At 42.6% G+C, this 55,243-nt stretch overlaps 2 protein-coding genes across 4 annotated transcripts; both read right to left on the bottom strand.

Moving 5' to 3' along the window:
- Positions 1 to 7,950: 7,950 nt before the first annotated feature.
- prrx1b (paired related homeobox 1b) lies at positions 7,951 to 23,009 on the bottom strand. 3 transcript variants are annotated; one of them, XM_079267668.1, is made up of 5 exons: positions 22,164 to 22,995; positions 16,103 to 16,278; positions 13,659 to 13,840; positions 10,773 to 10,838; positions 7,951 to 8,794 (listed from the first exon to the last, which is right to left on the bottom strand). In XM_079267668.1, exons 1-5 carry the CDS (start codon positions 22,408 to 22,410, stop codon positions 8,662 to 8,664), a joined length of 804 nt encoding a protein of 267 aa, XP_079123794.1. In that variant the 5' UTR covers positions 22,411 to 22,995; the 3' UTR covers positions 7,951 to 8,661. The 3 variants fall into 3 exon arrangements, with proteins under 3 accessions (XP_079123794.1, XP_079123795.1, XP_079123796.1); XM_079267669.1 differs by lacking the exon at positions 10,773 to 10,838 and having other exon boundaries at positions 22,164 to 23,005; XM_079267670.1 differs by lacking the exons at positions 7,951 to 8,794; positions 10,773 to 10,838 and adding an exon at positions 10,860 to 11,234 and having other exon boundaries at positions 22,164 to 23,009.
- Positions 23,010 to 32,857: 9,848 nt separating this feature from the next.
- Positions 32,858 to 37,919, bottom strand: gorab (golgin, rab6-interacting). The gene is made up of 5 exons (XM_079266870.1): positions 37,723 to 37,919; positions 37,275 to 37,584; positions 36,484 to 36,585; positions 36,232 to 36,372; positions 32,858 to 34,549 (listed from the first exon to the last, which is right to left on the bottom strand). Exons 1-5 carry the CDS (start codon positions 37,775 to 37,777, stop codon positions 34,072 to 34,074), a joined length of 1,086 nt encoding a protein of 361 aa, XP_079122996.1. The 5' UTR covers positions 37,778 to 37,919; the 3' UTR covers positions 32,858 to 34,071.
- Between the last annotated feature and the right edge of the window lie 17,324 nt (positions 37,920 to 55,243).

The following is a 55,243-nucleotide window of genomic DNA, read 5'->3' on the forward strand; positions in this document are numbered from 1 at the left end:
AATCAGGGAGCGACCGGCCCGGAGGACCTCAGGAGCCAGGAAGCTCAGAAGGCATCTGGCGGAGAGATGTTGCAACACAGCGTCTCCAAAGAACTCAGGGATGAGAGAGGGAGGAAGACATGGAGGTCAGGTGTCACCATGACAAAGCCATCAGTGCAAGTTGGAAGAAAATGTCAGGATCAGCAGTAATCCCTGAACATTCAAACAAGTTGGAGAAAAAACTACAGAAGTAGGAAGTGGGAAAAGAGGTGCAAGAACAGCAGCAAAGTTACTATCATGAGCAGTTTGTTGGATATAAAACCTTAAAGGGGACATTTGCTCAGTTTCAGGTTCATACTTGTATAGTGTACACATATGTTTACATGCTGTAATGTTCATAAAACCCATTCTTTTTCTCATACTGTCTGTCTAAATATACGACTACAAGGCTTCCCATTCGTCCAACATGAATGCAGCATCGGCTCTCTCTATATATGCTAATAGCTAGCACACAGTATGAGCATCGAGTAGTTGCTAATATGCTAACAGTAGGGGTGTTACCAAGTTGTTGTTTTTTACTTGTGATGAAGTCTCGTAGCCAATGTGCTTCCAGTTCTTGTCCAAATTCACGCTCCATCCACAACCACTTCTTTGTGACTGGATGATAGAGATCTTCTCATCCATCTCTGGGCTGGACAGGAATTACACTCACACCCTAAAAAGCTTGTGTGCAGTATTCGTGGGTAGTCGTATAAATGTTGTTGTTTGCTGGAAATTTGTAGCTCGGTGGCAGAAATAGCCTTTTGCAGGTCATGATGTGAGAAACTGGTTTCTGCAGGATGAAGATGAACATGAGCTAAGACACATTTCTGGAATAGACTGAAGGCCTATGTAGTTGGCCAGAGTTGGGTTTAGAACAAACACGATGTCTTTCTCTGATCTTTTGCTCTGGCCTGGAAGAAAAAGATCCTCCACCGCACAATAGTCCAACGACACGCATAATGAGCGGAGAGGGGAAAATAAAGATGAAGAAGAGTCGCTCCTCAGGGGAAGTGAGGCATCAGCGATGTTTCATGAGGCCCATTGAGGCTGATGATGAGTCAGAAGAAAAACAGAATTCCTCAAATATAATACAAACAAAACAAAACAGCAACTGCAGAGCTGAAGAGTCCGACTAAAACCACTTGGACGACGTTTAACGATAAGCCGCTGGACGTAACGTGTTATCGTGGCATCGTTTCAGTTCAGATTCGTCTCCCCGCTCCGCCGAGTTGGTCTCCGTCATGGAAACTTGTAGTTACAGCCGATCAGAACTGACACATTCTGGAAAGTGCAGACTCAGGGCTTTTTATGGCCGCTTGGCTGAACTGGAGGCTCGGTTCGGTTCATCGTGCTGTATGTGTACTGGAATCGTCTGTGCTTTCCTGTGCTCGTGCAGCAGAGCGTGAACAGAGTCTGGATCACACGAAGGACCCGCTCTCGAAGTCCAGATTGTCGGTTGAGGAACTACAGGGTTTAAGCGAGGTGATGCGAGGTCCTGTGTTTGACTCATCCACATCCCCAACGGGTCTATGTCACATTTTACATCACTTTTATATTGCTTATTACTCACATGTTCAGAGGGTAGCATATTCACATGGATGCGTTTACGTTGCAGTCAGCATGGACCACATGGCGTACAAAGACACAAAAGCAAGAAAAGCGTTCTCATTGCACTCAAAATGACTTCATGCAATGATAATGATAAATTGTCATGTCATTCATACGGCAATTGGTGAGAAAAAGATAAGTAAAATGTGATGATGAATCCAGATTTTTGACCTTTTGGTATTTGGAGGAGGGGTCCAGCATTTTCAAAATCCTGGCTGCTGCCCTGCATGGTAACATAATTACCAAACAACAACAAATAAAACATCGAAGATCAGTTCCGTTTTGTAGGTTACTCACACTCTCCATTGATTCTACTACACTGACCATGTCCACGCACACATGACTCAACATTCCAACTTCGACCTCAATCTATAGTGCGTACGGACAAATCCAGGCAAGGCTCGCAGCTCAGAAGTTATGAATACAGATGCTAAAGTTGTGTTTGGGGAAGAAAAAAACCTCTGCTAGCTAATTAAAGTAAAAAAGCAAAAGAAAAAAGCAATCTCGTGGGTCTGGAGAGGTTGTGATGGTTGGAGGCGATTACTGGAACTAGAAAAACAAAGCAACAGAGCAGCGTCGCAGCCAGCTGTCTCACAAATTCTATTCCTCAACGGTGACTCGCTCTCGCTAATCAGGTATTAGTTTAAACGCCATTGTTAAATGAGGACAATACAAACATTTCCTCTCGGCGTGGAGCCCATCAGGCGCCTGCCACTTACACTAAATGGATAATTGAGAAAAACATAAACTGTGGGGTCCACTTGCTGCGGGCCAACTAGATCTGCAAGTTAATGTGTGTGTAGGGTTGGGGGGGGCGTTTGGTTTGTTCAGTGTGTGTGTGTGAAAAACAGTTGGAGGGGCGAGCGCGTGCACAGCCACCAGTGGAGGAAAATTGAAGGCAGATTTTCCAGCGGCAGGCGTTGGCTCCAAATTGCTCGTTTTGGACGGGGGATTTGCTCTGGCACGAGATGTGACAATGATATTCATTTCAGAGCTCACCCCCATTTATACTGAGCTGAACACACACACACACACACACACACACACACAGGCCCCAGCTGAACCAAAACTATTACCGAAAACTCAAACTGCCTTCAAAGGAGAAAAATAAACATTCCTCATAGCCTCAAGTTTAAGCACTGATCAAAAGGCACATAAACTGTATCCCTCTCTCATGCTCTCATACACACACACACACACACACACACACTTATGTAAACCGTGTTCGGACGTCCACATGCAGGCCTGTAACATGTGCCCACATTGGGCTGATTTGATCCAAGCCCAGTGTCGTGTTTCTCCAAATAATCATGTCCAACTGGCCGGCATGGAGCCCATTCGAGAAAACTCCACAGATGGAGTTTGTAGTTTCCTCCTCTCGGCCTCAGTCAGCAGCTCAGAGGAACATAAAGAGAGTAAGACACTCATGCATCATTTCATCACACAATAGCAACAGTTTCTCGCTCAGACTCCAAATTAGTATGCAATGTAATATTTGACCTTTTTCTTTTTTTGTTTTAGTGTGCGCCAGGTCTTCCTTGGCAACCGCCATTTATCTTTCAATTGAAATTTGCCTGTTAAACAACAAATAGATACATTTTAGACTGTAAGTTTAGCTTTTTCCCTCGAAGTAAAAAGGACTTTTGTAGAAAGAAGTCATGTTCATATTCCTGAAAGTCAGACAGGGAAAGGTAAAGGTATTGTTTTGATGTTAGTTTAGAAACTCGAGGATCGAATCAGCACGAATATTGCACAGATCGTCTTCTTACCAAGCCCATTTTTGTCTGTAATCCAGTAATGTAAAATCTTATTTTCCTCACTGCAGTGAGAGGTATTCAATTTGTTTCACTTGAATCAACTTGTCAATTCAAATGGGAGGCGCCATCAGCTGAGGAAGGCTGCCAGTTCTGATCTTCTGCTCCTGAATTTTGTCAACTTGTTCAACATATCTTCTGAGATCTAGTTCCTGATCGCAGTGCGGCTCTACCTTCCTTCATATTTTCATCTTTCAAGATGCATCTGTAGACGATATTTTAGGTTGATTTAAATGTGAAGAACTTTTAAAGAAAGGAAATCTAAGTTCAATTTAGTTTCGGTTTAGTTTTAGTTTAGTTTGTCAACTAAAGAACACTTGATCAGTTTAATGACTCTTTCCTCGTCCTGGTGGTCAGCAGCTTCTCCTGACCTGAAGCTGTGTGGACCGTCAGTGTCCAGCAGAGGGAGTAAGACAGCTGATAATCTGAGGAAATGTCGCTGTAAAGGTTACACGTGGACAGACGCTGCCATCACCTTCACCGTCCCAGGTGAGCAAAAGTCACAGTTGTCTCTCAGCAACAAAAATCAGATGTTGGTCGAATTTCTTTTTTTCCCTGTTGTTGTTTTTAGCCTGCCAGTTGGAATTGGAGCTGTTGGAGGTGGATGGATCTGCAGCTCTGACCCTCGCATCATGACTTCAGAGTGAGCCGAAGGAGCCAGAGGTTTGGACAGTGCGTCGCACGCATAGCACCAGCTGAAAGGTACACACGATTGTGGGCACTCAACAGGCTCTGCTTATAATCTGATAACCCGTCTTTTGAAGAGACGGTTTTAAAAGCAACAAAACCCAAGCGGAGTGAGTGTAAGGCCCGTGGAAGGAATAATGTAATATTCCCCGTGTGCAGTACACATTCTTACATATTTCATACACGTGGTGTTCTGCTGCGAGAGGCCGGACTTCCTGTAAGAGATGCAGAAAAGTCCTCCAAACACTGAAAATAGTTCATGTGCCATGAGGGAATATGAACTCTGGCGATGATTATATATATATAGTGGCGACTTCTCGGAGCTCACGTCATGTCACTCACCATAATTGTTGTTTTGGTCGTTGCCCTGCCGGACCTCAGCAGGGCCGAGAGAATTCAAATGCCAATTCACCCAGGACCCAGAACGCTCTCAGCAGCCATCTGAGTCGAGCCAGCCAAGCTTTTCGTCACACCATAATTAAGTTACTGAAAACTATCTTTGTCACTGTGTTACATGCAGCATGGGAAAGACGCAGCATGTGACAGTCAGGTTTGTACCGACAGCCTGTGCTTTTGAATCTGAAAAGTTCTGTCATGTGGAGTGTAATTCAGAAACAGGCGCGTTCACTTCAGTGTTTTACCTCCACATGGAGTGATGTGTCTAATCTCTGTAAACTGTGGGCTTGTTTAGAACCTGATCGTCTGACCGCTCGCCTCTTGACCCGTCCGACTTCCTTACATTTATTTCAAACGTGTTCCCGGATCTCAGAAGTTAACGCGGTGACAAAAATGTTCCCATTTTTCATAAATGATGGCCTAAACTACCAAAACAAGACCCAAGTTGTAATAAACCAAGCAGTCTCAGATAGTTATATTAGAGATACTATAACTATACTATAACATTACCATGCAGTGCCAATATTAAGCGAATTATAGCAATCGAAAAATATAGCAAAATCCACGCGTTGCTCTCTGTCTTTTAATGTAGTTTAATATAGAAATAGTGGCAGAAATAGTCCGATTGAAGAATGGAAAAAGGAGCTTGAGAGAAAGTTCAAACCTACTCTCACCTCCGCACACCTGGACGGCGACTGGCTGAGGTGGGGGTGACTGTCTGTTTTGTAAAGTGGTCGTACAGAGGCCCATAAAGTCCGACAGGGGAGAGGGTTGGACAATGGGACCAGCGCTTTGCTTAAAGCATACATGAGGCCTCTACTTTCTGCCCAGCCACATCAAGCGCACACTATTCCTGCATTGGCACTGAGCACTGTGACTGGAGGGGAATTGTGCTGTGTATCTACAAAAATAAGCCCAAAGTTGTAATACACCAGAGTTCTCCTTTAACGTTTATATGTTCTCCAGTTTCTAAGAAACTTCAATGACTCTTGAGCCCATTAAACCGTTGCGAAATGTATACTTTTAAAAATAGTATGTTAATCAGAAAAAAAGGTAAGCATGTTTTTTTTATGGGAAAAAGCAGCCAGATTTTCTCACTTCCTGAGCAAAAGAACGGAGCACTCGTTGGCGATGGGAGTACAGTACACATGGTCATCAGCATCAACCTTCACATGGCAGTTTGAAGTTAATTATGTCGAGCCCGCATCTGTGTTTAGGAAAAGTGCGTAATAATAGTGACTTAATCACACAAACAGTGCAACCTCTCAGTCAACTTGACTTTGCGTGGAAACTCCACATCTCGGGGAATTCTTTGGGTTGTTCACCCAAACCACACACTGTTAACAGCTGTGCAGTATTTCACTCGAGCTGCTCAGAGATTTTCTCTCTCTTATTTCTTTTTTCTTTTTCTTGTGCCGAGCTCTTTCGCAAAACTACTCACTAATGCAGTATTTTTTGATCATGTGGCACTGACAGCAGGGACCAAGATCCCTGCATGTAGAGAGGGAGAAAACCAAAAGTGAAGAGGAAAAGAAACAAAGAGAATAAAAGAGGGGAAAAAAGAAAGGTGGATGTTTTAAAGGAGAAGGGTCAAGAAACGCTCTCGTTCCCGCTCTCCTGCACACACACACACACACTCACTCTGCACGCAGACTCCCCGCCCCTCCCTCGCTCTCACTGTCTCCTCTGTAATGAGCTCCAGATGTGTTGCTGAGGATGGGGGTGGGTGGGTGAGGGCGAGGGAGGAGGAGGAGAAGGAGCGCTGGTGTGTGTGTGGGAGGGGGGGGGCTGCCTTGCATGTCATGTGCTCAGGCGAAGAGAGACGCTGTCCGAGGGGACGCTGTCAGCCCTGATGGAGTGGCTGGCCAGGGCCTGGGGGCGAATATGGGGGGTGGGAGGAGGAGGAGGGTGAGGGGTGGGGGGGGTCAAAAAGATCCCCACATCTGGAATCACTTCAGGTCAGCCCAGGCCCTGGCCGTGAAAGGTGAGACCGGGCGCCTGGCAGGGGAGAGGGGGACAGGGGTCTGACACTGGACATACCACAGTCAGGGATCAGTGATCAGGAAAACAACCAACAGCACATTTCTTTAAATGTGGCATAAGAGGACCACGAAGCGCCTCTTTTTTACGACCAACCCTCACTCTGCTAAAACACACAACACGTGGAAGAAGTCCTTAAATCCTTTACTTAATTGAAAATGGAGAAAATGCTCCATTACAGGTAAAAGTCTGACGATGGAAATAGATGGCAGGAAAACCTCCCACACTGGAGATAATGAAATGTTGTTGCTCCTCAAATTTTCCTGCTTTCGTGGGGATTTTCCTGCTTTCAGATCAGATGGATCATGAGGATTACACGCCAAAGTCGTAAAAATCCTCAGACCTCATTCCCTCTTTTTACAAAAACGACAACGAGGCTGTTTCTAAGAGTTTACAAAAGATCTTTACTCGTGATGAATGTGAAATCTGGATCTGTAAAGTAGAAATTACAATAAAAAAGAAAAAGGAAACACTCCAGCATCTCAAAGCTGTACTGAAGAAAGACGAAGACGCCAAAGAACAGCATTTAACTTCAGGAAGCACAAAACAGCACTGGAACAGAACATTTTATACGATTGAAGTTTCCTGAAATAACTGATATTTAACCGGTTTAGTTTTATGCCGAATTTAACAGAAAGCTATACGAATTTAAAATATGTTGAAGGCAAAGTTTGACAATGTGTATAATGCTTGCCCACGGCAAATTTTAGTTTGTGTTTAGTTTGTGACAAAAAGAAGAAAATCAGCGTTGTGCTTTTCTTGGGTTGTAAACAATAAACATCTCCAAAAATCATTTCTACAGACTGTGTTGCTCATGTGACCACACCTATATAGCACTTTCCCCTCAAAAATCAAGACTCCACCACATCAGCTGCAGCTTCATTCGACCCCACTTTTATGGCCCGTGTGCGCCGTACGAGGACGAGTGTCGACATGTGTTTGTTGACGGCAAAGGTTATGAGGGGCCAAGGAGAAGAAACACCTTGAATGACAGCCGCGGGAGTCAAACGAGGCCCAGGGGCCCTCCATATTGAGGAGAGGATTTCCCTGCTCATGAAAATCCTGTTTTTAAGATGGAAAATTCAGGTTGCGGCAATCAGGGGAAAAAGAAAACACACAAAGCGGGAGCAGCTTGAGGTTTTTCTGTCGAGGAGAAACTGTTCTCGAGTTGTAAATCTCCCTTTTATGGGGCATGCACCAGGTCCTGGATCATATTGCTTTCCTAATGGTCTCAACTACCATTATGCTTATTTCTTACATCATTTAAGTCAGTCTGCATTGAGATTTTTCACTCAGAGAAATCCAAAATGTTTTTGAAAAAGTGGAAAATTTCTATTTTTCCCTCTTTTGTGAGATCTGTTGAACTGGACACTGTGGCATTGCATTGCTTGAAATGCATTTTTTATTAATATACAAGTTTTTTTTATTCTGTTACAAATAAAGGATATCATAGGAAGTTAAGAGATGGTTTTGGATTCAGAAATACATTAGCCTCTCCTTTATATTGGACTATTACATGAAAATCAAAATGCGCTGAAAATGTTTGCTCGTCAGTGGTATAACATGGAAAGAAATGTGGAAAAAGAAAACTCTCTCTTTTTAAAAGAATTGCGTAAATGTCAGAGGAAGTCCTTGTTGCTTTTCAAAGAGTGTTGATCCCAAATTTGGTGTCATTTTATCCAACACCACAGCCGAAGGCACGAAGGGAATTCCACGTAGTCCGTACATGGGTCTCCGTTGAGAACAAGTTCTCTGATTGTTGAAAAAACTCGCCCTCCACATCACAAATGTAAATCTATGCAGATATGCGACTATAGCATCCAGTCTAGGTGTCTTTGTGTACAAACGAGAGTTCGGTGATGCTCGGGAGGATTTTAAAAAGGCGGTTAAGGGGAAATCCTGCCATCACTCGGTGTCCAACAATTTGCATGTAGGTGTAGTATCGCCACCGAGGCTGCTCCAATAAAGGACGGGAGGCTTCATGATCCAGGGTATGTAAGATGATGCTCAACCCAGAGACGGTGTCCGTCCGCGGGGGTCCAGCGGTAGGGGGGTTCCCCTCCCCTCCTGCGCCAGTCCCCGTCCGCTCCTCCTCTCAGTTCACCGTGGGCACCTGGTTCAAGCTGTACTCCTTGGCTTTGAGCCGCAGGTTGGCGATGCTGTTGGCCATGTTCATGCCCTGGGACGTGTTGGTGTTGGAGCAGGTGGGCGGGTAGTTGGCCATGGTGCTGAGAGACAAGAGGAGGGGGGGGGGGGGGGAGGAAAGGTTACATCACCTGTGGCTGACAGCGAGCTAAAGCTCAGCATGAGCCGCAGCTGTGGAAATATGAAAAGGAACAAAAACAGGTATCACTGATCACGAGAAGAGATTTAGAGAAAATGTGACGTTAAAAAGCACCCACAACCCAAAAAAAGCACCAAAAGGAGCTGAAGCAGTGTTCTTGCACATTTTTACTGAACCATCACATTTCTCGGAGTAAGGTTTGTTGATCAGCTCAGTTTTAAGTGTGCAGCCTTTTTGTGTAAAACTTCATAAAGTAACTGATTTGATTTGGAATTTAAATATTCAGCCTTTTAAATTTCAGGCAAACAATTTAGAAGAAGATATCGGCTTCATCTTGTTTCCCCAAATGTCAATATTAACACTTTTTTTTCCTCCCACACTACATTTAAAGAGGGATAAATCATACAGATTATAGTTCAGGTTCTGGGTTTTTTTTAAACACTTTTGTGAACATGGTTTGACTTTGTCCGGCAATATTTTCTTCATGGCGAATGGTGTCAAAGTTTCTATTCCGGTTTCTCAATCTGTTCTGCTTTTGAATCACAGTTCCTCATTAAGTCTCTCCATCACTGAGACAATGTTCATCAAATCACTCATCTGATGTGGTAAAGTGTCCCACTCTGTCTCTGGCTCACAGTTTAAGTATTGACGCCTGATGTTGATTGATTAATGAAGTCAAACAAATGGCAGAATACTGACAATTAGCACCAAGTCCTCGAATTGGACATATTCCAGAGCTCTCTGCCACATCTCATGGCCTTCATCATCAACGGATGGAGTTTGATGAAGCTCCCGAGATGTGGCGGAAAGCTTTGGAAAATTTACAGTTTGAAGATGAATTTGTTTTTACGATAAGGAATTAGGAATTCTTGTTTGCTTGTCTAATTTGTGCCTATTTCCTTTTTTGCTTATCCTTTTCCTTTTTTGTGTTAGTGAAGGGTGTTTCTTCACCTCCTTGGGACTTAGGAAAGATCCCTCTTTCTGGCTTTTTTTTCATTTTTCTCAGGATTTATGGACTTTTTTAACCAAAATATCAAAAATGTGTCCAGGTTTTGTTTTCAGTTTAAAATGCTAAAAATATGCTTTATTTTGGTGATGATCTTGTCTACTTTTGTGTTATTGATGCGATGTCGTCCTGTCTGTTCCTATACATCGGACTCCATGTTTAAGGACCTTTTCCCTTTCTGCCTCAAAACTGTCTCATGACTTCCACTGAGTTAGTTTGTCTTTTTCTAATCATCATGAGGCACACACATCATAAAATACTAAAATTATTTGCAGGATGCTGGCTAACAATTATCTGCACAAACAGCCAAAATTGTAAAAATATTCTTCTTTTTGTGAGAATTTAATGCAAAAATAATAAACTTTAAGTTGTGCTTTGTTTTTTTTCTCGTTGCTTTAACACACTTCGATGAACTGTGTTTAAATCATTCTATACTGTGCGGTTTATGTGATTATTCAGCTGTGAGCGGGAATTAAAACGTCTGCGCTACATTACCACACAACGATTACATGACTTTAACAAAAGTAAAAGCAGACATGATGCTCACTGATGATTCTCTATCTAGAGAGTGTTTAAAGAAGCGGTCTCTGCTGATGTAACTGTGTAGAAAGAGATTGCTGCGAGGAAAGGACATTTTTTAAAGTATTTTTGAAAATGGGTTGAAATGTGCAAAAACACTGTAATGACCATTTAACCCCCCCCCCCCCCCCCCACCCCACAGTTTTTAAGTAAAAGTGTCAAATTAACACAAAAACATTCAAAAGGCAAATTCAAATAAAAAAAAATACATCCAGAAATCAACTTATACATTCTTTTCTAAACAGTAAATGTATGTGAAACGGCAGTATTCTTCTTTAAAGTAGAATACAGCAAGTTTTCTTGAAAAAGAACTGAATGTAGTAAAGTGAAAGCGTACTTGTTCTCTGAGGGCAGCATTTTCTGTGGCACTCGCACTGGCCCCCCCTCCGGCATCGGATACCAGCTTTAGGATAATACACAGTGAAGTGTTAGCACCACATTAGCATGTTCCACGGAGCATTATTCCTGCTCCTCAAAAGATTTCTCCCGCTGCTCTGCGTCCGGCCAAAAAGCTCTCAGTGAGTTTTGAGCCGCGGCCGCAGGGTTTGACATTTTACACAGAGTTTCATAACGGAGGATTACTGTAAATCGTGACCAATGTAACCAGAGTCACACAAAATGTTGCCCAGTAGAGCTCTGTCTCTCGGCGTAGCGTTCATTATCTGGTGTAGTGTAGCAGAGAAGGGTCACAGGGGTCAACAGTGGATTTAATACGGTTTGTTTTCACATTATCACCTCGTCAGGAGGGTCACAGGATCTGGTCCCGCCCTGCTCATGCTGACAGAGGGGAGCGACGGGACTGAGGGCGAGGAAAAGGGTGTTTTTATTCCACACAATTAGTTTGGAGTTAGATATGTGCAAGACAGGACTGTGATATATTCAGTGTAGGAAAATGGCTGCAGGAAGGAACGAGGCAAAAGGCCACAGCAGAGTGAAGAGACGGAGAGGGAAAAGAGTACCGGACTCCCAATCTTTTACTGAAGTGTTGCAGGATTTTAGGATTACGTTGGCTCAATTTTCACAGCAGAGTCGAATGTAAAAACGAGAATATGCTGAAATAGTTTGTTCCTAATATTTGGGTGTAACATCTCATAGAGCACGAAAAAAAATATCAATATAGGTCATTTTTGCATTTCATGATAAAATAATGATTTTAAACAATCCTCATCAGGACAGACTTTGCTGACATAACAGGAACTTTCAACTTATACAGAAGCCTGCATCTTATACATTAAATACTATAATACTTTAAATTATATATTATATAAAAAATAATATAATGTACTTTACAGTAAATATGTCTGTTTTTTATTGAAGACATTAGATATTTTGATTACTTAAAAGTTGAAATAATCATTTAAATTGTAAGCCAATGCTGTAATACTACTGATGCTGGAAAGCATAAACCAGTACATTCTAATTTAAACACAGGACCGAAGATGTGATTTAGTGTTTTGCATGTCAGCGCAGCAGTTTGTGAAAAATTGAATATAGCAGTTGAGAGTTTTGTTGTTGTAAAAGCAACCACAACATACTGCAATATCTAAAAAAAATATTTTTTGTCCCACTTCCCTTTCGTGCTATTTAATCATCGAGTTTGTTTTGCTGTGAGTTCCCTACTTTTGGAGATATGTGCCGTAGATCTCTCCAGTACAATGGGACTATCTGGCACTCGGCTTGTGGCGCTCAAAGAGCCAAAAACTACATTTGAAAAAAAAACTCAGCAGAAATGTCTCTTCCAATAAATCATGACATGGTTACTCAAGATGATCCATAGAGCTTGTTGTGAGCAGTTAATGCAGGAACTATGAATATTAGATTGACAAATAGAGCTACAGGTAAGAGGAAGAATATGTAGTTTGTGATGTTGGGGTGAGCTGTCCCTTTAAGTAAAATGGTTACAGGGAACCAGCTACAGTTCATTTGCATTTACTGAATACATTGTGATGTGAATGTAATGCTGATTTTTACATCAACATATTAACAAAATATTCACTGCCGGCACTTTTCATTTGTTTTTCTTGGAATATTCGCTCATGAGTGCTCTGGTATGATAAAGGTGTTTGAAGTTGACACAGCCTCTAAAAAAATTTGAAAACTACTGTTTTTAAAGATTTACATCTTTAGTGGGAACCAGTGGGCTCGGAGCTGAGAGTCACAGCCAGACGGTATCGAGAGACGGACTAAAACCGCTTGAGTCTGAACATCAGATTTGATGACTGTATATAACCAGACTCAACCTTTAACTTGTTTTCATCCCGTGTATGACTGAAGGTCGACTGAACAAAACAACAAACATTAAAGGGTCTGCTGACCTGCAGCTCTTCAGTTTGAGTCGAGGCGGATCAGAGGAGACGAGGATGGTCAGAGGAACTATGAGAAGCATGTGCAGGTAGAAGAGGAGGAGGAAATGAAACAATAACAGACAGCAGTGTGTGTGTGTGCGTGTGTGTGTGTGTGTGTGTGTGTGTGTGTGACGGTGGTGTTAACATGTGGTTATTGTGGTATCAGCTGTGCTTTTTCATCTGGAGACACTTGTGTGATTGATGTTCTGCAGCAGAGAGCAGAGGACAAGTTAGTACTGAAGTGCAGTTTGTGCAGTGTACTTGACATGACTATTTTGGAGATTTTACATGATTTACATGATTTCATAAATCTTTCTTTCCTACGTTTCTGCTGCTCTTCACACTTTCCATTCTCCTTTTCTCCTTTCTGTTCTTTCTTTCATTCCTCCTTCCTAGTCAGTCCCTTCTTTCCTTGTTTCCTTCGATGTGTAGTTTCTTTATTTTTTGTTCCCGTTTCCTTTTCTTTAACCTTCTTCCCTTCCGTCCGTCTTTAACCAAAGTAAAAGCACAAAAATCGCAAAACTGGACATATGAGATTTTCACTCGAACAGCGAAACTAAACTCTAAACGTCTTCCACCATTTACTCATTTTGAAAACATTACAAACAAATGACTAATTAAGGGTTTTATGATTAATTCAAGGTGAAGCATGAAGCTTTTTACTGTTGAAACCTTTTCATTTTGACTTCTTGAGGGCACGACTCTCTTCACTGCGGTTCTACTCAAGTAGTTTGAGTTCTTCTTCCGCTCTGTGCTGCAGATCAGCGGTGTTAACAGTCAGTGCAGAAGCAGCGCAGAGTGTAAACAGGGTGTGTTGTTGTGGCTTGAATGTGAGGTTAAAGGGGTGGTGTCAGGTGAGAGAGCAGAGTGGACTCTACCTGTAGGGGGCAGCGTTGCCCCAGGACAGGTAGTCGTTTGGGCGTGGTGCAGGGCGCGGTACGATTGGCTGCTCCACCGCCGTCACGTCTCCCGAGTACGATTTGAGGAGCGAGGCGTTTTTGCTGGCCAGCATGGCGCGCTCGTTCCTGCGGAATTTAGCTCTCCTGTTCTGAAACCAAACCTGGAATCAAAGAAGACAACCGGATGAAGATGCTCTCATTACAAACTCTTTGCAGAAGCATTCAAAGTTTCAAAGATGCCAAATAATTAGGTTGAACCTGGGTGGATTGGATCTGAAAATGACACACAAGACATCTAGAACGTTCCTATGTTGTGTAATGGTGCAGCCATAGAAACAATAACAGGAACCAAACCAAAACATGACTATTTGCATTACCGTACATGCAGGGGAATCAGAAACAACGTGCCTAGAATCAGACACTTTAAAGGGTAAAACAATGTGATCCTGGAGAAACTGAAGTGAAGTTCAAAATGTTGCTCTTACATTGTGTGACACTATGATCTCAACTCAAAGCTCCACCATTTAGCTCTCTACCACACCTCATATCTCCATCAGTGGGTTCAACAACGTAAGGTTCTTGGTTGTATTCTGGCCTGAACGTAAGACGTTTCGCTGCACCATGAAGTGAAATCAAATAAAGGAACAGAGGCCATGAAAATCTAAAATCCAAAATTTAAAAAAACAGAAGTGTTTTTCCCCTGGATAATTCTCTGGCCTGAAACTCTTTTCTGAGTTACACACTTGATATTCTCACATCCCCACTCGCTTCAACACACATCCTTCATCTCCAATTCACCATCCACCCCTTATCAGCCTCCCCTCCCCCTCCTCTTCTTATGAGCATACCCCCTTCCCTTTACCAAACACACGATGATGTGACTCGGGGGTTTGCTAGTGTTGTTCCTCGCTGTGAAATCAAATCCATTGTTAGATGCCGTGGGCACTCGCAGGGGCTCTCCAGTCTGCTGACGCACAGCCTCAGGAATGAGCCCAAAGTCTCTTCTATCAAAGCATTTCTGCATCGCTCTCTGCTACACATTATCCACAGATGTGCCGCTTCTCTCCCTCCGACATCGCCATTTCTTCTTTCCCTCTCTCTCACTGCTCACTGAACAAGTACTCACTGGTGCGTTTCGGAAAAACAGGCAATTCAAAGACACAAAAACAAACAATGATACAAACAACAGTTACATATTAATGCGCAGTGATTAAGGCAAGTGTGCATTTATCTTATAGCTGCTTGTGCTTATCTTGACCTGCTTATGAGTAGAACAAATGTACTTTCATTTCAAAGCTAAACCAGGACAACCAAGAGCATCATTTCCGATGGGGGACGCATCGTGTTTTTAGAAAAAAAAAAGATCAATGCATTTAGATTTAGATGTTGTAATGTTTACAGTTTTTTCTCAAAATGGTGAATTCACGTTCAGCGGTTTTGTCACGTGAGCACTTTGTTGGCCGGTAGAGTAGCAACAACACACTCCCACATTCATTTCATTCTTTCACGCTATTTATTTCTTTATTTTGTGGTTAAATATGTTACAACAGCCTTATCTCAGTCTCACTTCTCTTTCTGTGGAACTAAAGGTTGTTTTCAGTTGCCTTCATGCATCAATGTAATGTAAAGAGACACTGATGCAGCATTTCTAATTCTTTTGTTGGACTTCTGGAAGTGTGATCAGTTACATTATGATGGAAACATCACTGCATGTAAAGACAGAAAGTATAGCATTCACTTTTCTCGACGGCTGTGGAAATATTGAATCCATGTTCTGGGGCTGTTCAATTGACGACATTGGGAAGAGTGATCTCACTCATTTGGCCAAAATGCTGCATCATATTTAGCTCCTGTTCTGCTACAGCCCTCATGTGTTGCACATTGTATGGCTGATCTGTAAACCGCTGAGGAAATTAGACAATCAGTACATCCACTTTCCTGATCACAGCCGGTCCCTCTGGGGAGTCTGCAAGCTGCTCAAAGGCTCAGCGATTATTCAAGAGATCGCGTGAGTATGATAGAGGCTGTTTGTGAGGTGCTGGCGAGTTCTTATCAGTTCCTCTAAAACCTCATAATGGAAGGACTAAACATGTTAATGGACCCTGATAACTGCTAGCCTGTAAGTAGGATTATTAACTGCGTCTATAAGTGTGTGTATTTGTGTGTGCCTCCTGTGAAAGTGGTTGAAAGGGGAAAATGACTACAGGCCTCCTTCTTCTACGTGACTACTTTGAAATCTGGTGAGTTTTATGGCTCTTCTTCTGCTTTGATCAAAGGTTAAACCCATCTGATGAATTACTGCTGCTGAAGGAAAGCCTTCAAACTTCAAGGATTCAGGCTTTTATTTTGTAAGGGAGGAGGATGTGTCAAAAATAGAAGCCTCTGAATGACTCTGGAGGTCACATGAGATTAACATTGCGTACCTGGACTCTGGCCTCGGTGAGGTTGACCCGGCGGGCCAGGTCCTCTCTGACGAAGGCGTCGGGGTAGTGCGTCCTCTCAAACACTCTCTCCAGAGCCTGGAGCTGGCTGCTGTTGAAGGTGGTCCTGTTCCTGCGCTGCTTCCTCTTCTTCTTCTCCTCCGTGTTCATCTGTTCATCTGCAGGGAGAAGAAGGAGGCGATGTAACCTCAATAACACTCGATGGGAACACAGCGCTCCCATTGGTGCTTGTAGTTTGTAGCTACGGACACTTTGCCAGAGGAGATGCAGAAATAACCCCAAAAAACCTGAAAGCCTCGTGTTGAACCACGTGACATTTGAATAATAAATACAGCTCCCTGCATTCATGCCACAACTGCTGCATATTAATATTCAAAAATCTGCAGATGTGAAAAGTATCAACGTGCTTTTTATTAAATAGGTAACTGTAAATTAGCATTAAAATACTGCTTACGCATTAGTATATCAATAACTCTTGATGTATTGATGGCAGTTCTTCAAAAATAAGCATAGCATAGCATTGGGAGCAGCTTTAGGGTTCAGATCAAGAACTTCACCCTTCGATTAATACGATCCAACCTACACCCGACCTACAGCTGCTACCGAGTACTGCGAGTACAGGTAATACTTTTACTGTTCAACACAGAACTTTTGTTTACCAGGACGTGTTTACATTGTAACTGTTTCCACTTACGGGAAAGATCTGAATTCTGAATACTGTTGACTGATAATCTGATAACTAAAGATAGCAGCTAACTAAAGAGAGCGTACCTCTGCCAAGACTGCACAATCCTCAGAATCAACATGTGAAACTGTGTGGCGTCTGAGACTGGTGTCACGTAAACTACAACGCTCTCAAAACATTGTCTTTAAAAAAAATGAAATGCACAAAATGACAGAGAAAATAAAATAAAATGATCCTACCTCGATGTGTTGACCCAAATAAATAAATAGATAAAAAGATATATGTGTGTGGAGCTCATTACAATAATTCAACAGTGAGGGACGGTGTTCACTGTTATCCATGCAGACTATGATGTGAGCAGCACCAACTAAACTCCACTGTATTGGTGTGGAGGCAGAAATGTCAGAGACCATCTAAAAACATGGAGAGATAACACTAACATTAGGTGACGTGATTATTTAAAAGATCCTATAAAACAAATCCTGGATCTGCACCGAAAACAGCAGACTTGATCCTCGATCCAACAGCCTGACTAACCAACAAACAGACACACGTCCAGGCAAACAAACAGCATAACTCCAGAAACCCTTCTGGAGCCCGAGCACCTTCCAGCTGCACGTGAACATGTTGGGTCTGCACGCTCCTGTAGGCTGGAATCAGTGCTGGTGCCTTGTGGCTGCACACCAAGACCACAAAACAACACTTTCACATCGAAGAAAGAAAAAACGAGACCGTGATCGTCCATGTTCCTGCCTAATTACACACTCACTAAACAATCTGTAGCTACACACACACACACACACACACACAGAGAGAGAGAGAGAGAGAGGTGGGAAGTTACTCTGTACATGTACTCATGTTCTCTAATGCGATACAGTTAAGGACTTCATGAACCTCATTTTGAGTATTTTGATGTTGAGAGACTTCAACGGGGGAAATCTATTTTTCTCTGCATTATGTTTATTTGACAGCTAGAGCAATGACTTACTTTGCAGATTCAGATTTAACATTCGTCATGAATAAAAAAGCCTTTTAGTCAGGGATAAAAACTTTTAGAATTCATGCAAGACAGAAAATAGAATTTAAATGCTGCCGGTTTTAAATGCCAACAATCTAAACAATCATTTATTATTGTCGTCTGAATATTTACTTTTTTCTTATCTAAGAGTTTGACAAAGCGGTTATTTCTTTGGATTATATGAAGTGGAGGACAAACGTCTAAATCTGCCTCACATCAGTAGTTTTCTGATTTATCACGATGATCATGATGAAGATCAGTTTTCTGATAATTTTTTGATAAATGTGACTTTTATTAGCGGTTTGGCTGGAAAAAAATCGGATTCATGAAAACAGGATTCTGTAAGGAAAAGTTAATAACATGCAGATGATCAGTGTGAATATTTTGTCAATTTGCTGATTGGACAAATGAAATCTGCATCGTTAACTTTTAGCTGATGCTAAATAGTCGCGTATGAATGCAATTCTTCGAGAGAATCGTCTGATTCCTTGTTTACCGTTTTACTTCAGTGTACATTTTGACTTGCACCAATCGTCCTCGGCTGGACTCGAACTGGGGAAGCTGTGAGTACACGTTCAGAGCTAAATCCTGATGCAGAACTTGTAAAAGACTGCTTTTACTTCTTCCACACACACACACACACACACACACACACACACACACACACACACACACACACACACACACACACACACAGATGCTGCAGTGTGTCAACACTGAGCTTGTTTGCTTTGTTGTCTAATGAGAGAAAAGCTTCCCCCCTGCAGTCTCAGCCCATCAGGACACACTAGATGTAAACTCTTACATCTGCTGGTTTTAAATGACAGAAGAGACAATGAAGAAATCACTCCTTGTGACCCCAAAGAATAGTCTGGGTTTAAATACAGTTTGGTTGTTGAAAGGATTAAAGGATCTTTACGGCCCGCGTGGTTTACGCATTCAGTATTTCACCAGAAAAAAGAGCAAAAATTTGAGAAAATAATTTTGAGAGAAAGAAAAAACTGTTCTTGCTCTTTGATGAATTGTATTTGATCATCCTGTGAGCTCTCATGTTGATCCCTCTGAGGATCCAGATCCAGAATGTATTCACCTTTTACAGCTGATGTGAATCTTAAAGATGCAAATTAACAGCAGAGCAATTTACTAAAAATACTGTTTTGATATCGTTGATGGTAAAATGTGGTCTACTTTTAACATGTAAAAAATGCTCATTTTCATTTCTTGAGACTGAGAAAGGATTGATGCGTTGCAGGTTTTATCAGGTGCAGCCGCTGTTGCTGTGGAGACGTTTTAAAAAGCTGCTGCACAATCCCTTCGGCCTTTCAACGGTTTTTAAAATGAAACGGCACCCACTCATCGCTCTGTGAGCAGTTTAACTGGGAAGTTAAACTGATTGACTCTTAGTGAGAAGTTTGTCTGTTTTTCTGATATTCCTTATTTTTGTGACGAAGTTCTCCTCATTTATATTACTTTGTGGATATGGTGTTGAGAGGGATGTCTTTTTGTTTTTGTGCTGTTTTGCTCATTAAAAAAAATGATATGTATACAATTCAGACTTTAAGATTAAGAATACAAACAGAAAAATAAACTGAATTTTGTGAAGCTGTTTTTTTTTCTTCTTCTTCCTAATCCTGTTAATCCTTCCGTGACCTTTCACACTTTATCTGGCCTGCCCTCTGTGGGGGTCCTGACCCCGCAGTTAAACATCTATAGATTAAAAACATTAAAAGACTAAATAATTGATGAATTCATTATGTCTTGACAAAGTAAAACTCCAGATGTCAGATAAGTGAGAGTTTTTAACATTGCATTTTTGGCATTTTATTATTATTATTATTGTTATCACCATTGTTATTGGTATAATATTATTTCCATATTTTCCAAAAATATGTACCGGCAATGAAATCTGCCATATGAAAAGAATTTCTAAAAAATAACAAAAATGTCCTTTTTAAATAGAAAATAATGTACCAGAAACTGTATTGTGCTAATATGATATCTTTGAGGTATTGTTTAATAAATGTAATTCCCGCAGTTGTGAATATATAGTTGTGGTTTATGAGGAAACAGCTCGACCAGCTGAGGTCAGAGATCCCTCCTGTGACTCGGACTTGTTATCCATCAGTGCAGCAGCTCTGAGGCGGCACACTTTGGTTTTACAGGCTCGAGGTTCAAATGAAAATCATGACGCACTTCATTAGTCCGTGTGGTGACGCTGCAAGCGGAGAAAAGTGCGACAACAAGATGAGGTATGTCAGACAGAAGAGTGAGATCATAAAAAAAAAAAATATTAAAACGAGAGAAAGTCGGTTAAAGATGATTGTGACTTGGCCGTTCAATATTTCATCTACGGAAATGACTATTTCCAAAGCAACTGTAGAGCATTTAAATCGTTAATCGCGTTTACAAATGGTTAATTGAATCGCATGACAAAATAAAAAAAATAACGAATCTATCTTTTCTGTATGAATGCAATATTTTTTACTTTACTTTTCATTTAGCACAGTGAAAATTCGGCGGGGACGAACAAAATTGAATAGAAAATATATCAATAAAAATGTATATTTTTTAACAAGTTCGAATGGTTTTCTGGCAGCTTCAAATGATGAAACATATGAAAGATAAAGTCGGAATACCCCAAACAGGGATCTCTGTGTTTATTTTCAATAGTCGCGGCGGTTTGGCCTCGGAAAGCTTTCAATCAAGGTGCCATTTAAACTAGAAAACCAAAGCTAATCCCGTCATCATTATGATCATCGTCATCCTGCAGCTGCCATTGTGACCAACACGTGTCAGTAGACCGATCTCATTAGCAGCCATCAGTGGAAGTCGATTCGTCCTCCTGCCAAAGCTTATTGGCGAGAGGAGAGGTTATTGATTCCTAAAATAATAAAACAAACATGCATTTATTTTTTGCAATTGTACTTTGAAATGTTTTATTTTGGATGTGTGATCATGGTCTATTTGGCTACTCGCAATTTGGGAAATTGATTAAAAATACCAAAAGTCATACTGTTGCGTCAATAAATCGGAAGAAAATGTATTTGAATTAGACTCCTACACATGTCATTCTTTCTATCTGAATCTAGTGTAAATCTTAAAATGTTTCCTGAACCACTGATTCATTCTAAAATCACCTCTCAACGGCATAGAGGTCCGATGAGATGCTGTTATTTGATTCCTTAATTGTTGGCGCGAGGACACGCGCGGTAATTATGACAAATGATTTAGGGTGTTTGACAGGCCGAAAATAACCGGGAATTAACGACGTGACCCGGCCACTTCCTCCCGCATATTTCTCACACGATTTTTAGCCTTTTAAAAAACTAACAATAACACTCATTAAAGCCCATAACGTTCCTGTCAGCCGCAGCAAACGGCCCTTTGAGCAGAGGAAGAGGAGGAGGCAGGAGGGAGCGTTTATTTACTCTCTCAGAGGTGCGCCGGAGAGGGCCAGTTGCGGGTTTTTGTGGGTGTATCCCTGTTTTTGTCAACTTCCACGCACGCAACGGCGCATTTAACACAAAAAGTTGGAAATAATAACTCCGATTGTCAGGTTGGGGCTTGAGCGGGAGCTCAGCGAGCGCTACCCGCCTCTTAGCTCACCAAACACGGGACAGATTGGCCACATGTTTTACGCACGCGCGGAGGAATGTGTTGGTTGAGGGAAAAAATGGCACATCATTGTTGAGTGATAAATGAACACATATATTTAGAATTAAACTAGCATACATGTGACGCTATCGTCACGTGACTCACTGTAAATATTTTCAAAATGTATGCATTTTTACTTGATTTTATTTATCTTCAGTAAAAAAGATCAAAACGTGCTCGATCAAGAAACGTGGCCTCGTTTAGGTCATAAAGGGAGAGATGCTTTACCCCCGAGTTTGACTCGCAAGGTTCCTTCACTGACCATGTCCACCAACATCACCATACCTCACTGACATCAAAGTGTTAATGGTGAATTAATGGCCGGTTTGAGGGGGAGGCCGTCAGGGATGATGCATTGCCAACACTCACTAAAGGATTCCTTCCGTGCGCGCAGCATTCTGCAGAGCTCCATTCATGCGCTCTGCACGCGGACACACGCCAGATCGTAATGAAAACAAATGACTTTATTTTCAGCTGCTCATTAGAACTGCATTTGTGTGAGATCTGCGGTGGGTTTTTTTCCGGGTGTCGAGCCTGATAACTCGAGGTTTTTCACACCGAGGCTACAATAATACACACCCGGGAAGGAAATGTAACATTTCGGTCACAAGATTTAAAAGTTGGTTTTGATCTCCTCTGCTCAGTCCCAGCCTGTGAGGCTCTCGACCGGGCTGCTTTTCACTTACTCTCCTGCTGGGTCGTGTCGCTGCCGCTCGTCAGCCCCGGGGACTCCAGCATACTCCTCCCCGCCTCCCCGACGCTCTCGTCCGCCTGGGTGCCGACCATTTCCCCGGCCTCTTCCAGATCCAACAGGTGGCTGACCGAGAAGTTCTTTTTGGCTTGCAGGTTGTCCAGGTTCGACGTGATCGGACTCTCCAGGCGGTTCGATAGCGAGGCTTGCCTGTCCATTACATGTGCATAGCTAGAAGTCATGACGGAAGTGGGGGAACAGTGTTAAAATAATTTAAAAAACGGAGCGCTGATGAAAGAGAGGAGTCAACAAGCAGCCGAAAAGATCCGTTCGTGCAGAGCGCACGAGCTCCAGAAACCAGCCCGAGAGATACTCGGTTCTGCCGAGGCGGAACGCGGATCTGTTCACATCCAGATCAGCCGCGCAGGGCTCGAACAAACTCCTCGCCTGTTTTTTATCCCGACCGATCAAACCCTCACAGACAATCCATCCAGCGGCGCGCGTCAACGGCAAACGAGGAAAAATATCAGCCTGTCCTGCTGCCTGAGAGGGAAAAGTCTCAAAGACGCGTTTCGCAGAAGTCCTCTGAGGAGAAGGAGCTCTCTTCCCACTCTGGCTGAGTCACATCTGAGCAGGAAGAGCTGCTGCTGCTGATGATGATGATGATGATGACGACCAGATGCGCGAAGCTCCGTGTGTGCGCAAAAACTTGCTCAGCGGCAGCTAGGCGCGGGGAGGCAGGACGTTACTGCCGCTCCTGCAGGCTATAGACCCCGTAGTCTCTCTCTCTCTCTCTCTCTCTCTCTCTCTCTCTCTCTCTCTCTCTCTCTCTCTCTCTCTCTCTCTCTCTCTCTCTCTCTCTCTCTCTCTCTCTCTCTCTCTCTCTCTCTCTCTCTCTCTCTCTCTAATGAAAGAGAGCCCCGTAATTACGTGGCAATGCCTTTATGTTGTGTCTGACGTTTCACAGGCCCTCACCAAGAGCTGCCCCCTCCCTCCTCCTCCTCCTCACCCCCCTTACAGGCAGAAACATCACCACCAGCACCATCAACACCCTGGTTTGGCCTGTTTTTGTTCCCCTGGCTGGTAAACCTCACCGCCTAATGAGTGTGATCGGGTGGGGGGATCCAGGGAGCCAGCAGTCTGCAGGGAGACACTGGCATTATCACTGTCTGTGTGTTGATAAACCCTCTCCGACCGTACTATCGCCTCGTTCCTGTCAGCCTATCCACAGATCCATCCTCATGAGGCTGGACTGTCAGAGCAGCAGGCAGGGGCGTCGTTAGGCCTCTTTTAAGGGGGCTGAATTTGGCGAATTTGGCATTATTGGATAAAAAAAGTTTTTTTTGTGGTGATGTCATTAAATTAAACGATTGTTTCTCACATGGACAAGTTATTTATCACTCTGACATGCTACATATCTGCGTGCGTTCTGGTTTGTATGTTTTCTCCCCCTTGAAATTACAATCCAACAGCCTATCATCATCCATAACGATATAAAGTTGACACTGTCAGGTCCATTCTCCATCCATTGTGCATGCCCTTTAAGAATAGGATTTGGGAGTGACGCGGATATGAAAGCCAGTTTATCCGTCTTTCCTTTACAAGCAGGAACATTATTTCTCTCTCTTTATTTGAGAAAAGTTCATATTTGTGTTGTCAAATTTCACCACCACCAGGGGCCCCCAAATGTGCAACAGTAAAAGATGACAATTAAAGCTGAACTAATTTACATTTTTGATAAATTCAATTCATTGCATGACGAACGCCAACGCCGCATATGAGGTGAAAAGTGACATGCATGCGTAACAAACCCCCAGAGATTTGTCACCAACTCTATGGAGCTTTTTAGCCTCTTTTAGCTCCTAGTTTTGGTTGTTTCCATCAAACAAGGCCTGATGAATCCAATGTGCATTACCTGCCCAGCACCAGTGGTGGAAAGTAACTAAGTACATTTACTCAAGTACAGTAGCCTAGTTAAAGTTACTGTGAGGAACTTTAACTGGTTATGGAACGGTCTCAGATAATACTGATTCCTCTATATGACCTACATGTCAGTAAACAAGACCATCAGCGAGAAGATTGTCTATTTCTATATAGTTATTGTTGTTGCTTGTCATCGATGCCACCGGGTCTGATTCCACGCAAAATCTGATGAAATCATGCAGGTAAACTAAAACTCCTTCAGCGGGGCCTTCTAAATCTGGCTTTGCCGCAGCCTTCGACCTGCAGTCTGATCACCGGCGGCGTAGAGCTCCTCCTCTGGCAAGAGGCAGAGTTTTGCCCTGCTACACCGACACCTGGAGGCCCAGGCCGTATTGTTGGACCCGCTGGAGGGAAGGGAGACACGGGAAAGCAGAACCAGAACCTCACTTTACTGCAGCAGGTCAGACCCTGCTGGAGTAAAATGAGAGGTTTTCTGAAGGGACACTGGTGCTTGGAAACACTACCGCTTTTGTCCACAGGGACCGCCAAAATCAACAAGAAATTAAAGTTCCACGTAGTAGCTTTAAGTTAAATTTTGAGGTAATTTACTTGGGTATTTGATGATGATGATGATGATGATGATAATACTTTTGTCATCCCTGCAGCTCCATTTGTAACATCAACAAAGACAGAAAAGAAGCAAGACAAGAAACTAGGATACATGCATTTAACATACTATTACAATCACCAATCAAGTTGTGGAACCTTGTATGTTTAATTTGATGGCAAAAACATGTATTCACTGTTTAGGACCTCCTTTAGGAGTTGGCCAGCCTTGATGTGTTATTGTGGTAAAAGCTGGTTCACAGACTTTCTCAAGGGGTTGACCTTTGCGCAGATTTTCATTTGGTGGAGCAGTTTTGACTCCAAAGTGGTGGACAGACACTTTAATACCATGAAGTATTACAACACCATACTGGTATTGTGAGTACTGATAGTCACAAAAGTAAAGAACAAAAGAAGAATCTCTCAACTCGCCCCCAAAAACCTAAGGCGATGTAGAAAATAGATCCTTTGATTTGTTTTGTTTGCAGACAGACTCAATGTGCTCTTTCCAAGATAGCAGAGGGTCTATCACAACACAAAGCATTGATATGAAAGTCCCTGCTTGATTTCTTTTCTTTATGTATAACAAGAATACCTTTATGAGAGTCATGTGACCCGCACTATTTCTTCCCTTTTTTGTGTTAATCTCAACCAAACTAGAGGTAAAAGGAGAATGAATATCGGACTTACATTCGTTGGACTGAAACATAACTGAAATGTCTCTGCTGGTATTTGGTTATTCATATGAAACTGCTGCTCTGAGGTTTGTCTCATTGCCTTGTCATTTGTGTGCTGGACTCAAACAGCCACAAGCAGCTCTAAATCATCAAGCAGCAGCTGCAGACTTGCAGGTTAATCAGCCACTTGACTGCTCACAGGTGGACAATTCTCAGGTGGTTTACAGAGGCTCAGCTCAGCCAATCAGAGCCGGAGGAGAGTCTGGACCGTTCACTCCATCAACTGAGCTCTGAGTTGATGGCATTCCCCCAAAATGTCTATATCAGCCCGTCTCTTCTAATTTGAACTGAGCAGGAATGTTCATGCTCTCAGATCAGTTGAAGAAGGAAGAAAAGGAGACAGAGAGAGTTGCTCAACCCGGAGGCCGGGACTCGGCAAGGAGACCCAAGAACATTTTAATGGGTCACCCTCAAGGTAATGTCGAATTGTGGGTACTTTTACCTCATCGGGCCCTTACAAATGCTTCAAAAGGAACAAATCTGAGAGGGAAAAGTCACTGTTTGGTTGAAGTGCTCACCAATATAACAAGCCATAACTTGGTCACATCATTAAAAAACTTCCAAACTCCTCGGATTCCGGTTAGAAACGTTTCGCGCTTGTACGTCATATATATTAACCTTTTCTCTGGATCTGCAAAGTAAGCAGTAACTCCAGCCGTCAGATAAACCTGCGTAAAAGTCTCTCAGTGAACTGTAGGTTAGTCGGGTTGGAGAGGTGGTGGGGGTGAAGGGATGAAGGAATGGAGGGAGCTGGGTGGTGGTGATGCGGGTGGGGGGGGGGGGGGGGGTCATGTGTTCAGATGCCAGGAGTCGACTCTGGGCTCCAAGCTGCCATAGACATCCCGTAGCTTGCAGCCCCCTGATCTGGGAAAAGAACACTTGATGCCATCAAAGGGACGCAGATTGAATCCAGATGTGCCTCTCTCGTTCTTTCCATGTATTTAATGAAGGCACAGGGATAGAGTCGACTTTTTCATCATTAGTTTTCCCCCCAGATTCTCTTTTCCTGCCTACAAGTCTATTCCGGTGCCAGCTAGGGCAGAGAGAAAAAAAAGGCCTCCCCATGTCTCAGACTCACAGTCTTCTCCTCCAGGGGCCCTATTCTTTGTTCAGCGCTCGATGTGAAAGTGGCCTGTTTGCTCCGACTGCTACAGTTTGTCTGCGGCGAATGGAAAAGTCCAAACATCTCTGAAAGGAAGACGCCATCCTGCAGAGCTGACGTTGGCAGGAAGAGCATGCGTAAGAGGGCTTAAATGGGCTTCGGCACAAAACAACAACAACAATCTGCATCCAGATGAATACGTTTGTGCTCCGGTTCATTGAGAATGTTTTTTTATTTTCTGAATTGCTTTTAGAAGTCCTTCAGTGTTGATTTTATTTGACCAAATAGAATCAGGAGGAACAGCTTTCATAACAAACAGCTAATATAAAAGGTCATTCAAATATTTGCTACAACCAATTGAGCTTCATTTCATTGGATATCTACCCGCCATTTATTAATTAACAACTAACAAGTGTAACATTTAAAAACAGCAAGTGTTCGTCAAAATGTTATACAGAGAGACTACAAGCACATAAAAACACAAACTTAATAAAGTGTAAAAATCAGTAATAGCATGAGATTTAATAATGGGCCGATAACAACAGCAGAGCACATCAAACACAGCGTGCATATTTAAAGGTAATTTCAGAGGTTAACGGTTAAGTGTGAGCTGTCATGGTTCTTCTCAGTCGTCCTCAACAACTGCTGAACACTTTAACTGAATGATCAGGTCAATTCAGATCAACAGCCCAACACCACAGGTTTGTATCAGAGGCATTAGAGGCCCTGAATATGAATTAGGAAATAATCTGTGGGGGGCGTCCTGATGCACCAGTGGTTTAAGATGCAAACCACGTAATCATGTCCCGAGTTTGAATCCGGCCTACAACACCTGTGTGCCTCTTCATCATGATCACAGTGATAAAGTGCCCAAAAAGACAAGCTTTGAATCTCGAATCCATCGAATAGATCCTCCACAAGTCTTAATAAACAATCAGCGCTTCATGATTCATTCTGTTTGAAAACTTCTGTGTAAAACTTGCAGCTTGTTGAATCGCCTGCATTCTTAACAGGAACTAAAATACAGTAAGTTGAACTTTACTACAGTATCTGCATTTTATGAAACTTCATACTTCAGCCGCAGACATAGGCATTGTGTTGTACTTTTCATAGCAGCTGCAGTTATTTTTCAGATCAATATTTTATACATTAAATTAAACAAGCTAAAATATGAATTATTATAGATTAAATTACCCAACAGTTGGGTAGCTCCGTCTTAACAACATAAAATGTTGCTTACATGTTAATTGATGAGTTATATTCCGTCTGTGATAAATATAATAAACAGTCTGAATGAATGTGCCTTTTTTGCTAAATTAGTAACTTTACTTTCTTTATTTTATGTACGGGGTTTGATATACGTACATGTTTTTACTCACGTAAGATTTTGAATTTACACTTTCAGTGCTGATGTTGTGACTTTCAGGAGTAAATCTCAATACCTCTTCCACTACTACTAATTTGGTTCTTTCCTCATTATCAACAGAGAGCCTTCAAAATGTCACAGTGTATATTTGCACCTGTCTGCATCATTTAAGTCTTTGCAGTTATAAAACATGTTACAGCTGCCTCACACACAGACAGGACACCTTATGTTCCCAGGATCAAGAATGAACCTATATTCCTACTGTGTGGTATCTTCTGATCTGCAACACAAAGTATTTGACAGTTGAATTAAGGCTCCAAGTGTTTGATGCGACACAGTCGCCTGTCTGCGTCTGACAGGCAGGTGCTGGGCTCAGATTTCACTTCGACAAAGTGCTTCACATAAATACCAAACACTGATCTCTTTCACTCTGATACAGCACGAAACTGCACACGCCAGAAACACGGATGACCATAAATGAAGGCTGGGCTTCACTAAATTTGGTTTTGTGAGTCTGAAATGGAAGTTGATCACAGAGTCGTGAAACTCCACACTTTAACTCATGTTAGGACTGGAAGCCCGGACAGGGATAATTAGGGCACGTACCGGTTTGTAGTCTGGTCCGGCTCGGGGAGACTGTGGGTGGTAACTGAACGGTGGAACCCACAAAAACCTGCTGACCCTCTGAGACCGGCGTGAATTCTAATGAGGTGACTTCAGCATGGCAGGTGAGAGTGTGTGATCTCACACAGAAAACACAACGTTTCTGTCTTTGTACAGTGAGACTTTTCACCATAATGATGACCAGAAACCTTTACTGCCTTTTAGTTTTTATCAAAGGACAAAGCTACAAGGACTGAAAGCAACTAATACATGACATTACATTTCTGAAGCACATAGTGCACCGTTAATCATTTCTCTGACAGATGAAGTTACTTTTAGATTCAAACTTATATATTACAGGAGGTCAGACTCATCATCGAATCATCAAATATCACTGATGTACAAACCTGTTTTGGTGTAAATATCTTGATTTGTATTATCTATACTGGAGCTATACTGGCCCCGGGCAGAGGATGATGATGATGATGATCCCGCCGCCGCTGTCCAGTGACCCCTGGTGCTGATTAGAGTAGCGCTTTGGCCCCCTGTCCTGTTTTATTTCCCTAATTGGGAGTAAATGGCCTCCTTGTTACATCCTGCGCAGGGAACCACATGTTGCAGACGCGCTCCCTCTGCGCTGCGCCTGATTGCAGCGGCTGCACCGGGATTTCTGCAGCGCACCGGCTGCTGCTGAGCGGCGAATCCCTCTCACACAGACTGATTAGAGCTTTCAGAGGAGGCTGTCAGAGGCTGAGGAGTCAGGCCTGGTGCTGCATGTTTCACAACGCTACACAGCCTTCACGTGTCAGCAGCACTGATCACCTGCATGGCTGGAGGGTGCGTTAACAGGAAGTACTCATCCTTTACGTTTCACATTAAAAGCTCTTACACTAAAGATTTGTTATGCACCAATACAAGGCAGAAGATGACATGCTGGTGGGAGGAAAGTACATTTACACAATACTGTAATGTACAAGTGTGACATATACTGCACTATTTCTATTTTGTGCTGCTTTGTACTTGTATTTCATCCCATTTTAGAGGAACACATTGCTCTGTTTACTGCATTACAGCTGTTCTTACTTTGCACATTTTTACATGCATGTTTTTAGTTTGTATATTTTGCTGATTTTCTAACTTTACTTTAGGATTTTGAGTACAGAACATTTACTTTTAAAGGGTGATTTTTTATATTACTTATTGCAATGTTTACTGAATACTTCCCTGCTGCTGTGACATTTTGATGTGGAATATCAGGAAGAAACTGCACAAATATATATATATATATATATATATATATATATATATATATATATATATATATATATATACTATGTCACTTTGTTTCCTTTGCTGCTGCTAAATTTCTCTCCTCAATAAACTCTTCTGATCTTGAATATATTGAAGAAATTCGTTTGTCTGATACTTTGCAAATAAAGCTGAATCTTTTATGCCTTAAAATGAAAAATAAATTACATTAAAGGTAAAATATTTAAATAAAAATGAATGGAATGAAAATAATTTGGCCTAATACTAAAATGTAATTAGTGAATTATTAAAATGTTAATGTATCAATAAATCCCCAACTTTTAAAAAAATCAAATCAAGAAATTAGGAGCTATGAGGTTTTTTTCCCCACCCGTAGAAAAACCTCGTATCTATTCTCGCTCATCCAATTAAATTGGAGGGTCACGTGTTGTTCTGGGTTGGTGGAAATACAACTCTACATGACGCCTGAGATACGGTTTTGTCATCGAGCTGAAATGAGCCTGAAAAAAACCTGTTTTGGGAGAAAACAGCGATGTTTTATGATATGATCTGCAAATGAACTGCAGCTGTCAGATAAAAGCGGTGTAAAAAAACCTAAATACTACACTGCCAGTAATTGTATTTAATCGTGAGTAAACGCAGACGACTTACAGGAACTATCTGTGTCCCCTCTTTATATGTTTTACGACTCGTTTTGTTCCGCTGTCTCTATTGTTGCACGCGGCTCACGCGCCGCTCTGTTAACTGTAAACGGTCTGTGGTGTTCCGACATAAAACAGCCAATGTGCTCCTGATTAAAACAACACGGAGACTTTACAGCGCGACAGGCCGTGTGAAATGAATTCAGCCGCACTGATTCTCTTTATTACAAACCCCCCAAAAAAACCCGCCTATAGCACCGCAGACACATAGAAGTGATGATCAGAGGACAGAAGTAAACACATCAGTCATGCTTATTAGCGGTTTTCTTCCTTTGGGTTTCGGTTCACTTGTTTGTCAGATTACGGTTTGGTTCGTTTATATTTAAAGCTATAGGGTGGATCACTTTACAAACAGGTCAAACTCGTTTCATTTTGAATATGTATGATTTATTTTTTTCCATCATGAACATCGACCAATTTTCGGTCGAACTGAATTCGTTTCCCATCAAATGCTTTAACAGCCGTGACACGAAGCCGACCTCGATCAACGTTTCGTTACATGTGTCGTCAAAAGAGTCTAATTTTCTATTTGACGTGCAGATCTACTGCTACAGATCTATTGCGAGTCTACCGGCGGGTTCTTAGGACAATAACATGAATTCGGCTTCAACGGTGACGCGTTAAATCAACAGCTAAAGTGACATTGGATTAATTATCCAGCAGCTAAATGAATCAGAACAAGATTTTAATTGCCAAAGCAAATAAGGCCTCGATAAGCGCTGTTCCAGCAATAAACCAATGCAGCATTTATCATCACTGCACAAAAACAGTTCAAACATGTCTGTGACTCCATCTATTTTATATTTTCTGTCGCCTCACAGTTGTACCGACAGTGAGTTCAAAGTTCAGTTGATATGGAGGTGAAGCTCGTCCAGATGTCTCTCTCTCTCTCTCTCTCTCTCTCTCTCTCTCTCTCTCTCTCTCTCTCTCTCTCTCTCTCTCTCTCTCTCTCTCTCTCTCTCTCTCTCTCTCTCTCTCTCTCTCTCTCTCTCGGACTTCTCGAGTTTCACGGTCTCTCTCGGCCTGTCGAAGGACGCCAGCGCCACATAAATCACACTTTACTTTATAAACCCTCCGCTCTCTGAAGTCCGGCCCAGCACGCACGGACGCACACACACACACACACACACACACACACACACACACACACACACACACACACACACACACACACACACACACACACACACACGTATAATAGAAGCCATTTCTGCCGATGCCTTAATCTCCACTGCCTGCATCTTCTCATCTTTCTTTGTAATAATCCAGTCAATTTCTTTCCACATGGACCACCCCCCCCCCCCCTCATGAGTTCCTACAAGTATTATTATTTCCCTTTTTTTTTAATGAAGCAGTGAGGTGGATCATGCGAAAAGGTGGAGGAGCATAAACACCTTGAAGTTCAGTTTGCGCTGTTCTTTGATGCTTTATATATTTCATTCAAAAGATTCGTAGGCCTACTACTATATCAATAAATAAAGAAATACCATAAGTACTTTACTTAACATTACAGAAATGCACTGAAAGTATCAAAAGCAAAAGAAGCCATGATGCAAAATGGCCCTTTTTCTATTGTTGTAGATCTTTCATGCTAGATTTGTATTGTTGATGCATTAACATGTAGGCAGTATATTAGTGTTGTGGTTGGTCGAGGTGGAACCCAATCGTAAAGATAAAGTCCATAACTCCAACATTGTATTTTCGCCAAAGTGGAAAATAAATAAATAAAAAGGTTTCTTACAGAATAATGCAGGTTGCTGCACGGAAATTATGAAAAATTGAAATGTATTTCAGAGAGAACTTGAACCATGTCTCTGCATTGATAGTGTGGAATATATTTACAGCACTGGCAGATTCTCACTTAAAAAAAAAAAAAAAAGGCTTTTTAGAACTACACAGACTATGCAGTCTAAGTAATACAATGAGAACACTAAAGGAAAGTACTTCACAGTTATTCCACCGGTGGATTTTGTGGAACTGACATAATTCAGTCCTTTTCAGTCCAACATCTTGATAAATTGGTCAAATCTGAGCTGAAGTCTGCCCGGAGGGACTTCAAACACTGACCTTGGAGGTTGTGCGTGGACAGACAGGACGGTGGTCACTCTCCCACTCAGAGCTTCTACCTACCGACTAATTAAGAGAGCCGCGTTTTACGGCCTCTCCTTCAGACGGCCAGATGTGACCGGAGCACTGTAAAATCTCAAAGCAGTTTACAGAAACACTTACTGCACTTTAAAAAACGACTCGCAAAAGAGATGAGAGTCCCAAAGTGCTCCCCGGGTAAATTCCTTCCAGGACCACAAGCTCCAGTCCTGCAGATAACTCATTATTTAAACGCTAAAATGACATAATGCACGCGGGGACAACACACTTTTTTAAAGAGTTTATTTTAGTAAAATATCAAACTGTAGTGTATATCTACACATCACCTCTTTAAATATTTACCCAATTTAAATAACTATTTACATTCATGTAGTTTGCTTCACACAAGCAGGCACACATACATACAGGTCACCGTCACATTACCGTCATGTATTATTGTCGACACATTGTGCAGCCGGAGAAAGTAAACGGTGCAGAATGGCATGCAGCCCAAAGCATCCGTACACACATTAACAGGTCTCGTCTTACCATTCAGGAGGCCCGCTGCTCCTCGGCCGCACTGACAAGACGAGAATTAGCTTTGAGAAACACGAGCTCCGCGTGTTGGTCTACGACACACAAGACAGGAGGGCTCACGTTTGGAACACAAACGGATCCGGGGCCTCCTTCCAGGAAGTAAGCGGGGCCCGTCTTTCATTGCTGCCCACGAAGAGACAACAATCGAAAACAGTCATCTTCTGAATGCAACCTTCTCGCCCGGGAGAGATAATTCACATGTTTCTCCGCATGTGTGGAAGTTTAGGAAGCGCACAAATAAAAAAAGCAACCGATTGAGGATAACGGGTGCAAGATTCACTCTGCAGATGAATGTGATCGGGTCTGATCCTGCAGATACGCCGGGTGTTGATCGCAATCTATCGATACCAGTGTTATCGTTTTACCAAAATAAATAGCTTCCCCGCCCCGACACCTTTCCACATTCAACTAAAGAAGCTTAAATTCTCAAAGCCTGATAAAAAGTTTGTCTGTATAAAGTAAGTCTAAAACTGGCAAAGTTTTGATTTCAATCAAATCACAAAATCAGTACAACCGATTATGAATTTGAACCATATAGTTGATGTCAGCTTTGGATACTTGACAGTTGCAACAGCAAATACCTTGTGAAGGACATGTAATACCGCCCAGATTATCATTTTTCTAAACAAAATAAATAAATGTTTGTAATACACGAATCTGCAACTTCACAAAAAGAGAAGCGCCGATACAACCGTTCTCCCCCGATCCCAAACCAATGCAAACGATCTTTCCCAACCCTGAGATGTTCATGATCTGACTCATTTTGGCAGATACCAAAAAAGAATTGACGTTGGACACCCGTCCCTGAACGTTACAGCGTGGAGCCTCACGTCCTCTGGCTGAGAGGATTATTGGAAGACATGAGCATTACTGCATTACTTGAATCCCTACAGTGTGATCATGTTTTCTGAGCATCAGGAGGCTGCAACTCCGCTCTGAACAGAGTTTTGTAGTGTTTGACAGTCTTGTTTGGTCTTTGGAGGTTCAGTCATCGGGGGGTGCTCTTGCCGGACGTCCCCTCCGTTCTCCTGCATCACCGTCTCTTCCTCTGCGGGTCTGCAGTCTTTGGTTGATTGCACCGTTCCCTCCTGATCCGCCACTGAACCGCTGCCCTGTTTCCTGTCTCTCTGCGTCTCCACGCAGCTTTCTATCTTCTTCTTCTTCTCCTCCTCCTCCTTCTTCTTCTCCTCCACCTCCTGCCTCTCCAGCTCCTCCACAGTGGTCCGAAGCTGCAGCTGCTGCATCAGCTCCTCCAGCTTGTGGGCTTTACGCAGCTCGTTCTGCTGGATGATGGCGCAGAGGTGCTCCGTCAGCTGCTCCTTCGCCTCCGTCTTTTTGTGCAGGTCCAGCTTGGCTGTCACGTACTCCACCTCCGCCTTCTCATAACGCTTTCTGAGAAAATACGTGAGGGAAATGTGAGAGAAAACATCAACAGAAACTCAATAACAGGGCTGCACAATTTTCTCATTTATAATCTGAAGAATTTCTCACTTTTACATACAATTAATAACCTCCATTCTGTGGCAGTAGGGTGTGTCCTTTCATTTACAACATGCACAGCGCACATCATGCAACATATTCCTCTTAACTTAAAATAATCCAGCAAATGTATTCAAGATCAGAGAAAAGATGTCCGACATTAAATCCAAAACACTGGTGAGAATATTGGCTAAGTCCACTGAGGAGCACGGTTAGTTGTAGTGCAATGAACTGATTAGTGTCATTGTTAGTCGATCATCATGTCATTGTTTTAATCGTTCACTGAGCGTTTCTAGATTCTAAAATCTGAGGAGTTTCTGTTTTCTTTATTCTTTATCCATTTTAATTTGAATGTTTTTAAGTTTTAATTTCTATGAGAACATCTCATGCTGTTTAGAAACGTTGCGGTGACTAAACAGATGATGTCACCTTGGGGGGGGGGGGGGGGGGTTACGTTGTACCTATAAGCAAAACCTCAACAATTGATTATGTCAACATAATCATAACAGAATCCAGCGTAATGAGTGTGTGAAGGTCCGGTCCTCTTCCCGTTATACAAACATCTGTAATGAACAGTGTTCATGACATGGAGCTACAAGGTCAAACACAGCTCTCTGGATCAATGTTGGCAGAAGAAAACACACACACACACACACACACATTACAAAACTATTCACAGTCTTGCTGTGAATAGTTTGATGCTGCTGATTAACAAGTGAGGAAAAAGAAACGATTCAAGATGTTGCTAATTATAGATATTTCAATGTTCTATTCAGCTTTGAGTTGTAATCCTGCTTCGTTCGTCTCTGTATGCTGAAGCAAAGTGAAAGACTCCTCAGAACATCTGAGCTGCGTCTGCTGAAACTGGTTCAAAGTGTTTCAGAACACATGTGGATCACAGGTTTACGTGAGTACCGGTAGCACGCTGCAGGGGGCAGCGTTTACAGTGGGTGTTCACTTCATTACCTGGTCACTTTACCTCCTTACAAATGAAGTGCTGACAGTGCTGTTTAATCACGTTTTAGTTATTCAAATCAGACCGACTGTCCCAGCAATCACCAAACTCCACATGTTGAAGTGTCTTTGAGCAACACAGTCTGCCCTAAAACCTCAGGTATTTCAACATGTATTGATATTAACTCAATTAGTGGAGCTGTTGCTTCCTCCATCAAAGTTTGTGAGTTCAATCCCGACTGTGGCAGGTTGTTGACTCTTTTACTTCCCTGTTCACTGTGGGATTCTGGTCTGATCCTGAGGAGAGTTCACAATTGTGAGAGAAACGTGGTGAAATATCTGCCGGTCAATTGAAATTGGCTGCACACATCAGTTTATGTGCAGCCGTGCACATTTCGATGAATGTAAAATGCCCCCCCCCTACAGCTACGACCCTTGGAATAACTTAAATGTCCCTCCTTTTCCAACTGCAGTCAGGTTGCTCCCCTGGTGTAACCTTGTTGTCACCGTTCTGCAAGTTTTGCCATGTGCAAGACCATAGCTTGATAGTGGCACTGCTGCCTCATTGATTGTAGTTTTAAATCGTAAGATAAGAACATGCACTTTCTGTATATGTGTATATTCTCGCGTTGTCTCTCTACCTGGCAGCGGAGAAGTCCCAGCTGGCTTGTTCGATCTTTACTCGCAGGATGCCGATGTCATTGGACACCATGTCATCGAGGGCCTGGAGCTCCTTCTGGATCCTCTTCAGCTTCACAGCCTCTGCCTGAGTCTGTTTGGACCTGTGGACAACAACAAACTCTTGAGGCAAAATTTCATCTTTTGGCCCCAATTTTAGTTTTACTTTCATGATAACATTTGAATCACTACAGTACCAAGACAGCCATGCTTACTTCTCGGCGATGGTTTTTGTCAGCAGAGCCTTCTTGAGCTTATTCTTCTGTTCGATTATCTTTTGCTCCTGCTGCAGTTGCTCCAGACGCGTCTTTTCCCGTCTGTGATCAAACACGGAGAGAATTTATCACACAAAAATGCTTAGCAAATAAAAAATGAACGAAATACACACTATGAAAGGAGTTTTGGGTCTGATGCCAAAGACGCATTCAAAACAAATATGTACATGAAAAGGCGGTTTGACTAAAATGATGATAATAACTCATAACAGTCACCGTATGAAGTCAAAATGAAACATAAACCTCGAATTGCATAGAAATGGTTGAATGTGTGGTGCAACACATACTTATTTCATAATAAACGTGACATAAAAGATTCAAGCATCAGTAGAATCTCAGTCATATCCGTACATGTCCACATTTAAGAAGATCGCAACACTTTGGGTTCAGTGAATAATAGTGACCTAGATTTAAATAAAACTACTTTAGATCTACTTTAGTGTTGGCCTCTCACTCATCTCATCAGCATCGTTCTCTCTCACCTGTCACCTTCATTTGGTCACAGATGAAAGAGAAAGACAGACTTTTTTTCCTCGTGTTTGCACAGGTAACAATATGAAACTCAATCACGTAATAACGTATTGCCTGCAACGATCCCCAATGGCTCAAAGCCTGAACATCAAAGCATCACAATGACAGGGAGAAGAACAGCTGGAATAAAGACACACGTTGTTACTAGCCTTAACAATGATGTAAAAAAAAAAAAAAAGATCTGAAAAAGATGTACTAACAGTGCCACCTCTTGTGTCTCCAGCTCTTTGACGGCCGGGGCCTCCTCCTCTGGAGGCGGCTTCATCTCGGGGAGTTTGTGCTGCACTTTGACAGCCGGAGCTCCTGTTGGAGGGGCTGCGGGCTGAGGCTCAGGATCTTCTTTGGGAGGCAGTTTGGTGAGCCGTTGCTCCGGCGGGAGGCAAAGAGACGCGGCTCCATCGGTTTTTTGAACGGCTACCTGAAGGGCCCTATCCCGCTGTAACTGCTGCCGACTCCGATTGGCTGGAACCGGTTTCCGCCCGCGGGCTGCCGCTGCGGGCATCGCGGAGTCTGTCAATGCATGCAGTACAAAGGTTTTTACAGAAAATTATTCAGAATTAATGTTAAGTGTGTTTAAAAACAAGCCAATAACGGGGGCAGAGTAAGATGCTAACTTGTCCGGCTAACATTAGCAGTAAGAGATGTTACCTTGCTGCTGCATCTTCCGAAGCTCCACGTCAGAAAAACCGGCCCAGCCGTTCATTTTACAGCGTCACACCTACAATGCCTCCAAAACACAGCAGCAAGTATGCATATAGAACATATGGATCTTATTGACCGAACATAATCATTCTAAACTACTAAATATAAAGACAAACTCTATGAAGCTCTAACCACGACCGCCATCTTTGTTTACCGATGCCACGTCAAGGACCCAGACCGGTGATGTTGGTGTTCCAGATATTGCCTGAATGAAAAGAAAACACTTAACGCTAACTTGAAATATAAATGAATGAATATACAATTTATCTCTCACAATTCAGGATAGTTTTATACATTTTAGAATTTATGTTAGTTTATTATGCATCTTATTTGCACATACTTATTACTTTGTAGGTGACAATGCAGAAGGCATTTGTGTGGTGTGCCCCATACATACTAGCGCCACAAAACTCTTAAAAGTTTATGTGAAATAATTTATTTGGTATTTATATGCCAACTGTTTATGTACACGGCTTCTGATATTCCAAATCATGCGGGTTGTCTATTTAAGTTTCCATCCAATTTCTGCTAAATGTTTCATTTAGTGCCTCGCCCACCTCTTTTCTTAATAGATGGACTGCAAGGCCCAATCTGAGGCCCAATCCCAATGCCCCCCCCCCTAAATCCTCAAACCCTGAACCCTCAGGGATTTACTGACATCACCTGTTACATGGTTGATTGGTTGTACAATTGATGGTATTTATTTTATTCTACTTGCTAATTTGAACATCTTCCAGGCTTTCCTCACAAGATGAGAGGTAATATCAAATAATCTATTTACACGTTTTGTCAAAACAGCTTCAATGACAAAATCAAATGTTTGATGAATAAATCTCTGGAACATAATCTCTGCTTGCATTCCTCTAATTTCATGTGTTTTTATGTTCTATCTTTAATCCTTAATGTTGCTGAGTAAATGTAATTTGCCAGGCTGAACACGCAGGTGCCATCCTCTTTATTTACCTTTTTTTACGTCTCCATGCTTCCACTGATAACCTCATGTTCAACATCATGTTGCTATGAATTGTGGGTAATTCCCTTGGGCAAAGTCTGCAGACATGCAGATTTACGGAAAGGGTTCATAAAGGGCTCAAAATGTCTGCAAGAGAGCCCTCAAACTCTAGTTGATTTGACAGTGCGACATCCGTAAACCCTCACAGACTTTAAGGGAATGTCTGTGAGTCCGCGAGTGTGGAGATTAGGATTGGGCCCAAGTGTGTTCGAGGGGTCAAAGGTTAATTAAAGAACTGTTACATGTGAAAGCAGCATGACATTTATGTGCATTAAATTGCTTTTTATTTCACATTTCGCATGCTGAGCCAGTTTCCAGCTTACAGTGTAATTCCTCGCTGTGCAACTTTCAACATACGCACTTAAGCTTTGACCAAGTGCACTCAGATTTACCTCAGTGCACTTGACACCAAACTGTCTCATGATTTAATTAAAAAGAAACATTTACCTGGGGCACAGTTTATAACAGAGGATGACGATTAACAATTGTTTTGCTGACTTTAATGTGACTAATTGCTGTCTCATCAAAACAGTAGAATCAGGCACTCCTCTAGAAGAAGAAGAAACATTCCTTTATTAGTCCCAGAGTGGGGAAATTATTCTCTGCATTTGACCCATACCTGTATATATAGGGAGCAGTGGGCTGCCAATGACAGGCGCCCGGGGAGCAGTTAGGGGTACAGCGTCTTGCTCAGGGACACTTCGACACAGGACACGGTGTAGCCGAGGATCGAACCGGTGACCTTTCGGTTGGCGGACAACCCTCTCTACCCAGTAACATACACGTTGAGTGTATGTTAAGAACAGCATCGTCTTGAACAAGGGCTGGCGGTGGTGTTACTTCAGGTACAGCAGTGAAGATGAAATACGATCAAGGAAGGCTGCATGGTTTGAGGATTAGATCCATTTGCCTGAAGTCTGATCAGAAGCCAGTTTCCAGCTTACAGTGTAATTGTACAGATTGATTTTACAGATTTACAGATTGATTCTTACTCATCTTCCATCTCCATGATAGCAGTCCATATTACAAAGTAATTTATCATTAAATGTGATTGCACGTATTTAAATGGTTAAAGCACTTTTTTTCCTAAATACCCTGTATGTTTTTGCTGTATATAGCCTCTGCACAATGTTGTACCAATAGAGGTACGAGGGCTACATATTTTCACACAGAGCTTACCGTGGCCTTAAAACCGGTTCCACCATTTATCACTTGACAGCGGTATTATGCCTGCTGAGTCCCTTTGTGGAGGTGGAGTCTATGAACAGGAAACAGGACAGACGGGATTTCTGAGTCCATATGATTTGATTTTGTTGCTTCCTCTACCACTGTCATTCAGCGCACACCATCACACACTGCCTTCATTCAGCTCTATATTCCATCGTTGGGTCATTTTATAATTTACTTTGTAAGGACTCCTCGTGTCTTTCAGTAATTGGTCAAGGTACAGACATAAAGCGTGTCTTTTTAACTTTGACAGCACCGAGGAGTCAGAGCAATGCAACAACAATGACCTCTGCTTGGCAACTAATAAAAACTGGCCCCCACATCGTTTTTCTTTTTTTGCATCTGGGGGCCAATTATGTGCAAGTTAAAAGGGGAAACACCTCAGGACGGTATAAATCGCCGGCAGGGTGGAGACAGGGCCTGGCATGGAGGCCAGATGGACAATGAGACAACCACTTTGGGTTCAGAGCGTGTCTTTGCTGCCGCGGCGTCGGGCCGAGGATGGAGCGGCCTTGAATCCCTGATTAGAGAGTGCCAGAGGGGACCACATGGCTCATTACTGGGGTGACCTGCGGAGGCACATCAGGGCGAGAGGTGGGGTTAGAAGAAGTGTATGAATCCCCCCCTGTAGGAAAGAGTGGAACTGATAGAAGAGACAGAGGTTACCGTGATGACTGCGCACACAGTTCAGAAGTTCAGCGTGTCAGATCTGTCGTCCACCTGTGTCGAGACGAGTCTTCTAAGAACCAGAGAAAGTTCATCCTCTCTGTCATACAGGAAGTGGACATCAATTCAAGTTGATGTGCAATTCGAATCCAATGCAGAATACGTAAATCGACAAACGTTTGGTTCTATTCTGTGTAAGGAGTGGGGATTTAGGAGATATATCTCTCTGAGGATTGACTGCTCGTGGCGGTGGATGATTTAACACGAGCAGTGAGCGTGCACGTCACCTTTGTTCCCTCCAATGCGCTCAATGAAACCCTAAAGCCTGGGGTGCTCAATCAAACAGGAAGTGCTGCGAAAAATAAACAACCAATCTGAGGAGACACGCATCAGAGAGTCAGAGCCCGAACCAAATTGAGGATGATTAGGGGTCAGGCCGTCGCCGTGGCTCTGAGCTGGAAGCTGGAGGAAGTTCTAATTGCCGTTTTAAAAAAAAGTCAGTTTGCCGGGGTCCACGCTGACCCCCGCCCCACTCAGAGCACCTCCTCTCCCCCTCAGCTGCTGCTCCGAATTTGTTCTTTAATTTCCATCCCTGACCTCTCGTCCCGCCATCTGCAGCCAGTTTGCAGCGCCAAGCGGCGGCCTGACATCATGCACGCTGTTTCCCTTTATCTCTAACTCTCTTCGCCCTCAGCATCTGTCCCTCAAGTGTCCTGTGTATTTCACCACCCTCCCTGTTTACTCTACAAGAGAAAGGGCTGCTTTGTCATCTCTTTTTTTTCTTCTATTGATGTTATTAAGCTCTCAGACTTAGATTTTTCCCATTTTAATCTCATTTTATTCCGTGAGAGTGTAACACTTAGGCGCAATCTTGGATCTATATATCCCTTTAAGTTGCTCTTTTCACTCTGTTTGACAATGTCCCCTGACAACCTTATTCTTGTCAGCATTGAGGAATTGTTCTGCCAAAAAAGTAATATTAACACATTTCCTGAATGAAAGGACAACCTCGGAAAATTTGGATAAACATAATTTCAAGATGAATAATAATATGCCAATCTGTATTTTTTAATCAAAACTAATTGTTGGCCAGAAATCCTGATAATCTCAGGAAACTGATTATTACTCGGTTGTGGTAATCTTAAAGTCACAGGAAAACCTTAAATTTAAGCTGGAACAATCTCTGGTGTTGATGAGGTTAAAATGTTCACAAAACTACAGATATCATCACTTAATTCTGCTAAAGCCAAAGGCTATCACGCCTCAGAATAAGGGCCTCTCTTGACCTGCTCTTCCATCGTCACCGTTTCCTCCAGACTTGGCTCTCAGTCCGTGTCGTGCCTAACCTCCCGCCAAGCTCTTTTAATGTTCTTGGAGAGTGTCCCTGATCCATCTGAACAGAGGTCTGTGCTGCAGACTCTGAGGAGTCTCACCTATAAGGGGGAGAAAACAGGACAAAACATTGCCTCTCTGTCTCACCTGCCTCCACTCCTCTGGCAGCCCTTTCAATGTGCCTTTTGTACGTGCCAGTGAGCTCTTTGGACAGTGTTCATGCTTTCAATGCTTTTCAACGGGCCCTTCAACAGTGTGACGTCCAGACGTTCGGACTCGTCCCGGGAGCCGAGCCCCAGATGGCAGGGCGGACGGGTGGAAGTCAGTCTGGAGTCGGGCTGTCAGTTTGGGTTGAGATGGAAAACACAAGCAGTTAGATAAGACAGACACTCAGACACAGAAAGAGGAGGGCAGGAGTAGAACGAAAGGACACAAGGGAAGTGGAAAAAAAGAAGCCCGGAGGCATAAAGACGCCTCCATCCATCACAGCGATCTCAAACAAACTGCAAATGTGAACTCTCTTAGGGATCGTAGGCTTCTTACCGAGAGTCAGATGAGAAGATGGACACAATTAATCTTTGTGGTTCCTGTAAAGAGATCAATCCCAGCATGGCCTGGAAACTGCCTGACTTGATCAAAGTGTGTCTCATCAACTCCTAGTTGCATCTTGTAAAATAACTTGGCTGCCTGGTCTCACCCAAAAAAATGTTCCAATACCGAAGGCATACTATGTTTCTATCAAGCAGCCTCTTGTAGTCGTGCAAATTATGACTGCTGTCACTGAGAAGCAAAGTCAACCAAGCAAACAAGATGCAACTTACAATAACATTTTTGAGTTTGACGTGGTATACTTTTCAAGGCAAGGCAAGACAAGTTTATTTGTATAGCACATTTCAACAACAAGGTAATTCAAAGTGCTTCACATAAAACCATTAAAAGCATCAAAACACAAGGCAAAAGAAAAGGAGATTTCAAAAACAATTAAAAAACAGTGTAAGAAATAAAATTCAGTAGTAAAATGCAGAAATGCAGGAAATTGATTAATATATTAATTGAACGTGGTTCAATTAAAGGCAGCAGCAAACAGAAAGGTCTTCAATCTTGATTTAAATGAGCTGAGGGTCTCAGCAGACCTGCAGCTTTCTGGGACTTTGTTCCAGATATGTGGAGCAGAAAAACTGAACGCTGCTTCTCCATGTTTAGTTCTGACTCTGGAACAGAAAGTAGACCGGTCCCAGACGACCTGAGGGGTCGGGATGGTTCATAAGGTAGTAGCCGATCGGAGATGTATTTTGGTCCCAAACCATTCAGTGCTTTGTAAACCAACAGCAGGATTTTAAAGTCAATTCTTTGTTGGACAGGAAGCCAGTGCAAAGACATCAGAACTGGAGTGATGTGATCCACCCTCCTGGTCTTAGTGAGGACTCGAGCTGCAGCATTCTGAATCAGCTGCAGCTTTCTGACAGACTTTTTACAGAGACCTGTAAACACACCATTACAGTAGTCCAGTCTGCTGAAGATAAATGCGTGGACAAGTTTTTCCAAATCCTGTTGAGACATAAGTCCTCTAATCCTTGATATATTCTTCAGGTGATAGTAGGCTGATTTTGTAGTTGTCTTGATATGGCTGTTCAGGTTGAGGTCTGAATCCATAACTACACCTAGATTTCTGGCTTGGTTTGTGGGTTTTAACATCAGTGACTGAAGCTGAGCGGTGATTTTCAATTGTTCGTCCTTGGTACCAAAAACAATTACTTCTGTTTTATCTTTGTTTAATTGAAGAAAATTCTGGCACATCCAGTTGTTGATCTGTTCAATGCAGTTACCCAGCCCTTGTATAGGATTATAGTCCCCTGGTGACATAGTTATGTAGATTTGTGTGTCGTCTGAATAATTATGATAACACACTTTGTTGTTTTCCATAATCTGAGCTAGTGGAAGCATGTAGATGTTGAACAGAGGAGGCCCCAGTATTGAACCTTGGGGAACACCACATGTCATTTTAGTCAGCTCTGATGTGTAATCAGCTACAGACACAAAGTATTCTCGGCCCTTCAAGTAGGATTCAAACAAGTGCTGTGCCAGAGAGTCCCACCCAGATTTTTAGTCTTTCTAGGAGTATGGCATGGTCGACCGTGTCGAATGCAGCACTGAGATCCAGTAACACTAAGACTGAACTTCTGCCATTGTCTATGTTTAAGTGGATGTCGTTGAAAACCTTAACAAGAGCAGTTTCAGTGCTGTGGTGCTGTCGAAAGCCTGACTGGAAAACATCAAAGCAGTTATTTACGGCCAAGAAGTCGGTCAGCTGTTGGAAAACCGCTTTTTCAATTATTTTACTTAAAAATGGGAGGTTTGATATTGGCCTATAATTTTTCATCGTTGCGGAGTCTAAACTAGCCTTCTTTAGGAGTGGTTTAATAACTGCAGTTTTTAGGGCTTGTGGGAAGACACCTGAGAGAAGGGATGTGTTTACAATTTGTAAAAGATCAGTGGTCATGCAGTTTGAAATATTTTTGAAAAAGTGTGTTGGTAGAATATCCAAGCAGCAGGAGGATGACTTCAGATGTTGTATAATGTCTTCTAGGCTTCTACGGTCGATTGAATGAAATTGTGTCATGATATTTGAATGGATGTTATTCAGAGATCGGGACAACACATATCCTGTGGTTGGTGTGGAGGCACTGACTGCTTGTCTAATTTTCTGAATTTTGTCAGTAAAAAAGGAGGCAAATTGATTGCATGCCCAGGTGGATTGGAGCTCAGCAGCTACCGACACTGGAGGGTTTGTTAGCCTGTCGACGGTAGCAAATAAGGCGCATGTATTGTTCTTGTTTTTGGTTATGATGTCAGAGAAGAATGACTGCCTTGCATTTCTAAGTTCTAAATTATAATTGCGAAGTCTCTCTTTATAGATGTCACAGTGAACCTGGAGATTAGTTTTTCGCCACCTGCGCTCAGCTTTCCGACACTCTCGTTTCTCTATTTTGACCAGCGTAGCATTTCTCCAAGGAGATCTTTGCTTACCCGAGACAACCTTCACTTTAGTGGGTGCAATGGCATCAATAATATTTTTAACTTTAAAATTGAAGCCATCTACAAGCTCATTGACTGAGAGGCAAGAGAGGGCTGGTGTGGAGGAGAACTTCTGAATAAATAGTTCACTGGTGTTTTCAGAGATGTAACGCTTTGTCACAACCTTGGTTTGGACATTTGTGTGCAAGGAGATTGCACTCTCAAAGAAAACACAGAAATGATCAGAGAGTGCAACATCAGTCACAGCAACCTTGGAAATGTTTACACCTTTGGTGATGATTAGGTCCAGAGTGTACCCCCTGTTGTGGGTGGGTCCTGTCACATGCTGAGTCAGATCATAGTTATCAAGGACACCACATAGTTCTATAGACTCTCTGTCCTGGGGATTATCAACATGGATATTAAAGTCACCAACAATAACAACACAGTCAAAATCAATACAGATTACAGACAGCAGTTCAGTAAACTCATCAAAGAAGGTCGCACAGTATTTAGGCGGTCTGTAAATGTTTAGGAATAAAGCTTGAGTGGAATTCAGAGCCACATATTCAAAAGAACCAAAATGACCAAAGGACATCTGCTTGCATTGAAGAGAATCATTAAATAAAACAGCAACTCCACCTCCTTTCTTATGTGCTCTTGTTTCGCTCATGAAACTGAAGTTGTGAGGTGTTGATTCAATAAGAACAGATGCACTGTTATCTTGATTTAACCAAGTTTCAGTTAAAAACAAAATGTCCAGTTTGTGCCCAACAATAAAATCATTGATTAAAAATGTTTTTCCTGACAGAGACCTGACATTTAATAAAGTTAAGTTTAATGTGGCTAAAGCTTTCTTTGCCCAATTTATTTGGACAGGCTGACGAGGAATGTATGTTAAGTTTGATAAGTTTGCATGTTTACTATTGTTTCTTCGCAGCCTCACCTTTCTTTTTCTATAAACTTGCAAGACAGGAATTGAAACGGCTCGCTGCATACAGGGCCCCGACTTTTCCCCGACAGTATTTTCAGAGGCTAGCAGTCTCCTGCTGCCAGCGTTTGTGCCAAGTTAGGATCAACATATGGGACTACTATTTCTTGCCAGGGTTGGTATCAGTGTGCCTGTAAAAACACAAACCTGTGCTCAACAGTATCTTTATAGCTGGAGATGCTGCACAGAAGTATACAATTGTTGGACAAAATAGTGCCAAAAGTCAAACAAACAAGAGATAACTTGTGAATAAGTCAGTTTTAGATGTTGGAATGTGTGCTTTTTTATCTTAAGACAGGGACAAGCAAGCTGTTTTCCCTCGGATCCAGTCTTTATGCTAAACTAGGCTAACCATGTCCTGACTCCAGCTCTTCACTGAACACACAGACATGAGATTGACATTGATCTCACTCTCAGAAGCAAAGCCAATATGCATACCACAAAAAGCAATATTACTCTATTTTTGATCCTTTTTTAATTGTTGCGGTGCCTTTTACATATCAGGCCCCCAAAACACAGCCGAGATCTGTGATCAATGAAAATGACAGGGAGCTGGAGACACTTGTTGATAAAGGCAGGTTATTGGCCAAAGAGTGGGAGTGTTTTGACTTTGCATTGACCCCGGCTGAACCTGACTAAACCGAGTCAGAACGTTTGGGACTTTTTAAACAAGCAATCACACGTGATGACAACTGATTCATTAGGCCTCGAGCTGTGCCCAGAAAGTCCCCATAAAAAGAGTTCGATCGAAGTCTCGCTGAAGCTCGTTAGGAGGGTAAATGTGGTCTCGCACACCAGAGCTCGAATAAAGACACAGCTGTCTCCAGCATGGCCTCGAACAATTTGGCCGCCGAATCAGGTTCTTAAACAAATTATTTTTAGCTATGGCACATTTAATCCGCTGTTGTTTTATTCATTAGCCATTCCACAAATTTATTGTGGCTTTGGCAGCCTCGCAGTCTCTCATCTCAGCCATTTCCCAGAGTGTAACACACACACACACACACACACACACACACACACACACACATACACATCTGGTCCCAATCAAGGAGAGGGAGAGAATGCCTATTAGCAGCCTCTGGCATAGGTACATTGTGAACAGTGGTGCCCCATCTCCCCTGGAGCTTCTGGTAGTTTTGAGCTGTATACAAGCTCTCACTCAGCTTCTTTGCCACGCCCTTATTACCTGATTTCATTAGGAGGGAAACAGAATGAACAGGGGTCGTGGATTTGGGCTTTTTCTGGCAGTGCTGGAGGTAAGGAGCCCCCCGCTGAGAGCAGAGTATGATTTATGATGCAGAAATGCAGGGTTAATCACATTAAACCCAAGTATGTGTCGTGTTTGTGGATATGGAAAGCAATAATGACTCATTGTTCCAAACAAAAAGAAGCAGTGATAATTATGCTAATTTATGACCTTCCCTTGTTGGGCCTTTTTATGTTCTTCATAAACAATTTCACCAAACTGATTTTTAAATATGATTTTACTAGGATCACTGGATTGGAGATGGAAAACAATACAATTGGTTGGGACAAGAGGCCATGCCTCTATCCAAATAGAATAGAAAGCATTCCAGTAAACAAGCTTTTATTAAAAGTAGAAGCCAGTTGGTAAAAGATCCTCGATGTTGTTTTGTCTTTCAAACATCTGTTTTGAAAGTGTTTTAATTTGTTTTGATTTCTTGTAGAGAGAATAAGCAGGGTGGAAAGATTTTAAATAAATGATGAGAAACATCATGAAGTGAATCCAAAACAATGAAAGTTTTGATGGTGATGAACTCTCAACACCACCGTGACAAAAACCACAACCACCATCACACACGTAAGTCATTCCCCCTAGCCCTAAGAGGACGAGAGAAAATGACCACACTTTCATCCTGTATTTCATAACATGTCCTGAATTTACCAAAAGAATCATGATGATGATATAAATAAAATATACCCACTGTGCCCTCACTTTTTAGATAGTCTGTACTAAAAATGTCCTCACTTTGTCCTAACTTCCCAAAATATCCTAACTTTACCACACATGTCCTATACTTCAAAATGTCCTCACTTTCCAATTGGTCCAAAAAAAGCCTTTACTTTCCAAAATTGTCTTTAATTTCTTTCCTCTTGGGAATATCCTCCCTTTGTCCTTGTGATTCCTTTACATAAACATCCTGATATTACAAAAAGGTCTTTACTTTCCAAAATGGCCTCACTTTCCTTAAACGTCCGCACTTTGTCTTCACATTCCATAAGTGTCCTGACTTTCTGAAAATGTCTTCTAAAACTACGTGTACATGGAAAACCTGCAAGTCACACTCGACAAAAGCCATGTAATGCAATGTAAATGAAATTCAAAATTCAAAAATAGAAAAGCACACATCCACTTACTTTGCCAGAAGCACAATGGAAAATTGCACTCACTATATATGTGTTCTCAAGTCATTAGTCCATCTTGTCTTACGTCCTTTAAGTATTGTCAACCAAAACTAGGAACAACGCAATTTTATTTTCATACATTTTACTGCTACACTTTCTACTTCGTTGATAAAACTGAAGGTGTTTTATTGTAACTTAGTTGAGTATTTTTTATATTGTCACATTGCTGCTAAACGAGTACGTCTTCCACAGCTTCTACTTGCTGAACAAATATCCAAAAATTAAATCTGAGGAGATGGTAAACTGGAAGGTACGATGTGAATTGTCTCTCTCTCACACAAACACACACACACACACTGATCAAGACATCCTCTCACAAACACACAGTTAATCAGATCCAGGGACCGACTCATCGAGCTGTTCCCCCTCAGAAACCACCTCCATATTTTGTGGGCCTGATTCTAAACATCCCGACGCTTTTGACTCTGGGCTGCAACATCAAACCACAACAGGCCAGCTGATACTGCAGGACTGGGAACATCGTGTTCTGATGCCATGGGGACCAGTTACGAAGATCAGCACACACCCACACACATATTCACACTGGTACACAGGCACAGTGGCTCACTGGGTTAAGAGGGTCGTCTACCGGAAGGTCAACGGTTCGATCCCCGACTGGGACGTGTCACGTGTCGAAGTGTACCTGAGCAATACACTGAACCCCCGGCTCCCCGGGCGCTGATCACTGGCAGCCCACTGCTCCCTATATACAGGGATGGGTCAAATGCAGAGATACTGCATGTGTAAAAATATTTATGACAATAAAAATGGTTTCTTCTTTCTTCTCTTCTTCTTTCAAATGGACACAAACAAACTGCACCAGGACTCATGTTGATGTCACTCCAAGTACACATCATGTATCATAATTCCAACTCACATAGTTATGTAAGAAGGGCTCAGAGCGCACTTTAAAATATAGTATGTGTGCTGACTGTAAGTGCACATGCATTCGACATTCATTCACGGTCTCTGCTTTAAGTGTTCGATGCTAAAATCAGTTTGTGAAAAAGCTAAAAGGACAAACAAGGAAACAGAATGAAAGCGTAATGTGGCGTTGTGGTTCAGTTTGTCTTTCAGATGTCATTCGTCACATTTAACAATTGATTTTCTAATTGTAGGAAGTCTTCAGGAAGGTAGTTGCCATCTGGTTTTCACTGTCTCGTCCTACCTTCTTGAGATATCACAAAAATCATCAATCAGATTTTGCAGCCCGTGTCTGATTTGTTTTAACGATCCCAACATGTCTGGTGTGATGATTATTGACTGCAGTTCTCCTGGTTGGGAAAAACAATCGAGCTTTGCAGACCACATCAAGATGTTTCTGTATTTCAGAACAATGGCGTATATTGTTGTGACAAATCTTTTGCTTGACATGACGATCGTTCAGTCGGCTGCTTCTCCCACAGCTTCTGTCAACTGAAAATGAGAACTAAGTACCCGCCGCCCCTCCGCCAAACGAAAGACAGCCGACATCAACACAATGACAGACTGAACAAAGTCGGCAAAAAACAACAACAAAGAAGCACATTCACAAGAAGAAATGTACCTTAACCCCAAGGAGGTTTATGAAAGTGAAAACACTATTGGCCGGGAAGCAGCTGTTTGCTACTTCGACACATATGATGTAAAGTGAACTGATGTTGCCGAGTTATCATGTGAGGAAATGATAAGTCCCTTTGTGTGACCAGCTTCAACGAGCCTCTGCAGTCGAGCACAATAGACAGCTGAGTAATTTGATTTCTGCCGTTTGTTTATCTAATTTGAGTTACGGCCTCGTGAATGTATCGTCTAAATGCATTCACAAAATGAGCCGTTTGAAATCTGCGGCCAAACTCTTTCATCAGTGCGTTTGTTGGTGTTGATCGTCTTCTCAAAGAGCTTCTCGCTCTCTGTCTCTGTCTCTTGGTGACATGATTATCACGGCACCACATCAGAGCCCCGCTGCTGTTATATGTCCCACGTTTAACATAAACACGAGGGGTTGCCATGGGGAGGCGGGCTGGGCTGCCCGTTGGTGCCCACTTTATTTCCTGTCATCATCATCATTATCAGGCACCGCAAACGTTACGCAACACTCTGCTTTCCGCCACAGCGCCCGCCGGACGACCCTGACTTATTATTCATGTCAATCAAACACTGCAACTTTTTCCCGAATCCAGTGGGTCCCAACCCTCCCAAATGTTGAAACCGGTTCTGGTGTGATCTCGTCCAATTTGTGGAGAGAGTCGCTCTTTTGTGCCAGTGTGACCTGAGCTGACTCCATCGCATGCTTTCACTCATTAGGACATGTCTACACTACATTTGAAAATGCCTTTTATGTGTCACAGTTATTTTGCACGCTTTGCATTTTCACATTGTTCTCTAGAAGAAGTCCCAAACAATAAGTCTTTCACCAGCATCTGGTACAAACATGGTCCGTTCCTCTTCTTGGTCTCTCAGCAGGATGAGGCTTTGTTCCGTCTCCTCCGACTCCCTCTGTGATCTCATTATTACTATGAGTTAGACTTCAAATGCAGCCAATCACACAAAACAGGTGTTGTCAATAATATCTTGTATTATTTTGGTTGACTGTCATGCATCATATCATATCATCAAAACAACTTGTATGAGCATTTTGCTGATCTTTTGACGCCATCGGTGGCATGAAAACGTGTTGGGTGGTCCCGTAAAGTTTGTTTTCGATCCAATAACAGGTCCAGAATCGCCTATATCGATTCTGATATCAGTAATGCTCTTATCGAGCATTAGGCATTTGTTTTTAGCCTCCTCTGCATGTTAAAATGTAAAACAGCTTTAAATGGTAAAAAACTAAAGTGTGACTTCTTTAAGCTGACCATGTGATCACTCACATTTTTGGTCGATTACTTTGTAACGTTAATGGTTTAAATATACCGTTAACCTGGCAGTCATCAAGACTGAGGAGAACATTTATGTTTGTCGTGTTTTATATAAACGTATGCGCAGCGTTTTGTTGTTCGATAAGTTTTCAAACTCATGGATGTAGTGAAACTGGACTTTCTGGTGCTTGGTCATCTCGGGCCTCTGTTCTTACCAAGAGACACAGAGGTGAGATCTGATTGGATAAAAGCTTGACTTAAAACAAGCTGCACTGGAAGCAGAGCAACTGAGAAAGACAGTAGCTGTGCAATGAGAAAATAAGATAATGGGAAAAAAAATTATAATACACGTAGTGTATTTATGAAAAATTATAAAATAGCTATAACTTTGTGATTCTGTCTAGGCCAGCAGAGAAGGCTTAGCAGGCCCTGACGGCCCGCCACTGGTGACTTCGTAAGACTTTTCACGGGGGTGAAAGGATGTCACACTATTTGTTTTGCCATTTAAGATTATAGAGTGCAGTAGAATAGAGTGGGGCATTTAATCCACTTGAACAAACGATCTGTGCTACTCTTTTTCTGGGGATGGCCGCTTCGAAAAGCTCCATTTTCAAGTAGCGACGGTGTCTTTACATTGACGCAAAGGCAAAGAGCAGAGAGAGAAAGATGCATTCCCACATGTATCTGTATTAGTGTGAACATGGCTTTATTTGCAAACTGTTACACGTTTTCCTCTTTCACACCCTTGAACATTACTCTCTTTCTCTTTCAGCCTCTTTTCTCTCATCACACAGGTCCCCTGGAGCCCCATTAACAAGCATGTGTTTGTAATTACATCCCTTTAGCCACCAGTGACATAGAGGTGCCCTGGCACAGAATCACTGGCAGCCTTAATGTTTGTGCCCCCTCCCAACCCTTAGCGCACCACCACGCCAACGCCAGTGCCCAAAATAGTTTAATGAGCAGCTTTTTTTAATGCCTTTATTATAGCAGAAGCTGGCACCATGCACCGAAGCCTAATGCCACGCCGCCCCCACCTCGGCTCGCTAACTAACCGCCAGAGGTAATACTGTGTGAGCGCCTAGCCCTCCGGATTGGGGGAACATTTAAAGCCTGTGTTGCCATCTTGTTTTTAATGCGCTCTCCCTTAACCACACGCTGCTGCACGCACATACCTCTGCACACATCTTGCTTGCACGCAAAAATGCATTTTATGCACAAACACACAGCTGTGGAATCAGGCATCCTCTGGGGCAGTGATTTACTACCCGGGAGTATTTTATTAATTTAATAACACTTTTACAATCATTCTTCTCAGAGGAAAACAGGGAAGAAAAGTGCTGCCTGCTTGTTTCTTTGCGGCGGCAGACTATCTCGTTTTTATTTTATGCCCGAGAGAGAAAGATGTTGTTTTATTTTACGAGCGGCCCTCAAGGTTTCCTTAATGTGCTGGAAACACAAAGGGTGTGTCCTGTAAAAGCATAGATTTTAAATGGTCTTGCTGTTTGTTTGGTTTCTACCAGCACGACGAGGGAAACAATCACTCTCCGTAAAACAAACGGGGAAGCATTTTGTTTCATTTTCTAAACTCAAGTTGTTTGTCAAAAAGAAAATGCTTCATAGACAACGAGGGCCTTCACACTGAATTCATCAGGTTCTGCTTTTCGCTCCATTGTGTCATTGAACTGCGGCTCATGTAAAATGAGCCATTCGTCAGACGGCTTTCCACGTGACGAGAGTATAAATAAGGTGTAGTTAGTTTGGGTCACAGCAGGCTGAGAGAGGAAATGTGTGAGTTTCATCCCTGAAGGGAAAAAAAATCTGTCACAACTGCTGAATCAGGATGCTAGCTGCATGACAAACTATGAAATAATGCAGCAACTCAGAAGAGCCATTTGTCAATGCAACCATTCAGGACATTTCCTTAACTTTAGGAGGTGTATTTAGTTGCTGACTAATTGAGTCTTCAAGCTAAATCCCAAGCAAAGTTTAAAAATTAAGAGACGCAAATCTTGAGCCAATAATGCTGTCAATTCACAAGATGCAAAAAGGCAACAACTTATGTGTGAACGTCAAAACCTCAATGATGAATTGAAAACATATTGGTGTTAAGACTTGATATTGTTCGGCCCTGCTCTTGTCAAGCCATTTGATCAAAAACAAGCCTCATTGTTTTGATTGAAAACGTTCAGAAACACTACTGTACTCCCTCAGAGCTTTAACTCGTTCCTTGTTTCCCCCAAATTGCCATTCCTAGCCACTCAAGTCACATTAACACAAAATGATATTACAACAGGGTTTGACAGTTAAAAGTTGAAATTGTTGAAGAAGTTCAGACACAAAAGTCTTACGGGACTTGCGTCGTAATCTCCACCAAAGAACACAGTACCAAATCTCAGCACTGCACCAGGTCGTGAATCCGAGCTGAGAAGTTGCTGGGCGTATCACGCCAGTCATCTCATCACCTTTCACTGTAGGGGCCGGTCAGAAACGTCGCCATATGCATGCATGGATCTGTCGTTAGCATGCGGCCGTCTGAGCTCAGGGAGGTTCGTCTGCGGTGGAAAACATCAGTCAGCCGCTAGCGTCTGACAGAGCTCATTACTCACGTTACCGGCTGACGATGGCAAGGAGCCTCGGCTTCAAGTCAAGACATCCAGCATCGCCTGTTATTTGGGCCCTTAAAGTGCTGGGGCAGAACACACACAGACAGGGCTAAACACAGCCAGCGTAGCCACCAGGAATGTGTTTTTGCCTTATTTCTGTTGACGTGTAAGAGCAGCGAGGGAGAAGCATCTGTCTTCGTTTTCCGTGAAACTCGATATATGCAGAACAAGCCTTAATGCTGTCATTACACATACTGTCTTATTGCTGCAAATCAAATCCATGGTCATGGAATTGGTAATAGATATGGCTGACAATTACTGTGTGTGTGCGTGTGTGTGTGTGTGTGTGTGTGTGTGTGTGTGTGTGTGTCAACTGCAGAGGTGTGTACAGATTCTCTACAGGCCACGGGCCAAATTGCAGCACATAGGCTCAGTGTAAGGGTTCATTTGCACGCTGAGGTCACACGAGGGGCACCTGTGAGGGGTACTTGGACTGATAAAGAGGGCACTTGGCCTATCAGTGGGGCACTTGTTCACTTGCTACATTCAGGGGGAGTGGCTTTGGGTGCACTTTGGCCAATCGTAGGGGCATAAGGACCAACCGGAGGAGCTCTTGGGTCACCCAGAATGGTCTTGGGTATCAGAGAGGCACGAACACAGTAAACACAATAGCACTCAGGGAGACCAAAAGGGCATCTAAGGGCACTTGTCCCAATCAAACCGTCACTATAACGGCCAACTATAGGAGCACTTGGTGACTTGAGCCAACCAGAGTACCAGAGACAAGCAAAACGGAACTTGGGTGGACTATAGGGGCAACTGGCCCAACCAGGGGGGCACTAGAGGCAAACAGAGGGTCCCTCGGGCATACCAAAATGGCATTTGGGACATGCCAGAAGCCTTGGGCCAACGACTTGGGCCAACGACAAGTTGGTCCAAGGTGTACATAGGCCATCAGGGGGAGCACCAGGTTTTCTTGGGCGAATCCGTGGGGCACTTGTGATGATAAGAGGGCCCACTGGACCTGGAGCCATTCAGAAGGGCATTTTGGGCCATCCAAGGGGACACATGTGCCATCAAAAGGAGCACTTGGGTAAACATAAGGACACTTTAGCCAATCATAGGTTGGCCAATAAGTGAGCCACCTAGAAGGTCACTTTGTCCAATCAAAGGACTACTAGGTCTAGCGGGGGGGCTTTTTGGCTTCTTGAGTACCACTTGCGATATTAGTGAAATTAGTGAAAAGAATGAGCATGTCCCATTAGGGCAAAGAGCTATCCCGACTTTGAAAAACAAAAGGCACTTTAGCTTTTCCCATGATGTATTTTATGGGAAACAAGCTGTGCTCTGA

This window comes from Melanostigma gelatinosum, assembly GCF_949748355.1.
Source record: "Melanostigma gelatinosum genome assembly, chromosome: 4".
In the NCBI taxonomy this organism is placed as follows: Eukaryota; Metazoa; Chordata; class Actinopteri; order Perciformes; family Zoarcidae; genus Melanostigma; species Melanostigma gelatinosum.

Coding starts and splice junctions, on each gene's coding strand:
- prrx1b (XM_079267668.1), bottom strand. CDS start 22,410: ATGACTTCTAGCTATGCACATGTAATGGACAGGCAAGCCTCGCTATCG. Junction 13,841..16,102: donor TCACCGAGGCCAGAGTCCAG/GTACGCAATGTT, acceptor CTTTGATTCCAG/GTTTGGTTTCAGAACAGGAG. Junction 8,795..10,772: donor ATGCTGCCCTCAGAGAACAA/GTACGCTTTCAC, acceptor CTTGTCTCTCAG/CACCATGGCCAACTACCCGC.
- gorab (XM_079266870.1), bottom strand. CDS start 37,777: ATGAACGGCTGGGCCGGTTTTTCTGACGTGGAGCTTCGGAAGATGCAG. Junction 36,373..36,483: donor ACAAAAACCATCGCCGAGAA/GTAAGCATGGCT, acceptor TGTTGTCCACAG/GTCCAAACAGACTCAGGCAG. Junction 34,550..36,231: donor TGGGACTTCTCCGCTGCCAG/GTAGAGAGACAA, acceptor GTATTTTCTCAG/AAAGCGTTATGAGAAGGCGG.